Below are 58,413 nucleotides of genomic sequence, written 5' to 3'. Positions count from 1 at the left end.
TCACTGCAGATGGAAATAACCGTCTTCTTTTGACTACAGTGGCCTTGACTGAACCGATGTCTTCTAATTTTTCTGGGAAACACATTGCTTCACGACAAATATGAATTTTCTGATCATGATTCGTACAATTTGCTTATGCAGACATTACGACCATGTTACGATAAGCTTTTAAATAAAGGAACACTTGCAAAAGTTAATTTTAACCTGCTAATAAATGTCATGTGATAATATTACTGGTTTAAGACAAAAAACCCTCAAGTTTTATAAAAAGATTTTAATACTTTAACTGTATTCCCATCAACATCTTCATCATCATAATCATTCAGAAATACTTCAGCAGTCCAAGCAGAGTGGAGAGGGAGCCGAATGTTTAAAGAGTCCTTTGGCTGCAGCTCCCCTCACGCACCGCTGTGACAGACAACACTGTAATAGAAATGCTTACAGAGGACTTTGTGTGTGCGTGCGTGTGCGTGCTGCAATGGCTTTCAATGTAGTGTTTACTGCAATGTGTGTGTATGTGCGTGTGTATAGGAAAGATCCTAAGGTAACGGACGCCTGCAGGCGTCTTAAGGAGGTCAGTGGTACGATAGCGAGGCAGACTGGAAGTCATTCATAGTGTTTAGCTTCATGCTGAGGAAGAGCACTAATATTTCAATAAACTCACGTGAAGCTGCAGCCGCCTGGAGTGGCGTGCATAAATATAAAAATAGAATAAGAAAAAACTAACAAAAAAAATAACAACACAAAAAAACAAAAGAACAAAGCTTTAAATAAAGTTTGTGTGTGAAGGGGAGTGTGTGTGTGTGTGTGTGTGTCTCAGTCTCTGACAGTCAAACATGTGTAGGAAGACAGGGAGGAGTGAAGAAGGCGTGCTCACAGGACCCGAGCCCCGTGCTGTGGCAAAAAGTCCGGGATGAGTATTCATCGGTGTGTCTGATCCAATCCCTGGGTCTTCCTGTGGTTCAGCAGGCATGATGGGAAGTGTAGTTTAAAGCATATGTCTCACCCACAGGACACAGTGGAGTCATTTAAAGAAGAGGAAGCACTTCTACTCTGAAAGAGGTATGGCTTAAACCTGTGGGTCCAGACTAACGCATGTGTGTAAGGGTCACATCCACTTGTGTGAGTGTGTGTTTGTGTGCATGTGTGTTAGGGTGGAACAGCTACATTGAGGTCAGTGGGGAATGTAAACTTTTGGAGAAATGTGTCTTTTTTTCTTTAAATAGTGTACCTTCATTACACATAATCAGCCGCACGCACTCACACACACACACACGCATACATATCCCTCCAAACATATACACACATTCAAACGGCAATTACCCCTCTCTCTCTCTCACACACACACACACACCACATATACACCCCAGATCCTCCCACAACTAATGTGCGTGTATGTCCAGTCCTTGGGTGAGCAGCGGCTCTGCGGGGTGTGCATGAGGCGGCGGGTGGAGCAGCATGGCCGCGTGAGGGTGCGGGCCAGGATAAGAATGGAGGGACGGTCCTGGGTGGGGAGGATAGCCTGGTTGGGACAGGAGAGCGCCGGGGTAGTCACCCTGCAGGGAGGACATTCCCTGGAGACCTGGTGCGAGAAGAAAGTGGAATATTTACGAGGATCCTCCAAGATGCAGAAGTACAGAAGACCCTTCCCTTCTGTCTTAAATCAGTCTTTTCACATTATTAATGGATTATAGGTTTGCACTGGAAACTATGTGAACCTGACGCAGGTATTCAGTGCAGGTTCACCTGTTTAGTTCCTCTTAAGCACCTGAATCCTTTGAAATTTGTAACAGCTTTCAATTAAAGCTACAAATAATTGTTATAATTCATTGCAATATTCTATAAATCAGGAAACATCCCTGTCAGACTTAAAAACAAACGTATGCAGGTTTTAAACACTGCCCTGCTGTACAGCATGTATTTCAGTCCCTTGAACACTGCTGCTGACTTTTAAGAGGTTTTTTAACAACTTTATTTTAGGACACGGGGTTTGGTATTTCAGAGTGGTGTTTAGTGCTGGGCAAAGTTTTTTGTTAATATTAAAATCACAAACTTTAAAACTTCTACTTCAACTAGAAATGAAAATGAAAAAGAAACTGGTGGGTCGTTAATTAACTGTAGCCACGCAGGTAGTTATATTTTATTTAATATGTATAGATATTTCACCTAATCCATGTTATTTATTTTCATTTATTTTCGTTTCATAATCAGCGTTGCTGGTAATTTTCTATAGATTCATACTTCATACTAACTTCTACAGCAAACTGAAAAGACCAAAACAAACATTTCTTAATAATTTCAACTTCCCTCCTTAATTTAGTTCCAAAAACAAAGGCTCCTATTGAAGATATAATATATCATAATATAATAACATAATGATTTCCAGATTCAGCTTGGTGCTGCAGTTGTTGGGGGGTGTTTTCAGAGATGGATAACTCCACATTTGGTGTGCTAATGAGTATTTCCAGCAGCACAAATGGTGTGTGTCTGTCAAAATAAACTATAGTGTTTGTGCTCCTAGTGACGAATGCAGTTCAGCTGTATTTAATTCTGCCGTACCTGCTGTTCGAAGCCCGAGGTGGGCCTGGCCGTCAAGCCCGTAGCCCCCGAGAGCCGCGCCCTCCGGGCTGTAGGGACCACCCTGACCTGTGAGACAACACACGCCTTCTTACACAAATACACAACAGACACACACTCATATGCACACATTTAGATTTACTGAATGACTGACTAAACACTGACCTGAGCGATTTGACTGATCAATCATTGGCTGGACTATTCTCCTCCTGGCATTGATGAACCTGTATGAAGCATTCACATAGATAGATAGATAGATAGATAGATAGAGAGAGAGAGAGAGAGAGAGAGAGAGAGAGAGAGAGAGAGAGAGAGAGAGAGAGAGACACCCGTTAATGGAGAAAAAGGCTGGCCGGGAGACTATTAACCTTTTCCATTTTACAACCACTTAACCCTTTCAGAGGACAGAGTAAATCAGCGTTAGGGCAAAGGACGTATCGATCAGCCCTGTGATAATTGATTGATCTGCATTGATTGGATTTGTGTGTGTGTGTGTGTGTGTGTGTGTGTGTGCGTGTGTGTGTGTGTGTGTGTGTGTGTGTGTGTGTGGGTGTGTGTGTGTGTGTGTGTGTGCGTGCGTGTGTGTGTGTGTGCTCAGAGAGTGTATAGGAAAGATGCGAGCACTAAATAATTTGATTATTTGATTATTGGTTTACTATTCCGAACACAGAGCTTGTGAATTACATGGCACTGCAGCTTGGGAAAAATGCTTCCTGTTACACGGCACACTCCAGTAAAGTACATTAAATGTCTATTTTCAAATCAATTTTTTTTGTGTGCACTTTTTAACTGGATTAAAAAAAATACTTTGGGCTTTGTAGAATAAAAACTTGCAAAAAAAGTTCACAAAGCAAAGTAGCAGCAACATAATTTCAACACAACATTAAAAACAGGGCATGCTGGCAGGGAGGATCTTAAATCTCCATCAATAGAGCACCAGAGAAACGAGTCCTAAAACCCAGAAGAGATATAGCAGTTCTACACCTCTGGTTCCCTCGTTTGGATTCAGGTCTCTTTGGTTAGAAAGATGAAATAAGGTCTAGCTTTAAGCTTTAGAAATCTGGATGCATGCTCAATCACCCACACATTTGCATAATGACAAAAAATAGCACTACTGACTAACAATGGGCCAATTAACGTCATTACGCTGAACCCAGGTGGTTTTGTTTATACCATAATGCCTGCATTTTAGTTTTTCCAATTGTACTTATGCTGCAAAGATCAGAAAAGAGATGTGCATTCATTCAGATTAATTTGCTGACATGCCATGAGCTTTTATTTTACACGATAATTAAAGAACAAGAATCTGCTTTGTGCGGAGAAAACAAAGGTGATGCTAACTTCTGGTTTAACCTACAGAAAAAGGAAAAAAAACCTTTCCCTGCCACACTTTAAAGGAACAATGAACGTCAGAGGGGCGGAGCCTAAAGGAGCGTAACTATTGGACAAAGTTTAAACCCTGGAACGCAGTTCTGTTCATATAGCACCAAATCACAAAACTAGTAACATGCACAATAAAAATAAATCTTGGCATAAGAAACATAAAATGTAAAGGTTATGCTTCACATCTAAAAATGTAACTGATGTTGAGCACACTTACCAGTTGTTGACCTGTAAGATGGTCAGTCCTGTATCCTGTGACAGCTGCTTCTTCTGCTCCTCAGATGGGTACGGATGCTGCAGGAGGACACACGAGGCTCAGGTTAGAGAAATCAAACATTCCAGACTCTGCGCTGTGATCTTTTCAGCTTTTGTTGAGAATCATCTCGAGGCCTGAATCTAGAATAAAGCGACGTGTGTGAGCTCTCAGCTCGAACATCGATGACCTTCCGTCTGAGCGAACATCTGCACTCCCATTTTCACCCTCACCAGCCCCTCTCGCTTTCCATCTCAGTATCTCTCTCTAACTCACACACACGTTTTAATAATTGAAGTGAAGCAACATTTGACCTGCCTCATTTAGTAGCTAATTACCAATCCAAGCAGCTCACCAACAATTACTCACTCCATTTCTGTCGCTTCCACAATTATTCAGCAGCAAGCATATTCACATAATCACTTAATCCCAGATTTTTCATTTAATTTAATTGACCTCCATTATACCTCCATTCACCCCTCTTTCTATTCCTGTCATAGACGTTTTGTTCCATGCTAAATCCTCTCTTTCACTAATTACAGCGCGCAGACTTCCTTTGTTTGGTTACCAGTGTGGAAGGATGACTTAACTACCGTTTAAATTCAATATTTTCAAGGGTAATAATTCACTTTAATGTGGAAGGTAGATGAAAAGCCAACCCACCGACAGGTGCTGGAAGAGCCAAGCTCTCATGATATTTGTGGCCACTTTAGGGAAGATCCCCCTCTTCTTGTTGTTCCTCCTGTCTCTGTCCGTCTCGTCCTCCTCACCTGTGCTGGGAGAGGCCACGCCTCCATCGAGACCATCGCCTGCAGGGAGACCATGGAATCATCATCATCCTAAATGACTGCCAGCATCTATCAGGTCCCAACTCACGCGAGCCCACTAAGCAAATGTGTTTGACCCGAGACAGGCAAACTGCGTCAGCTTTAAAACCACACTCTGCTTTCACAAATCAAACTCACCATAACTATTATTTTACAGTTTAGTATAACTGCTGTGCATGTCATTCATTTTACGGTTGAAAGATGGTTAATTTTCTAGAGTTATTGCACTGAAACTATTTTTTCTATCCAGCTTGAAATATTTAATATTGCGAATGACAGAGAAAGGCAGTAATTTGTCTTTAAGAAGCTGAAAGCGAAGAATGTTTCTCATTTTTGTTTAAAAACACCTAAAGTGATTCATTGATTATCAATGCAGCTACCAGTAGTTATGATAATACTGGCTTGTTTTAACACACAGTTATTTATATTCTTACTATACACAGTGAATGTGTAACCTGCTTTCCCTGTGTCTGCTTCCTCACTGCAGTGTTTTCTGGTGCACACAGTAGCTCTGTTCATCATTAACTATTGATGTCATGTAAATAATACACATATGATCATGTCTCACGCACAAATTGTCCTCTGCTCTGCGCAGACTGATTCTTTTACTTTCCACTCTATCTGCCTGTCTTTTCTGTACTCTGACTCTTTAACCCTGTGGACACCTGCCAGGTAACACCCTTATGTCTCTTCTCTAAACTGAGTGGTTTCTGTCATGTTTCAGGCATGCTTCCAGCACAAAAGGACTGGCTGTGCATCAGACGTTAGTGAGAATGACCTCTCCCTATACAGTTTATTAGGACTACCCTCAGAAAAACCTGAAGCCTGCTCTTATGGCCATCAAACTAAGTATTTATAGATATATATTGAGAAACACATCATTGAGGGTACAGAGATTGGGGAAAGAGTTAAATTTAATTCCCTGATGGTTTTAGATATATCATAGCTGCGACTTCCTTTGGCTATTATAATTATGCAGCTAAGATCTGTGCTAGCGTATGTGTACCTGGATCACTACAGGTGTCTGCTGTGCTGTGTGAAGGTAGGCCACAGGTGCCTGGCGTTCCCAGAGGAGTAGTGGCACATTCATCTGGCTCTCGTAGCCACGATGCATTCTGCAGGCACAGGGAAAGATGGAGGACAGAGGTGAGATGAGGAATTCCTAGTACAGGCGGAATAAAAGGGAATTGAGAAACACTAGGGGCACTACTCTGGATTCTCAGTGGACACAGATGGATGTGTGATAAGCATGCCGATCAACATCCAACGTCTCACCTGCTCCGACAGACTGGTACAGGACCCGGTGAAATCCTCCATGTCAGACTTGGACCCACCCTCTCGCTCATCCAGCACAAGGTCTGTGGGCATTTTGCCCTTCAGACAGGTGATGTAGCGATGGCAGAAATTATCACACAGGTCGTGCACCTTGGGAAAAAGATTTATTTATTTATTTATTTTTACAGATTTTTACTTAATAATTAATACTAATAATACCTAATAATGAGCTTTAAGCTTTAAGCCTACCAACAGATTAAAGGACAGGTGCACATATTTCAAATTTAAAGAAATTATAACTATAACAATAAAAATTTTACAGACTTATTGCCTTTCTTGTTTAGTTTAATAAAAAGAAATATGATGCTAAACAAAGATAACATCAACAACATGCAGTCTCACCAACCTTCTCTAACTCCAGTAAATGAAAGCGAAGAACCTGTATGGCCTGGATCATCTGAGGAGGAAAGATGCACTTTAGTTATGAAAACATATCCCACAATGTGAAATCTGAGTTAAGTGTGAAGTTAGTTGGTGCATCATACCAAATTGTCCAGCTCGGGATTGGAAGAAAAAATGGGTTTCTCTGACCGAATCTACAACCCGGTATTAAAAAAATCTGTAAGCAAACAACATCAGCTGAGACCTGGTTCTCTGATTGGGCCTCACAGTCACCGCTCACCTGCTTTGCGAAGGCGGCGATGTCATCGTTGAAGGATTCGGAGGAGCAGACGTCGCTGTGATTGGTCATGCCAGGGAGGTGGGAGGTTGCTGACAGGGAGGTGGAGTCTCGAGGGGAGCAGGTGGCCAGCTCACACTTCTCAAACACTAAGGCCAGCAGTGGAAACAGTGGGTGACTGTACACACACACACACACACACACACACACACACACACACACACACAGAGTTAACAAACTATACATAAACACAGTCACAGTTGACATTCATGTGTTAAGAGAAACTTTAAACCGCAGTATTTATGTTGCACACAGCTATAAACACTCCATGTGTATTTTCATATTCAGCACAAACATATACTTTATGTTAATCTCATAAGAGTGTGCATGTACTTAAAATTTTTCTAGCCACTGGAAGGCTACTAAATCATTTTTTGACACATGCTTACCCGTAGATCTGGTCCTTGTGGTGTTTGAGGGAGTCGGGGATGGTGGGTCCGTACTGCGGGGGAGGAAGCCCCCGGACTTCATCCCCGTACCCCCCCACCGACATGCCCTCTGACCCTGAGTAGTGCACCAGCTCTTCATACTGAAACACAATTAGATGAAAAGACAGAAAACATGAGACACGTTGGACATCTGTGGCTGTCTGACATCAAATCACACTGGGATTTTATTATGTGGTCGGGCTGTCAGTGGAACGGTCTAATATACAGTTACAGTTACTAGACCTGATGTGGGTTTATATCTGTATGCTTCTGTTTATGCTGTCATTTATATAAATGGAAAATGACCGCATATTGATATTGTAAGTTTGAGTATGTGTGTAAGTGCTATTACAACTAGTAATCCTAGCTAATCTGAAACTAACTGTCGAACCAGTGTCACTGCAGTTTGATGTAACATTCATGAGAAAAATGGCCTGGATCATCTGAGGAGGAAAGATGCACTTTAATTATGAAAAATTGCTTTTTTTTTCACTTTGGTAGAATGATGAGATACTTAAGGAAATTCTAGCAATGCCAGGATCCTAAAACACTCATGAAAGCCAAACAGAAGCAGCAGCAGCAGAGCTGCAAAGCAGTTATCCTCACTACTTGAAAAGTTTACTTTCTGTGAGCTAAGAAGAAGAGGAGGAGATAACAAAAGAAGGCGATGTCATCTTTGAAGAAAGACAGCAAGCCTGTAGCTGCTAATACAGTATCCTGGTTGCATTACTCAGACAAGACAGTAGCTGTGCAGACATCTCTCATGATTTGCTGTGTGACAGCCTCACTGAGGCCCACTTGCAGAGGGAATCATACACAGACATATGTTGCAGACGCAATGACTCACACATGCACAGAGACAATCGTGCACTCAGCAGCCCTCAAAATACGTGTCATGAATCCACATGTCTGACTCCCTGGTTCCCCCAACTTGCTCTGTCTCTGTGTGAGTTTTATTGAGTTATTGAAACTCAGTCTCTAAGGTGATGTTGCTCAGGTCAGAAGATCTGCTTCTGGGACTCCTGTTACACTCCCAAAGGGCCACTGGGATCAGACTGCACGGGACAAGTGACCCCAGCATGGACACCTTTAACTTCAGTGTTATTTTAACCCAGTCATTAATGTTATGATGCGCTTAGGCTGGTTTTTACTGCGCAGACTGTTTCCAAATAAAGGTTTCTGATTAACCACATTATTTTTATATTTATTTTACTCAGAAGTGTCCACTTCCAGATCATCAGTGATGTTTATTTGTAGAGTGCAAAAGCAGATAACCTGCAAGTGGTGAGACAGTGAAACCTGGTATAAAAGCAATTATTCTCCCTCAATGTTAACCTCTGGGAATTACATAAAAGAATGAAACAGAAATTAAATCATTCCTCTTTACACGCATGCACATGCCTTCCATGAAAACCCCTCTTTAGGACCCCTTTGGAGGTCTCCGGACCCCACTTTGGGAACCACTGTCCTAAACGCCTTATCAAATTGTTGCATTTCAGCCTCACATATGGCCACCGGGATCACAGAAAGCACCTGCTCTGAGGCCCTGTCCCCGGACACCTTCTAGTTTTTATGGAGGCTGGCTATTAACACAATCACCGCTATCAGATTGCGCGTCTCTCTTTACGCACGGCCCCTATCGAGTTTCCGTGCGTCAAGGCGGATCAAAGCGAACAAGTCGAGATGACAAATTCCGCGAATGTTCCCTTTTTTTTTCCAGAAAAGTCACGGAGCCGGTAAACAGGATTCAGATGGCAGAACAACATTTTCATTATATTTAAAAAAAAAAGAAATTATAGCTGGCCTAACAGGAGACTTTGAGCTGTTTGACTATGGTCATATGCGCCACAGTAACGCAAAGTTTTCTAAAAGAGGAAACCTGGAGCAGATGCTGTGTTTCATAAATGTCAGACACTATGTGAAAGTAAAGCTGAGCAAAAGAAGCTAATGTTCTATCAGCGGAGAATAATTTAACTGTAAATATAAATTCTTTCAAACTGAAATTTAAAAACTGTGTTTTAAAACAAGAAACACGCAATTTAATCTATGGGCTTAAAAGTACAAGCCTGCTTTCATTTTACTGGAAAATAACTAAGTGTGGATATTTTTGATAATTTTGTGCTAAACTTCAGATTTTCCACGCTCTTCTAAAATCAATAAACCTTAAAAATCGCAAAGCGCAAGCAGCGGGCGATACCCTCCACAAGGAAAGAACATAGATTTAGCATATATTTCTATAATGCACTGTTTAAAAATTGTATTAATTATTAAATTTGCCTAAGATATGGAAATGATTATCTACAGCTTTCCAAAACGAAATCTACATATTTCTTCTGAGGGTAAAATACCCGTACCTGTTGCAGGTTATAGACTGGAGCGCCACAATATAGGCGTGTTTTTCGCAGAGACACGTTAAAGCACTGATTTCCATTTGAATTGATTGTTTAATTTTAATTTTTAACTTTTCTCTTTTAATCTGCGTTATTACTGTACGAACCCGAATAAAAACATTTAACGTTAAATGGAGCAGTGAAAATCTTCTGTCTCTCAATATACAAATGAGCCATACAGCAAGTATCCATTTTATTTCTGCGATCTGAAAATCTTTCAGTTTCTTTATATGGGCTCTGTGTGCAAGCAGTTCCCGGTACACGTGGTTGTCCATGTTTGGCCCCTGCTGCTCTCGCTGTCTGCGCTGTTTTCACACGGCAGTGATTTTCTGTATACACACTGAATATCTACACTTGCTTTCCTCCATTCAGAGGTCTCTGTCCGCCTGCTGCCCGTCAGCCTATTTCTCCTCCACCACCACCACCACCACCACCACCACCAAGCCTCTGAATCACTGTAGCAAAAAAACTGACCTACTTACCGAGTTGCAGAGCTGCATCTCTTCTCCTCTGCCTCTTAATGACCTCCACTCTAAACCTATCTGACATTAGGCTATACGCAAAAAAAAAAAAAAGGACATTCTTTTATGGTTCCCACACTGCAAGTTATGCATCGCATAAACTAAACTAGACCGAATTTTAACTCGTGAAATAGATTATGGTTGATTAAAAGTGGTGGGCCAAAAAGTTCTTTGAATCAATATCAAATTGATTATAAGTAAGCATTTAGCTGCTATATACAGAATATTTTATGATGAGTTTTTATAGCATGAAATGATATTAATGTTCTGTCCTTTCCCCTACTAAACATCCACTGCTCTCCTTTCACTGGGCCTTGATTTTTTCTTTTTTTTAATGTGCCCTGCAAGCAAGAGGATTTCCTACCATGTGCTCCCTTTGTGACTGTTTTCTAATTACTTCTCTGTAATGATAAAACGATGTTAGCCGAGACAGGCTCTTGTCTGCCTCACTCATTAAAAAAAGAGAAAAAAAAGAGCAGCCCTACCCTCTTCTCCATGCGACCCGACAGCCAGTCCTACACCGGGGATGATGATGCGCTGCTCGGCTAGCGCAGCGTGCTTTGCTCCCTTCCTCTGCCTTCCGGGGTCCTGGAAATAAAAGTGCATTTGTTTTTATATTTATTGTGAATTAAGTTGTAATTGTAAGAACAGCCCATGGGATTCAACAACAGCGTGAGGTATTGGATATAAACACTTAGGACCTGCTCCTTGTGTGCGTGTGTGTTTACTCCGAGTCCATCGTGCTTTATATAACAACATAACGACGGGACTAGAGGTTTTATGGACGGCTGATATTCTATGGAGGACCTAATGCTTTATAGTAAGATAATAGCTAATAAACGCTATAATAATCCCAGCAGCCCATTAAACGCTATTGCCGGATGAGGAGGAGTAATGCGAGGCTCAAATAAATGGTGTAAAATGTCCCACCGAGACGTAAACGCTCGCCGTATCCTGTCCTACGCCGTGTCCGGTGTAGTCCACAATCCCCCGGTGTGAAAGGGAGCGGCGGCTTCCTGCAGCGCCTCGCCTCCGCCTGGTGCGCGTCTCGCTCCGGATCGCAGAGCGTCGGGATGCTCGGTGCTGTGGAAGACGGACTCACAGACAGCGTCCCTCCTTTCCCCCCAGTTTTTTTCTTCTTCTTCTTCCTTTCCTGGCTCCTCGCGTTTGGCTGTCCGCTCAGCATACGGCGACAGGCTGGAAAATGTCACGGCTGGGAATGAGCAATGGTGTTTTCAGCCTCCAGAGGAGAGACGGAGGAGGAGGAGGTGCAGAGAAGGAGGAGGTGGAGTGGTGGTGATGGTGATGGTGGCGGTGTGCGGGGAGGTTTCGGAGGGTCAAAACACGACGGGGTCTCTTGCCCCCCCACCCACGCCCCTCCTCATCCCTCCTCCTCCCTTTCCTTCTTTTCCCCTCCTCCTTATCCTTATCACACACACAAACGCCAGAGAAGAAGAAGAAGACGCAGACCCCCTCGATCGCTTTTTTGTTTTTATCTCCGCGCTGATTTCACTCCTCCACCCCTCCATCCTCCCCCTGCAGCTGCGCGGTTATCATCTCGGGATAACTGGGGAGAAGAATAGCGATAGCTCACACTGTTTAAGAGAATCTATGAAAATCCAGACACTTTGAAGGTGTGTGATCACCTTCACACACACACAACAAAGACATTTCATTCAAAACGGTCTCCTTCTGAAATATGGGCACTTTAATCACATGTGCAACAATTAGGACTTGAATTAGAAAGAGAAAGCTGTAGAAAAATAACGCTGGTTTGCCTTCGGCGGAGTTCACCTCCACTAATTATAGGATTAAAGTTGGTCTCGGTGAAGCTATCCCTCCTGTGCCTCATAAATAAGTTTGGAGCGTGCTCATGACATTTACAGGCTCACAGTGTTTTGCTGTTTTTGTTGACGTCCATTCAAGGGCAGCCTTTTGACCCAAATCAAATGCCACCCTTTGGCCCTCTTTCTTAATTGTTGTTGTTGATTGAAAGACGTCCGAAAATAAAACCATTACGCGTAACTTTCATTTTAACCAGAAAGAGAGAAACAGAGAGAGAGAGGGGGGACCTTTCAGATGTTAGTGGCATTGCTAAACTCGCCGTCTTGTGTTGTAAATGACATCTAAGTAACATGATAATTATCCAAAACGTTCTTTTCCCCCGGGCCCTGCTGTGAGGGGCCAACAGGCGGCTGCTTTTCAATCAGCAGCGGCTTGGCGGGGATCAGGAGGCCGGGGCAGGCGGCTCTGTGGGCGGCACGGTGTTTGGCCGTAGGGCCGCCTGCGAGGGCCCCGCGTCGTCCCTGCAGCCGGGGAGGGCTTTCAACTCCGCAGGGTGCTGCTTTCCTGCGGGGGTGATCACAGAGCTCAAGCCCCATCCTACACTGAGCCACGATGCCATGTCAATGGGCTGGAAAAGGCGATCCAAGGCTTGTTTTCTCTTTAACAGGTTAAATGAAAGGATTAACACCGAAGCGTGTAACATCTGATGGATTCATCTTCGCAGGGCTTTAGATTTTCCTCTAACCCTTTCCACAACACAAATAGCCTACTGAATTAACATAAGTTAATTTTTTCAAAGTTTTTTTTTTCAAGCCCTTAAGACTACAGTGACCCGGATGGCTGACGACATACACGACCATCAAAAGTTATTGATTTCTTGATCAGATCTTGATCCGGATTTTTCTCAAGCATTTTTCTGAATTGGACCATAAATCTTCGCACTTTATCCAACAGGCTGTTTATCTAAACACAGATTACATCCATTTACATCACAAACACTTAAACGACCCATCACTTTTATCACAGCTGTAACACCTCCTTTCACTCACAGCATAACAACACGTTTTAACACAACATATGTTATTAAGTTTGTGCTAACGGGTAACACGGCTGATCTGAATGTTCTCACGGAGGCACACAGAGATGCCCCAAAATAACTCACAGAGCAAACTGCAGGGTAGCATTTATATTCACCTTCAGCTGGTGGCTTATCAACATTCATTAGTGGTTTATTAGCTCTTCATTAGTCATTATACAACACTTCCCTTGTTCTGCACAACCAGATTGTAAGTTAGTAAGACTTTTCTCATTATAACGTCCTAGTTATTGCTTAATAAGTGAAAAACTGGTTATTGGAAGGAGGTCTCGTTGAATTTTCAGAAACAGACAGACTTAATTTAACACTACTAACTACAGAATATTAGATTAAATATTCTGATATCAATTAATAAATGGCACATTAAATGTTAATTTAACCTCTCTCTAACAGGTAGTTATTGTTTCCAAACCGTGGAATAATAGTTGGTAATACTTGGTAATTATTTAATAATTGAACATCATATAAATAGGTATTGTAAGTTCCCAACTACTGCTTATCAAACTCTATAAATGATTCATAAAGACTGTGGAGTGAACATATTTTGTAAAGTAAAGTTATATTAAAAATGCTTTTGTTAAAAAATGTGTAGGAAAGCAGGTAGAGTGGAATCATAAGACTCCAAACATGAAGTCTGTGGCTCATTGACCTCCTTCAGTCACTGTTATTTTTTTTATTTCTGCTTTGTGTTTACGCTGCCATCTGTTTGGTTATGTTTAGTCTTGATTAGGTTGAGAAAAAGATCGTGATTTAGGCTGAAATACAATGCAAGCAGCAGTATCTGACATCCTTTGACCAGTGAGGACAGGCTCACTGCTCAGTAATGAAATAACGTTCAATCATTAACAAATACATAATATGGTATTTATAAATATTATATGTAGTGTACGTGTAATTGAATGCTATCCTTACTGTCTATTATCAGCTATTCAATTAACTATCAGTTTAGACATAAACCCTAAATTGATGGCATTAACATAAATTACCCCCTTGCTACTCACAAGTATGCATTATTAATGATTACTTGTTTGCTTGTTAGCAGTAAAATTCATGTTTTCTACAGTGTAATGTCCCACTATTTATCAAGAGTTTTTAGCACTTGTATTTATAGTGTGTTATTGAGTTGATGAATATGTGTGTGTCCTGAAAAAGCCTTAGAAAGTGCATTGTAATTACTAACCATGAGCCAATATGCAGTTGATAATCATGTTGGAATAATTAATAATATTAATAATAATTAAAAATAAATAAATACTTATAGGTATTATAACGTGGGTTTGTTAATATAAAGAGTTAAAATGTGTGCGTTAAAACAACACATCGTGAAACAAGATTACAACATTGAAACAGTAAATTAGCTCTTGTAGTTAGGATTCTATCTTTGCTATATTGTTGCTTTATCAGCTTGATAAAACAACAACAAAAGTTGCACCACCTCTACTATGTAGAATAGATTGTCCTGTGTCTCTCCCCTTACCTCAAACCGGTCAAAGCAGGTGGCCGCCCCTCCCTGAACCTAGTTCTGCTGGAGGTTTCTTCCTTTTAAAAGGGAGTTTTTCCTCCCCACTGTCACCAAGTGTGCATAAGGGATCATCTGATTGTCGGGGTTTTCTCTGTAACATTGTGGAGTCTTTCCCTTAAAATATAAAGCGCCCTGAAGTGACTGTTGTTGTGATTTCGTTCTATATAAATAAGATTTAATTGAATTTTTTCTACCCACTAAATGTGCGATTCACTGGGTTGTTTACACAACCTCTTCCAAATGTGCACAAAAGTCTTTGTGGGTTTGTGCTTAATCATTTCTTAATGTAAAATAGATGACTTACTATCGCTACTTTGTTAGTTTTTCCATTCCTGACAATCATGACATGATTAAAGACTTTTCATAGATCAGATTAAAGCAATATTAATCTTTATGCAAAAGTTTTTCTATACATGCGTGTCAACAAAACAAAAGCCTTACTCGTACGCCATAAACTAGATTTCCTTTTGCTGCCTTTAGAGGATCCCCACCTTGTTCTTCTTATAACATGCTGTTTGGATGAGTGTACATTTTCAGCATAATTATTTAAAACCCAGTCTGAACATGAGGTCACATGCTATCACTTGTGCAGTAATTCAGTCCGTGTTTGGCAGACAGTGCGACTGCATGCGCGGTGGCTGATAAAAACGTAGTATTGGCTTCTTGTCTGACTCCCAGGTTAATTCAGCTTTACGTGTTGGCCTTGTGTTGTTGGGGACCTTGTGTAAAGAACGGGCTCGCTCTCTACACCAAAGAGCTGGAAATCAGTCAGGCAGGTTCACTGTGGGACCATTCGCCATGTCAGGGCTGCTGCAGTTATTTGTCATTCCCTGTCAAGGCTCAGGCGCTCTCTCCACTGCACAAGGCCTGTTGGGTGCACGTGCTTGCAGTAGACCCAGAGATGCATATACGTGTTTGTGTGTATGTAAATGTGTGTGCTCGCTTGCTTGTTTGCTTGCGTGCTGGAGGGTTACTGTCAAGGTGGTCAGTGGTGGTTTACAGTGGTTTACAGTGGTTCAGTGGTTTACACGAAGGTCAGTGGTACTCTTCTAATCTGGGCCTCACTGCAGGTGATGCCCAGGGCTAGAAAACAGGAAACAACAGGCAGAGTTGTGTGTGGAACTGTTTGAATGTGAGAGCGCATGTGTCTTTATGTTCTTCTTGTGTGACACAGGAAAAATAGAAAGAGGGTTTGTCTGTAAACTCATCAAGTTCCCAGCAGAATTTCCTCCCACTTTCCTCTTCCTGTTCTCAGCTAAATGCAGCTGCTGCTGCAAAAACAAATGTGACATTGCCAGCTGTTGACACTTTTAAAATTCCAGTCCATCCTTTTCATCATCTGCAAGGTGAAAATCAGCCACCTCCAGCAACTGCTGCTGTTGCTGCTGCCCCATTTCGCAACAAAACTCTAGTTTTACTCGACTTGAGAAGGCCACCCAGCCTTGTTGACTTCAGTGACTCCACCATTAAGAAAATATGGCTGCTATGACCTCTGGCAACCACACTGAACCACCCAAAACATCAGACAACCGTAAGCCTTTGCCGCCTGCTTTGCGAATGAGGGGATGAGGAAAGGAACAAGAGAGAGGTAAAAGTGGGGTGCAGTTAGTGGGTGCAGAGTGCATTTTTATGAGGCCATGCCTATCTAGTTTCTTTTTTGTCTGGCTGTGTGGACATAAATTTTTACCCTCCCTCCCTCCCTCCTTGCCCGTGTTCCTCCATCTCTCTCCGGTTTTCTTCTGGCATGCTGGCCAAGCAAATCCGCCCTTATCGACCTGCTCCTGCAGCCTGTTTGCAAACTTCCCCCCCAGTTTCTCTCAGTCCCCTCAACCCGTGTCATTCATCTTCCTTCACGTCCCCGCTGCCATCTTACCATATTTCCATTCCCTGGTTCCCTCTGCCTTCTGCTTTGCCATATTTTTTGTCTTTAAAGGCCAAAACCACCTTTATTCCCTTCAGTTATTTTCTTCTCTTCCATTCTTCCCCTCCTTCTCCTCCACCACCTCCACCCCCCCACCCCTGGTCCCCACCCTACCCCCTTATAGATGGAGATTAACTGGGGAGAGCAGCGCCATCCGTCCTCGTGACTGTTTGTTGTTAAGGAGATGGATGGAAGCTCCCTCTGCCAGCCCCACGCAGCCGCAATTACACCAGCCGCCATGATGGATGGAGGGGAGGGAAAGGGGGGGTGGTGGAGAGGAGGGAGCCACAGAGAGGGGGGCATCTATCACACCCCTTAATCTACCTGTCACTGCATGGCTTGCATGGGTAGAGGAGGGGCCGAAGGGAAGAAGAGAGTCGGCTTTACATCCACAGCTGGTCGAAGCTTCTTTTTTTTTTCTTAACACAAAATTTCTTTTTCTTTTTTTCTTTTTTTTTTTGCAGAACTTGGCCTGCAAGAAAGGGACATTAAATATCCCGATCAGTTTAATTGATTTCCCAGAGCCCACTCAATTCTGCTGAGCATACCACGTGTGTGTGTTTGAAGTGTGTGTGCATGTTCGGCGGGCATCAACAGGTAATGAGATGCAGATTCTATTGCCCTTTTGACGAAACCCACACTTTGCATAAACCTCATAACATATACATATATATCCACACTAAATCTCAAGTGATAAACATGCAGAAAGGTGACCACAATACACACACACAGTACCAAACTAAGTTGTTTAGCATCCCCCCACACACACACTCACCCCTCCAACATTCTGAGCTCCTTCTCATACCTGTTGAAGACATCATGACCTATCACAGAATAAATCTGCATACATCACCTGCAGCACTTCTTCATTCCCCCCCCCCCCCCCCCCCCCACACACACACACACACACACAATGGTACAGAAATGTTATGAAAAGTAATCTGAGGTCTCCTTCCCTCGACCCCTCCCCCTCCTTCTCTCCCCATCTTCCTCCTCCACCTCCTCATCTGTCCAGAGAAGAGAGAGAGATGGGATGGAGGGATTAATACTCTTCCGCCCAAGCCAACCCTGAGAATGATAGATGGACAGATGCAGGAAGGGAGTGGAGGAGGAGAGAGATTAAAGGAGAGAAGTCTGAGGGTTCATAAATCCAAAAGAGTAGAGACCTGGTCCGCATCACACACTAATAAGATCTGCAAGAAATCTATGATGAGGAAGAGAGGTGGAGTGAAGAGGAGGGAGAGAGATGGGAGTGATGTAATAGCATTAGATCTAATCTAATCATGGCAATAAGATGTGAATGGATGAGTGTGAGCATGGTGATTATGCAGAAGAGGGATGGCAGTGCGTTGATGAAGCTTCGAGGCCTTGTTATTAAACAACAGATCAACAGACAGGCCTCACTGAGGAGCTTTCTGCTGCAAAGGCTCCATAAAAACGCTGTGTTTGTCGTACTTTTTGACAGATTTTATCACGCTGGCTGCCACCAGATGAAAACAAGAAGTGGTAACACAGTGGGTGCTGTATGGCTGCAGAATGTCTCTGTCTGAAGTAAATGTAAATCAGGAAGAAAATGTGTGTTGATTGAAATGAATCATTCTGTGTGTCATGAAAGCTATGTGCTTCATCATGTTCGTGTAGGTGTGTGTGTGTGGCAGCCATCAGCATGTACAGAATCAACTGTAAGTGCATTAAGTGCAGTCGTGCAGCCTGATCTGACTTGGAACAGATAGAGTGCTCCTTCACCTCCCTCCTCTTCTCTGCGACCCCACTGCCACCAACCCCTCCCCCTCATCCCCAACTTCTCCAGCCTCCCCTCAGTCCACTGGGCCACATTTTTCATGGCCCAGCTGTCGTAGGGCTTTGATTGGTTGGCCCGGCGGACAGATAGCCGATAGGCTCTGATTAATAGTTGAGGCCCAAGAACTTCCTCATTGATCAACAGGACAGGCTGCAAGAGGGGGAGGAGGAGGAGATAGAAAAAGCATGCCCTGTCGCCCTGCAAGTGCTGGCTGATAATCCAGATAGTGGAATTTGTGGCAGTGTGCGTGCATGTGTGTGTGTGTGTTTGTTTGTTTACTATAGTAAGTAGATTGTTAAAAACAGAATGAAACAGAAGCGCTGGGCTGAAAACACACACACACACACACACACACACACACACACACACACACACACACACACACACACACACATATATATATATATATATATACAGAAAACACAGACACATTTACCAACAGCAAACCTCTGGCGGTCCTTTATAGATGCCACAGTGTGCCGTGTGGGTGTGTGGCTGAGAAGGAGGAGGGGGGACTGGAATGTAAAATAAATGCTTGATGTCTGATTCAATTACTTGTTTAGTCCATTTAAATGCACTTTCATTGTGCTATATGCCCAGCATTCGTTACAGTATCTAGGTATGCCTGTGTTTGTGTGTCTGTGTGTGTGCGCTTGTCCCCTCCTGCTGCTCTGTCCAGCCTCTAGCTGATTGATGATCTTCACTCCCACGGGGTCAGCAAGGCCACGACCTCCCACTTTTGACCCCCCTACTGAGATATTCTCTCTCTCTCTCTCTCTCTCTCTCTCTCTCTCTCTCTCTCTCTCTCTCACTAACACACTCACACACACACACACACACACACACACACACACACACACACACACACACACACACACACACAAACAAGGAAACAGATGGCCTTGGGACAATTTCCTCACCTTTCTGTCACAAACAGTCTCCATCTCATCACATCCGCTGAAGTTCATTGATTTTAACAAATGTAAGCAAAAAGAAAGAAAAACATCAGAGACAAATGCTTGAGATTCGCATGCTTACTGTATTTCATCAAAAACAACAAATAAGCCACTCAGGACTTTGATAGCAGCGCCTCAAGAAATGGGTTTCATCATGTAGCAATATCACACCCTAGTGACACTTAATGGTTATGACAACTGAGGAATACTTCAAAAACAAAACTCAGATTAAAAAAAAAAACGAAAAACATTTTATTTTACTAGCACCATTTAAAAATTAATCAGTGAGAAATGGCTGTTAAGAACACAAACCTCTAAAAACTCAATCAGCCTAAACATCAGAAATGTTCAGCACAAAGTCCAAAATAAAGACATAAGAGGAAAATCTCGAAAAGCACAACACATAAATACACAGATCGGCCTCTGTGCTGTGAGATTGATATAGATGGACAGCAAAGGGGCAGAGAACAGGAGGGAGGAAATGGAAGATGATGAGCAGGAGAAGGAGGAGGCGGAGGACAGATTATTAACTATTTCTTATCAGCTTCAGACGTGGGTGATAAGGGATGATCGGGTTATAACGTGATCTGATCAGGACGTTCCTTTCTCCAGCTTCTCCTGGGCAGCTGTCTTTAGCCAGTTAGCCACGTGTTTTTCAATCTCCTGAGAGGTGGAAAGATGAGAAAGAAAGGCAGACATACATTAAGGTTTTTCATGTTTCTAATGCTACAACTGCTTGAGGATTGTTACCACACTATACCGCAAAGCAAAGGTGCTTCCTGGGTTAGTATGTGGTTTAAAAGGCTGGTTTTGATATGGGAAGCCTGCAATGTGTGATTTGCAAGAGTGCAGTAAGCACTTGATTTGTGATTGTGCACCACCAAGCAGCACTTAAGTGGTTGTTTTGTGCACTATGATATATGAATCACAACTAATTTGAGATTTATAGATTATATATCTATATATATGCAGGACAAATCCACAATACTGTGTAAAAATGCATTACAGCATTTAACTGACACTTTCACAGTATAGTTTATTATATCACGAGGCAGTATTTTACAACTCTGACAGTTATTAAAGCTGGAATTACCTCATTTCTCTTTAAAGGAGACAAGGCACGCTCTGGAAATATATGGTGTAAATGCTGCAATGTAATTAACCAGCAATGTGCAGTTGCATGTATTTGACTAGAGAGTGCATCATCTTTGTTGTTAACTCATATCAGATGTTCTACTTCTAAAGTTTGGAAGTTTAATTTAAGTTCAAAAATAGCTAAAACTTCAGGTAAAATGCACTGATTTGAATTTTACTTTAAAATGTGGGCATTGTGGATTTTGTCCTCTGTTTCTTAGGCTGAAATAACGTCAGGATAGGATCTGTTTACTCTTCAAGCGCGCCTCTGTGCTGTTTTAAGACAGACATGGAAAGAGAGGAAAATATGCTTTAAAGGATTACAGCACTGACTGGTGTGTGAAGCTGCTCTGAAAAATGCTTTTCAGATTGAAAACTTCTCAGTGAGGCGTGGGTACCTGTCTGGCTTTCGTGAGCGAGCTGCGGTCTGTGACTCTTCTACTCGACATGTCAGCGCAGTGAGCAGTGTCCTTAATGAAAATTGTCTGGGCCTCCTCTCCTTCCTCAGTCCCGTCCTGCACCACCGACAGCGTCTTCCACGGGTCGATTCCTCCTGTGGAAGTGATAAAAAAAAGTCTTCAACAGTCAAGAAAGTGCTGCAGCCCTGCTGGTTATCTAAATATGTAAGAAAAGGCGGTATTCTCTGTCTCGCCTTACTTTTGTATTTTCTCTGTAAATGTGTTGACTTTGTCTGTAGTAAACCCACTCTCACCATTAACATAAAGGATTCTGTGTGTGTGGGGGTTGTCTCCTCCGTAGTAAGTGTTTGTGAAGGCGATGCGAGCAGGCAGGGAATGCTGGGAAATACCAAACAGCGTGGTACAGAGCTTAGTCTGATCCTGCAGGGTCAACATCCCAGAGAAAGGACAAGTGGCGTCCTCACAACTCTGGTCTACAAACATGAAAAGAAAAAAATCACGTATGATAAAGAAGTGTTAGTGTGTGTGTGTGTGTGTGTGTGTGTGTGTGTGTGTGTGTGTGTGTGTACATGTCTACATGACTTTGTGAGGACAGAAAATTGGCATGCCACTATACTTGTGGGGGACAACAGTCACTTATGGGGACAAGATGCCTATCTCCACAAGATTGAAGGCATTTTCCAGGCTCTAAATGCTGTTTTAGTGTCAGGGTTACAATTAGGTTATGGTTAGGTTTAGGCTAAGGGTTAGGCATTCATTTTCTGATGGTTAGAGTACGCAGCTAGGGAAAGCATTATGTTAATTATGTTAGTTACGCTAATATATGAAAACAAGTGTCTGTGTGTGTTTGTGTTGTACAGAAGCCAAATTCAGTGCATGTCTGGTAGGTCCACTGTCTCTCTCCTCTTCTGCCGGCATGGACTGACGTGTCCATCAGATCCTTCATTGATTTCTCATAGGAGATGTCCAAACACGGCTCCTTACTGGTGAATCGGTAAATCTGTCAAGTGCAGAAACACATGCAAAGAGACAAAAAAGAAAAGAAACAAAACTAGTAGACAGATGTTGTGGGAGTTGCATAAGGGTAAAGGCATAAAGGAATCACAAATGCTTGCACTGCTTGTTTTTAGCTCTGAGAGGGACAGCAGACATACAGGAAAATGGCTCAGCAGTGACATCTGGTGGCCACATATCGACATGTAAAGGGGGAGAAGGAGCCCACTCTGTTCTCCATACCTGTGAGAGTTTAACAAGGCGGTTGTAGGCTTCCATCCCATCCTGATATTCCTGGCTGTTGTTGGTCATTATGCCACAGAGCTCATTTATCGACATGAGTACCCCCTCTTCATTGTACTGCACTGCTCCCATGAAAATGTCGGCCAAGCTTTCCATCAGCTCAATCTAAAGTAAAGGAATATGTTATTGTCCACTTGCATAAAAACTGGAAAGAGATAGATACAAATAAAGGAAAGAGTTAAAGAGAAAGAAAACAGGATTAAATGAGGAAAAATATCGATTGCCAACTAGGAGACTACGTGGAAATAATTTGAAAAGTATGTCTGTGAAGGTTCTCAGTCATCCAGGTCATCGTAGTCAAAGGAGCTTGTAAAGAAAAGCTTCTGGACTTCTTTAAATTGCTTGAGGACGGTTTACGACACCAACTCTCTGCCATCTATAATCCAGTTTTGAGTTCCCTTCCCAGACGCCTTAACGCCCACTCACATCCTGGGCCATCTGATCTTAGGAATTCACATGATAAGGTGGGGCCAGGTTTCACAATGAACTCATCCGAAACTCTGGCTGATTGGGACCCACACCCACACCCACACCTTGGCTCAGGCGAGTAGAGGATCATCAGGGGGTCCTTTGTCCTTTGTCCCTCTGTGGGGGGATACTCCCACTAGGTTTATATCTGGGACTCTCCACCATTTGACCTTAGAACTGAAGAAGCTTCTTGGATGAGAGGTGAAACGTCTTCAAGTAACTTAAAGAAGTGGAAAAGTACACTAATATTTGAAGCCCAGTGTTCAAATAAGAGAGCAAAATAGATTTAGTGAGCAAATTTAATGCTTAAACTAATGAACATACAGAAATAACTTGTTAACTTTAGATGATAAATACTAAAAAGTGAATGATATTAATGGAAAGTTAAAAGTAATGAATAAATGGTAACAAGAGATTAACATGAAAAGTTGAATCTGTGTACAGTGTTTGTTAACCAGCCTAAACACTTTGACAGCCCACACGCAGTCAATACAAGTAGGCAAATAATTAAGCCCACTTTATGTATACTACTACTTAAAAAACTCTTTCATTTGACCTGGACTGTGAAAGCAGGGCTAGGTCTAAAAAGAGAGCTTTCCCAGGGATCTGGAGAAGCCATGAACTGCTATGGCCAGCAGTTTAGTGGCCACATTATATTGAATGTGAAAAGTAAAGGAGGCTTGCATCCTCTTTCAGTTCAGGTTTTACACATCAGGGTATTATCAGGACATTATTTGGAAGGGCTGCTTCCTCAGAAAGCTACTTTCTCTTTATCTGTGTGACAGATCAGATAACGTTTGGTTGAAAATGGGTTATGAAATATGAAAGTGATCCCAAAAGCAAATAATCAAAGTGCTGGAATGGACCACTGGTCCAATTGAAATGCTATGGTGGGACCTTAAGCGGGCTGTGCATAAATAAATGCCTGCAAACTTCAAACAACTGAATCAACATTGCAAAGAAGAGTGGGCCACACTTCCACCAGAACAATGTGAGAGCTTGAAAAAGACATACAGAAAACAGACACTTCAAGTTACTGCTGCTAAAAGTGGTTCTACAAGCTAATAAATCATGGCGTGTGCTCTACACACTGCTTCTGCTTTTTGGGGTTAGCTTTTGTTGTTGCTGTTGTTTTTCATTTCTGTTTTCTGGCCTCAGAAAGGATCATGCTAGTACATACAGAACACCTACTGGCTAACACGGTGGTCCACAAGAAGAACTGTTGACAGTACACGCTTTAAGTTCCATTTTTGAACCTCATGTCATGACTCCCATTTTGAGCACCCTCTTCAGTAAAGTCTGGACTCAGTGACCCATAGCTCTTTATTAGGCAGGCAATGTCATGGTCCTGAGTCTGCTGACTCAGTGTTTTGTGTTTCTTTATGCTTTTGTTTATTCTGAGTATGTATTCTGTTATGATTTGTTAGGTTTCTGTTCTGTGCCTGCCCTGGTCACACTGTCTGCTTGTGAATCTGTCTGTTTAGTTCAGTGTCATGTCTGGTTCTCTGTGTCTGAGTTTCCTGTTTTATTCTGAAGGTCCCCGTCTCATGTGAGTGTGTTCAATTTACGTTTCCCCTGTCCCGTCAGCTCCGATTTCTCCCAGGTGTGTTGCCCACCTGTCTCTCTCATCACCAGTCCACTGCCTGCATTTTGGGTCCGTTTCCTCCTTCACCACATGGCTCGCCCCGGCAGCCATGATAGGCAAATGAATAATTTTGAATTAACCTCCATATTTGTTTAAATATATTTAGCAAGAGAGCAACACTCTGGACAAGTACCATATTATGTTTTGCAGTGAAGGTCTCGCAACTACAGCTTTGGCATTTTACCATCAAGTTGAACTTTGCAATAAAATGCAATAGTATACCTGACAGTTGTCCTATGTTTATCACAGAAAGACTGTAGACAGGTTTAAAATAAAGCTGCGCTTTCTTTTTCACATGATTGCAAAGGTTCAAACAGCTTATTACCAGCATACAGTGGGAAAAGAAAGTTATCACAAAAAAGTATATATTTAATTTTTTTAAAAAGCAAAAAATGAACAGAACTGCGTGAACAAGAGCTTGGTGTCCATCAAAGCATGTCATCACCTGATCATAAGGATCCTTGGGGATTTGACAGCATCCAAAGTCTGAGGCTACCTGGTTGATATTTCCACTCATCAGAGCTTCTTTCACTGCAGCAAACGCTTCACGCACTTTAGACAGACACTGCAGGAAGTGGATGGTGTGAAGTTAACAGACAAAAGTAACAGACTAAAATCTAATCCCTGACACATGATGCACAGATGGTGGCAGACTTCTCACCTTCTCTGAGCCACCAACTGCCTCATTCAACAGGCTCAAGCCAACAACCTGAAATAGAGGAAAGGGCAGATATGTGATTCAAAAGGAAATGAACTTCAGTAGACACCTTAGTTGTTTGGAGGGATGTAGGTACAACAGAGGAACCTAAGGTCAAGTTCTGGTTATGGAGGAACCTTTGTGGTGTACTGACATCAGAAGGGAAAAACTGGACTTGATCACAGTTACTTCTTTGATGGTGAAAAACACATTCAGCCCATAAGAGTCAGCGATGAAAACACAAAGAAATCAATAATAATTAAATGAATGGTGATATTAAATCCTGTGACCATGGTTTGTGTCGTATTACGTTGTTATACTCAGAAAAGTCCAGCTTTGCCTTGACTGGAGCAGAGGAGGCCACAGCTCCATACACCAGATTGGGAAACTGCAGTACAGAGCGAGAGAAGACACACAAAAACAATTAATATATTTCTGTTGAGTTTACATGAGGATCAATGTTAACAACCCGATAATCTATACATGTCTTTATATCCAAAACTTAACATGTAACATTCCTCTCCACACTGTTACACTACCTAACACATGACTCCGCTTAATATGGTGACTGAGCTTGGTTTAGCTCCTTGCTTTTGCTATACAGGGACTAATGCAGCAGTCAAATCCATACTTGAAAGTGGCTTCATCCTTAGATGTTCTAAAAGTATTTCCTAAAATCTTCTTTACCAAACACCACTTAAAGACTTCATCTTTCTTTGGGAATGAATTCATGGAGAGCTGCATGCAGGCTATGAAGAGTGGAAGCAGCAATCGATGTACTTTTATATATATGAATATATGCTCCTTCCTGATTTCTTTTGCATATTTCTCACATTTGCAAGTGTCAGATCATCAAAGAAATTCTAATATTAAACAAAGATAACCAGAGTAAATACAAAATTGCAGTTTTGAATATTTATTTATTGGTTAAGTGCTTTTAAGAAGTAGTTTTTTTTAGTGTATTAAAAGCTATCCAGACCTACATGATCCTCTTTTTAAAAGGTAATTGCCCACTAAAACTAATAACTGGTTGTGCCACCTTTGGCAGCAAGAACTGCAATCAAATGTTTTTGATAACTAATAATATGAGTCTTTCACATCACTTTGGAGGAACTGGAGGATTTTTGAGCATGAACGGCCTCTTTAAGGTCATGCCAAACATCATGATTCTGGACTTTGACTAGGCCACTCCAAACCCTGACGGCCAGACATTCTCCTTCAGGATTTTCTGGTAAAGTGCAGAAAAGCTTTGGTGAGCCCCCCCCCCCCCCTTATTAAAATACTGCATTTTGTATGTACTCTGCTTATATTTGGCTAATATTAAAATTAGTTTGATTATCTAAAATATGCAATTCAACATGTGAAAGATATGTTAAAAAATCTGAAAGTGGGGAACACTTCTTCATAATGTAGCTGATTTTAGTCTTTTTATGGGATTTACTAACAAAACCATAGAGGTAGCATAGTAACGTCATGACCTCAGAAAGGGTACTGATTAACTCTTTGTCTAGAAAATCATTGCACAAGAGTAACCACAAATATTCACTTAAAGAATCATCTTCTTTTAGTTTGTGGACTTGAAAATGTAAGTAAAAAAAAAAAGCAAGTGATACATTCATATAGTAAGATGAGATTCAGTACTTTCTTATCTCCTCAGGGTATAAACAGAAGAGCATCTATGAATTATTGCCTGTCTACAGTTCTTCGGAAACAAATGACTCACGCTGTGTTTTTCCCTAAACTAGATCTTTCCTGTCAGTATGAAATACAAATATGTTGCTCTGATCTGTTTTTGTAAAATGATATAGAACAAATATCTCAGTCACAGTATCAGGAATAAGAAGTGTTGTTCCAGAAGAACAGTCAATAAGCTCTAAAATCTTTCTCTGTCTTTTATAGGATTAGTTTTTAAAGATTGTGAGGTGCTGTATTTTAAAGTTTGAAGCCTTATGCATCTTTGAATGCTTCCATATGTAAACCATGTCCTGTACCTTTCCTCTGAACCAGGCTGATAGAGCTCCAGAGTATGAGCCTCCGAAGCTGATCCATGTGTTTCTGTGCGTCAGATTGAAGTTTTGGCTGATGTACTGGTGGAATGCAGCCAGGTCAGTAAGTCTGAATGAAAAGAAACAAATTACAAAAAATAAAGTGCACATGCATCTAAAGAGGTCTGCACAAAAGTCACGAAGACAAATGTAATCAGATAGATGAAACGACAGAGAGATACTTGGAATCAAATGTACAAAATTACATTAGATTTGCCTGACTTACAAATAAAATTACTGATAGTCTATGTCCTAATGAATCCTAAGATAGACAGGTGTGCATTCATATGCAGGAGAAATGCGATGGGAAAGATACACATTTGCATGATGAACACCCACACACACACACACACACACACACACACACACACACACACACACACTGGTAGAGAGTCAGCACTAACGCCTGCTGGCTGCTTAGGTCTGCCAGGTTCTCTGTTTTGAGGCCATCAGGGTTAATGCTGTCACCATAGAAACGATGCTCCAGAGCCAGAAGTAGAGCACCGTGCTCTTCAGCCATGTCACTATGGTGACCTGGGAAAACATGTTCGAAGCAGATAAGATTCATTTTGAAGCAAGCCCTAATATTTTTTTAGAGATGCAGGTACGGTACACGAGAGGCTTAAAAGTGAGTGTAACTTTAAAAAGTTACAAAGTGTCATGTGTCCAGCTACACTGTCCTGCTACAGTCTGAGCAAAAAATATGGAAACTATTAAGTGGTAACTAATGACTATTTGCACTATTGATCAATTTTATACAAACAAGATGATGCAGTTTAATAAATAAAAGTTTATAATATTCAATCACATAGAACCACGATGTACTGTAGATACAAAACTATGTTAAATATACACTAACTGGACACAAAATGTAGAAATCTAACAAAAGACATACAGAGACGCATTGATTATAACATGATTCCTAGAAAATATGAATAATTATGAAATTCTAATTAATTGAAATAGCTGCAGCTCTGTGCTTTTTTACGAACTTTGACCTTTACCGTGAAAGATTTAAGGTCTGTAATTAATTTGATTTCAGGTGGAAGTGTGTTTATAGATAACAGGCTTTTACAGAGAATGCTGATCTTCTCCATATTGCTGTGACATTTTACACTTCCTGTTCACTATTCTCCTAACGATTCTTCTTCTCTTTGGTCATTTCTTGAAAGAGGCTCTGGGGCTAGACTGTTTGCACATTTGAAGACAAATTTCAGAAAACACAAATGAATGAACTCTCGATATATATATTTTTTTCATTAAAATATGACAGTGGTGCCATCAGAAAGGCTTTTCATCTATAATCTTCTTGATATATGAATGGTGACGGTGATGATTGAGCCTGTACTGCCATACAATGTGAAAAACAAGAAAATATCAAAATGATAGCGTTGAATTAGCTGTGAAAATAAGTATAATTTCTTGTCAACCATCATTTTGGCATTGTGCTTAGAAAAATCCTAAATGATCTAAACTATTATCAAAATAATGAACTAATGATTTATAAAAACCAACATCTACATGTAGCTAATAGCTATAGCCATTCAAATACAGCCTCCTCCCTGACCTTGCTGGACCTATTAATCACTTTCCTTATTTTCTGTCATAAATGCACTGTGACTGCTGTCTGTGCTCATATTAAACATGGCCGGTGTTTATAAAAATTAGGTCAGTGTATGAGTTGTAGTAATCGCTGTGAGGATAAAGCTCACAGGCTTCAGACTGATCTAAATCCTCAGTATTAGACATTTTTTTTCTGTGATTGGATCTGTATGATGTCATAGAAAAGGGATAACTATAATAAAAAGTATGCATTTTATTTATATACACCTTTCAAGACACTCAGTGGTAAAAGCAATTAAATAACAAAATCACAGTATGGACAAACTGACAAACTGACTGAATTAAACATCAGAGGTTCATAAAATTAAAATTAAACAGAAAAAGCAAGTTTAAAAAAAGTCTGTTTTAAGGCTTGCTTTAAAGATAGGGAGAGAACCAGTGTCGCAAATGTGGAGAGAGTTACAAAGACAAGGGGCCAATCGGCTGAAAGCCCATGGTGGTGAGGCGAGCAGATCAGGAAGATGTTAGAGAACGTGAGGGAGTGGCAATGTGCAGAGTATTAGTGACATGGGATATCATTAATATGACGATCTCTGCAACACACTTTCTGGCTATATGAGTACTGAAGCTCTGCTTACCAGCTTTTCAAGTATTCTGTTTATGTGGGGAAGCCAATCAGAAGAAAGGTTGCTTATAGGAAAAATGGACGAAAAGGGGAAGGGAGGAGGAGTTCAAAGATCTTGCAAAATGACTCTATTAATATATAATAGGTCTTCTTTAAAGTTTTGTCGTTGTTAAACAACAATCTACGTAATATTAATGATTAGTGATCTACTGTATATTACAAAATTGTTCCACAGTATATTTTTAGCAGTAAAGTATGATAACAGGTGAATTTAGTATAGAAGCACTGTGTCTGTGTGTTTTAAAATTGTAACCCAGTACCAACATCTACTTTTTCCTAGGTCTCCTATACACGCTTCTCTGGGGGATTACGGGTACTTACAAAACAAGTTTTAGGGTACAAAAAAGACAAAACACAGATATACTCGCAGATGAGCATCACTTTACCTCCAAAGTTTGATTATTAATTCATTATGTTGCCAGTTCTTTGAGTGTTTTGAACACTGATTTCATATGCGTGTCTGATCTGTGAAAGGCACAAACAGGTGACGATATGTGCTGTATTTTACACTACCTGTCAGAACATCATACTCAACGAGGGGCCCTTCTCCCCCAATGTAGAGAAACACCGGGCCATCAGGATGCTGCCAGTATGCCTCATTCACAAAGAACCTCTGGAGGACATTGAGAAAAGTACAAGAAGAAAGACATGCTTTATTTATGCTCGCCCAAACCGGCAGCAGTGCACATTCAAGGACTTGCTCTGAGTAATCCTTTACTTGATGCTGGAGTGGGCAAATTTGCACATTGGCAGCCTCAAATGGCTGCAAGAGCTAAATGAGGCCGAACATTTCAGTTCATGCTGTCAGGAAACGCCACCCTGTCACTCCGTGCTGAATCAGGAGTGATGAAAAAGGTTCATCTAGTCTACATTTCTCTGAATGGACCGCTCACTCTCTGCTTCTTAAGAACCACAGCAACTCAGTTTAGCTCTTATCTCCACAACAAAGTGAAAGCAGCAGGGTTCAGTGGGACGGGACACTTGCTCTGCTGCACGCAGCCTATTTTGCGATTTGAGCTGACAGGGCATCTGTTTTATCAGCGTCACTGCAATCCAAGCAGTCTTCAGAAATATCACACGATGGCATCTTCTCCAGTGCTTTAAATAAATTATGGCCTCCTTTTGGTTCACAGGATCTGACTGATGGAAGAGTTCTCTTATCGTTAACATAGATTTTCAAAGACCTCTCAAACATCAAGCCTTTAATTATCAGCACCATGCACTCGCACTGGAGAGGTCTGTGCCCAGAAGTGAAATGTAAATTTAGAGTCATATTTAAAAAGTAGAAAATGGATATCGTCCATATTTAGCCAAGCCGGCATTTGATTCTCTTTGATGCGATGCCTACAGATAAGATAAGACGATATACGGAAATAACATCAAAAACTAACATTTCGTAATATTCTTCATTATCTTTAAAAAAAAAATCCCTAATAACATAACCACACCATTTCAAATCCAAAATATTAAAAAAGGGGACGAGATGCTCCTAAGGGAGTGACAGGCAGACTCTATCTTTGATCAAACCTCTGGCATGCTCTATTATTTTGTCTGTTTAAATGTCATGCCAAAGTTGGAAGAAGCTCTCTGAGGCCTTCAAAGACAAGCTCGAGCTTATTAGTCTAACAGAGAATAAAAAATGATTTCTAAATTTCAAACAAAGGAAACAAAACTTGAAGTTGGTCTGGACTTGGACTGGCTACTTCAGCAAATTCAGCGCGAGAAAAGACAACCTGAAATAGAAATTCTCAAGAACCACAAAATATTATCAGAGAACCTGCAAATAACTCTTGCAAATGGTGATACCTAAAAATGCAAATTTTACACATACAAAGCAGGCGTTATGAAATGATGTGCTCTGAAGGGAAATGTGTTTGCTGCATACTAAAAATAGCATGTTGGGAGAAGAACCAACTATGAAGCACTGTGGTGGAAATGTTCTTCTGCATCAAGTCAACGAGTGCTTGAAAATAATAAGATTGTTTATCTGAAGGTTTGAGCTGAACCTTTTGTAATGATAAAAATTCTAAACACGCTGCCAAATTCAGTGAAAAACTCAGATGTGAATCCAAGTGGGAATCAAAGATGTCAAAAAAGTCATTACAAAACACCTGTAAGAAGTTATTTTTGCTAGAGCAATAGCAAAATTTCCTTTTCCCACATATGATTATTTTATATATTTTTCAGTTACATAAAAGTTTTGTTGTTTTTTTTAAAAAAAACCTCATTAAGTCTTTTTCTTTTAACTGCCTTTAAGTGAATAACCTTTACGTGCAGGCAGGGGTGTGAAGCATTAAAGCATTGCTCAGCGTTCCTCTACCTGAGGGAAGGTGTTGCTATTTTGTTGGTTGAAATGGTCCAGGGGCTGGACAATCCAACCCTCCTTCACGTGGTGGAGAGGCTGATGAAGACTGACTGTGAGCTTCAGGAGAAGCTGCTTGTTTTTCTGAAGCTGGTTGTCACGTGCACGCCTCTTGATCATCCTCAGAATCTGTCCTGTTAGCAAAAAACAACAAACAAAAAAAACATAGGACAGAAAAACAACTGTGAAACTGCTTAAATTAATGAATCGAAACTTGAATAGTTTGTAATCTAAATCATAAGCTAAACATAATTTATGCAAAATAATGGAGAACTTGGCACCGTCTTAGCTCTGTTGGCCAGATTAGTGATATGAACAGGTGAACCATATTTTGTTTTATCTAAACAACTGATTGATCCTCATGTGACTGAAGATGATGAATGAATCCAAATTTGTCTGTCATGGACTGCCCAGCGTGGGATCATCTTGACAGAGAACAGAGCAAAAGGCAGAAACATCCAAAAAAGAGCTTTGAATGACATTCAAGAAGTCTAGAGAAATATTCCTGAAGACTATTTAAAGAAATTACAAAAAAGTTTGACCAAGAGGGTTCAAGCTGTGTTGAAGAATAAATTCATAGAATTGTAAAAAACCCTGTTTTTGCCTTATATACTATATTGTATACATTTTAAACATTTTAATAAGCAGTTATTTCTTAATTCCCTAGGAAATTATGAAGCAATAAGGAATTGGTCAAGGCCTGTGCACAGTACTTTATATCAAGATCTAAAGTATCACATTTAGTGGAATTTTCATTAACTCACCAGAATAAACAAAGTTTAAAAGTAGCAGAGGAAGGAGACAGCGCAATGTTAAGAAATTCATCTTAAATGCTATATCCACTCTGTAACACACAAGACGTCACTCTATGGGTCCCATATATAGTCCCTGAAGGGCTCCTGTGTGTGTGTGTGTGTGTGTGTGTGTGTGTGTGTGTGTGTGTGTGTGTGTGTGTGTGTGCGTGCGCACTAATAAAAACTGCTCAGCAGAAATGAGCATCAGCCTCGTCCTGTAATTAGACCTCTCTGCTTTGTAACAGCTTTTTTCTGAATGGTTGAGTTACAGAGGGCAGTTTTCAACTTTTTGCGGCTTCCTAATTGGGAGTAGTGAGAGAGACTATCCTATGTCCACACAGAGGCTAAGTTCATATCTATCTATCTATCTATCTATCTATCTATCTATCTATCTATCTATCTATCTATCTATCTATCTATCTATCTATCTATCTATCTATCTATCTATCTATCTATCTATCTATCTATCTATCTATCTATCTATCTATCTATCTATCTATCTATCTATCTATGTATTAAAACATACAATCCAAATATTATGGAATGACACCATTACATTCAGGATGTGTACAATGTTGATATATCTGCCAATGCAAACTACTCACCAAGAGGTAGTGAGACTCTTACCTGTGCGTAACTGTTAAGTAGTTATGAACTACTTAAAGTTATTTCTCCTTTCCTGCAATATACCTAAAGTATAATTCAAATTACTTACAGTATAATTATTTCTTCTTCGCACTAAAAACTTGAATCATTACTAGTGTATCTATCAGTAAATATTTGTAGGTAAATAAAAATTATACTTTAATTTTAGAACAAATACTATATTATATTATAGTTCTACCAGAATTTCAAATTAAGTCTAATAGATTTTGTATTACAGTCTTTTCTGTTAAAACCTTTTTTATTTGGTTGTCATGTCTGCCTCGCAGAGCTGTCTCATTGCAGACAGCAGCAGCAGTGACAGCAATTGCAATGTTCAAGTCAGCCAGTGTGGCAGCAGACGGTAAAATTATGAGCACAGAGCTGAATGCTAGTCATGTTAGCCAACTCTACTTTGGTTGCGTGAACTTTAACAGAGAGGTTCTGGTTCAAATATCACAGTGGAATCTTTTGTTTTTGTGTTTGTTTTCTCAACCCCCCACCAAAAAAAACCCCCAAAAAAACCCTCCAAAACAAGATAAGAAATCAGGCCCAAGAGGAAAAGGCACTGCTAACTCTGTGCAGAACAACCATCTGCGTTATCTTCGGTATCACTTGCAGACATCTCTATGTCTTGCAATTTGCTCTAAGTGAGCGCTGATAAAACCCACGTACATGGCAAGCAGTGGCATGTTTCACAGGTTCATAATGTCAGGCTGGTTTTATCACCGTGCTAGTTGTTGCTCTGGTTAAGGTTATCTTCCATTCAGATCAATGCAGAGGACACATTTGCATGGCTTGTTTTACATTATCAGCGTTCCAGAAGAGAGTAGAACACAATAGAGAGGCACATTTAAGGCTATAAAGTACTGTATATAAAAAGCCCCAGCTGCAAGTTTAGAAACAAGTTTACTGCATTAAAAGTGGACAATAAGCCAATATGTTTACAACTTATTTTTGCTGTGCCCAAGAGATGCTTAGGGATCTCAGAGCAAATATCACCGGGGAGCTGGTTTGGTAACTCCTTTACGGACAGGGACTCCGGTCAGAGAGTAGGGCACAGAGAGTTCAGTCTCACATAGATTTTAATAATGTGTACTGTAGCCTAATACCAGATCAGTTGCATGGTAAATAGTTTACAGTGCTTTCCAAAAGAAAGAAGAAAAAATAAATATTATATTGGTGGTCAACAGAGCCTGTTTATTACTGAAAAACACAAGTGCAACACTGAAACCTGCCATGATTAGCAGAACAACAGTAAATCAAATTGAATGCCTATATTCAATTAATATGACACTCTTAAAACAGGAATACATAAAGGATGTAAGCAATATTACCAACAAATATAATATATTCTCCTCATAATCTAAACTAGCAGACCTATTAATAAAAAATCTTGTACTTTCAGATCTTGTATTATCAAATATTTGGAAATTTACTTTTAGCTAGCATGAACACACAAGATTGGAATTTGCTATTCCTTATCATCCATAGAAAATATGCATAATAGCATCAATCCTTGATGTAAAAATGTACCATCATAAGAACACAAAACATCATTGAGTATTAAGAACAAACAGGAAATCTTACTAGCCATTACAGAGCACTAAAATTACAATAATAACATTGAAAAGTGAAACACAGACTCTCTGACAAGTTGATGTTTTATGTGGTCACTTTTGGATGGTAAACCCTCATATTTGCAGGGTCCTCTAGCAAATACAGTATTTGCACATTAAACAGATTTGTGCCACTGATCCAAAAAACACTAATTTTATTTAAAAAAAATATGAAAGTTGTATAAATGTTAGTTGACCACTAAATAACGGCTATAAGTATAACTCCCAATGTGTAAATATTACACAGTGCTGGCCATCCATTCATTCTGTGGTCACTCTTTGGACTTTTAAAGAACATGGGAGTCACATGTCACAACATGTCTATTTTTTGCATAGATTAGGGATGTAACAAAAACGAATTATTTATAATATTATTTTATTATAACCATGTCATAACCGTGTGAGTGGTTTTGTAAACTACGTCAGATCTTATAAAAGCTGATGTGTAATAAGATATTACATTACAAAATGTTTTAAAGCATATCGAAAGAAAACTGCATGATTAATTTGCGGCACAACTCTTGAAGTACCTCAGCAAACTTGCTGTTGTAGCTTTTACTTTCTACCCTCCATAGTCTTATCTTATCTTATTTCACCTACACAAACTGCACTAGAGGAAACTGTGAATGTTGTGCTTGGTTGCAATTTTTCATTAAACACACTCCTCATAGTAGCCATTCCTCAAGACTTTCTCGATTTGAAGCAATGCATTATCAGGGATTGTAACATCGTGTCCTTTTATTGAATTAGTTGCAATTGTACATTCATATAATATTGCATTCTGGATAAAGTGCATCTAGCAGCAGTTTAGTTTAAATGAAAAGCTCTTCTTGTTAAACAGTTACCCTCGGTTATATTTTTGTTTCTTATTTGTAATCCATAGAATTTTAGGTCAAACACTTATTTATACTTTGACTTTCTTGCTAAGGAAGTTTAATGTTGATAAGTGAACGTGTGTTTGGTTTTTCAAGCTTGGTTGATATCTGAATGTAATGACAGTTTTTCCTCTGAACACTGATTAACGATTTCTGTTAGAGGAAGTGGGGTGGAAGGAATCACACAACTAGCAATGTTTACAGTTAGCCCTAGACTTTATCCAGGCTCACATGTGCCTGGATAAAGGATTTCCTCACAAACCGGCCCCAGACTGTAAGACTCGGCCCTCATCTCTCCTCCACTCGCACACTGAGCACCGGCTCCCCACAGGGCTGTGTGCTGAGCCCCCTCTTGTATTCTCTCTACACCCACGACTGCAGTTCGACCCACAACAACACTCTCATCATCAAGTTTGCTGATGACACCATGGTAGTCGGACTCATCTCGAAGGGAGACGAGGCAGAGTACAGAGAGGAAGTCCTGAAGCTGGCAGCATGGTGTTCAGAAAACAACCTGGCACTGAACACTAAGAAAACCAAAGAGCTCATTGTTGACTTCAGGAGACACAGCACCGACTTGGCCCCCCTCTACATCAACGGGGAGTGTGTGGAGAGGGTCCACACCTTCCGGTTCCTTGGTGTCCTCATCTCTGCTGACATCTCCTGGACAGGAAACATCTCAGCGGTCATCAAGAAGGCCCAACAGCGGCTGCACTTCCTGAGAGTCCTCAGGAAGTACAAGCTGAACTCCAACCTGCTGCTGACCTTCTACCGCTCGTCCATTGAGAGCCTGCTAACCTACTGCATCACGGTATGGTACGGCAGCTGCACCAAAGCAGATAGAGTGAGGCTTCAGAGTGTGGTCAAGACAGCACAAAAGATCATCGGCTGCCCTCTCCCCTCCCTGATGGACATTTATTCCTCCCGCTGCCTCAGCAGAGCAGCAAACATTATCAAGGACAGCTCTTACCCTGGCTTCAACATGTTCAGCCTGCTTCCCTCAGGGAAGCGCTACAGGTGCATCAACACAAAAACCCACAGACTCCAAAACAGTTTCTTCCCCAAAGCAATAACCACCCTGAACTCACACATGCACAGATAACACAGCCCCCCCACTTCCCACTTCCTTTATGGACCACCACTATGCAATACCAATTCTATGTGCAATAACTCAACTGTATATACATAACACTATTTATTACATATTACTTACGGCTTGTATATTGTACATTTTATATACATATATATATATGTTTTTCCCTATGTTAATACTGTCCATATGTACATAGCGCTGCAGAACTGTACCCCCCATCATGTTTACACTGAGTAGGAGATGCTCTGTATCTCATTGTACAACTCTATAGTGACAATAAAGGCATTCTATTCTATTCTATTCTATTCTAGACAGGAGATATAACATATATATTTAATTCATAATAACCATTAATGTGAGCTAGATCTTAACTATCTGAAATAGTTAAGATATATTTATTTGAGGTATAACAACATTTGGATTTAATTATAGCATACACCACACAGAAAAACTCAATTTACGTCATCAACCACAACTCTTGAGATGAGTCTACAAATTTCCTGTGCCACTTCATTTCAATTTACTCTTAAAAACTTTCCTCAACGCACCTCACACAAATAAACGGCACTGAGAGGAACTTTGAATGCTCAGCTATAATACTTTATAAAGAACAGAAAAATCTCTTCTGTGATCATGAACACGTCAGTCATCACTACAGAGGACAGGGTTTACGCTGGGGTCTTTGGCTGCATTATGGTGATAGGTCTGCCTCTCAACGCAGTCGCACTGTGGATTCTTCTTCGTCGTCACAGCCTCCAATCGCCCAACGCTGTCTTCATGGTCAACCTGGCAGTATCAGACCTGCTGGTCATCATCTCTTTGCCCATGAGGATCTACTTTCACGCCACCCACAGCTGGCCTCTGAGCAACATAATGTGCCAATTCATCACAATGCTCTTTCGCAACAACATCCGCTCCAGCTCCTTCTTCATTACTTTCATCAGCATGGACAGACTTCTGGCTGTGGTTTATCCTCTGAGGTCACGCCATCTTCGAACTTCATCCAATGCCTGGAAAGGAGCAGCAGTGGTCTGGCTATTTGTTCTGTTAATGAATGTCCCATGGTTTATGGACTTAAAACGTTTTAAAAACAGAAACAATGCCACTTGTTTTGGAACTGTTTCTATGAGTGCAACACAATCAGCAGTTATTTATTTGTATATGGTGTTAATCATCACAATGCTAGCAGTCAACATTGTTTGCACCATTATGGTGTCTTGGACTCTATGCAACCGTCCCAGTGACACTGCAAAGATCAACAAAAGGGTGAATGTAATGCTGATTTTTGCCATGAATTTGGTTTTATTCACGATCTGTTTCTTGCCTGTGCAAATAGGTTTAGCCACAAAAAGTTTTGCTCATTTAACCCCACTTGTATGTCTTGCTGCTGTGAACTGCTGTTTCGATCCTCTGCTGTATTACTTTTCTTTTGACTCCTTTTGGAAGAAAAAGGAAGATGCAATGAAGGGAGGAGAAATGTAGACGCTAGACATGTTATTTTTGGTATGATATTTTCTTTTTGACATGAATTTTTTCTTCTTTTTTTTTTGGTGAACTAACTTGTTATTGCACAAAATGCTCATTTAGTGCAAGCATAATATCCCAATTCCTAAGTTCTGAAACTGAGCTTATTGTACTATTGTGTGTCTTTTGACTTGCCTCTCTCTGCTTTCTTGTCTTTCCACTCACCTCCAATGATTTGTGGCAGATGGCTGCCCTCCCTGACCCTGGGTTTGTAGGAGGTTTCTTCCTGTTAGAAAGGGACTTTTTTTCTACCCACTGTTACCACAGGTTTGATCAGAGTCATGCAATTTTTGGGGTTTCATTCTAATATTATTTTATAATATAAAGCACCTTTGGGTGACTGTCGTTGTGAATTGGTGCTATATAAATAAAATCGAACAACATTTTCACCAGTAACTCAACAATAATTGTCAGTTAAATGTACTTGTGAAGCTTAGGCAGTGGGATACATAGAGAAAAGACTTGTCAGCCTCACAGTTTCATAAAACTATTCTTTAAATATAAAGCTTCAGGACTGTAGCTGATTTATTGTACATTTTGTACACTTGACGACTGAGGAAACTGATAGGTTTGTAGCATAAACCTATTCGCTGGAACGTTAAGACAATATAATTACACTGCTAAGCAAGACACAAATAGGCAAAGTTCTTCATGTTACTCGTGCACGGGAGAGAACCGGACAACCGCTTGACTCCAGTTGGTCTCGTCCGTCCTCCCATACACTATCCTTTTATTGAGGTTACATGAATATGCATAGGTTCATTAACATACGACGTCTACATACAAACAAAGAGTACCTTGCCTGTGTGTGTGTGTGTGTGTGTGTGTGTGTGTGTGTGGGGGGACTGCTGATCAAAGGGTCAAACATCCTTGGTCAGGAAGAGGGTAGCCTCCCCCTCACCCTAGATGGTTCATCCTAGATAACACGGTGAGGAAGTCCTGCAGTTCATCTAAACAAAGAGCACTTAGACTAGAACAGATGTAGCTACGTTAATCCTACCATAAAATAATAAGACACGGTATGACCTCTCATGCTCCCAAAGTGCTGTCTAATACACACAAAGTTTGCAGACTATCAAGGATCAAAACCTCTACCAATCTACAACTAATTACAAAACTCTAAGCATATATAAGTAAATATTTCTAAGCATAAATGACAATCAACAATACAAATCTAACATTTCCCCCCTTTTTGACCTTTATGCTTGAAAAGTTCCCAGGTATGAATACCTCATGTCTAACAGTTTCAATGCAAACATTTTTATACTCAGCATATGTCAAATCACCCTAAATTACTGAAAAGGTACACAGTTTAACAAATGTATTAGCAGTTATCCCATTCATTGAGCTCATCTCATGGCAAACTGCATCTTACGAGCAAACAAAGAAATTGTTAATTTAATAGTGAAAATAAAAAAGTAACATTTTCAAAAACATCTCAGCTTGGTAATGCTTCCTCCAGGTGTGCACATCACATGTCTCTCTGCAGAGTGGTTTGAGTTCTGCAGGGCGTCATGAATGTCTCTTCCAGTTGTTTCCATCGTTGTCCATAGGACCAGAGTCCAAATGTATGTAGAATAAACATTCAAACATACCAGTTGGTTTTGTTGTTTGTCAACATGGTTCTCAGCTATTTCCAAAGCTGCAGACCTCTCAGCACTCTAGTTTTATGGCCTCCCATTACCTCACTTCAGGCCTTCGTCCTGTGAGGGGGATATTTATGACTCCTTCATTGTCCTTCATTGTCCATACTCTGCAGAAAACACCTCTGTGGAAAGGGTGCAGGGTTGTCTTACTGCTATTATGATCCCAGCAGCCTTCAGAATGTCATCGTATGCACAGTACAGTGGCACAGCGTTAGGTGATGTTCATAGGAAACTGCTGTCATCACCACCATAGCTTCTGGTTCCTGTGCTTTCACAGAATCATGATGTCATCCTCGAACTCCTTCTACGCTGTCGATGGAGCTTGGCACGCTCCTCATCCCCTGAGTGTTTATGTTCCAACGCTGCTGAAGGTTTAAGGCAGAGCACGTCGTACACCTTAGTCGTCTTCCTCAGCGTCAATATTGAATCTTTCATTGTATTTAAAATCTTGCTGTGGGAAGTCTCCTCTTGATTTCCTGGAAGCTTAGTAGCACAGCTCTCTGTGTGATGTCTGCTGTGCTGAAGATGATCTCTGATCCTCCTGAAGCCTCTCTCCCATCTTGTGGACGATCCTCTCCTCTATTTTGCAGGCAGTTTCATGGTCCTTGCTGTGGCTCCAAGGTCTGATTTCATGATGGGCCCCAACCAGCTTGATCTTTGACCTCAACCACTGCCTGGTCCTGTCAGCTATGCGCTTCTCACTGGGCCTCTGAAGATTTCTCAGGAGATTACTGCTGCACCTGTATTTCCTTGCTAGGAAGACAAACTATTTGGAGAGTATGTCAACAATCATCAAACCACATTCTTTAGTTCAGTGAACTTCACTTATAGGCCATCAAAGCCTCATCTGAACATGGGTGCACCACTTGCATAGGTTTAATATTTGTAAATAAAACGGCTAATCACACAAATCACTGCAACAATAATAAAAAACATTGTTTAATGTTAATCCTTGGACCCCTCCTCTTGACGCATGGACACACCCATGCGTCAACTCACCAAACCTGGATTCCAGTCTTAAAGAAAAAGATTAGCTAGATCATATCCCAGGCAACATCAGGGCATCTCCTCCCCTGGAGCAGCACCACCCTGGATCTATAATCCTGCAATAAAATTTTAGTGTGCTTTGCATATTAAGTTTGCCTAACACCTGGCTCTCCCAGGAGCCTGCATACACACCATCATGGCCTGGAAAACAAAATCTGGAAGTAAAATCAAACTCCATACCTGTAAACAATTGTATCATAAGGACAAGAAGCATTCAACATCAGCAAGACAAGTGTCATGTGCAGGTTTTCTCAAATCAGTAAACTACAATTATTTTCATAAGTTGCCTCAGACATGGATCATCCCATGTACTCAGGCAACATTAATGTAATCGGTGACTGCTCTTAAGCAAAGCCACTCCACTTATATATTACTATGGGCTCAAAAGTGGCCAGCTAATGAGCCCATATCAAACTATCCCAGAAACACTGTATCTCTTATTTGTTTTACTCATGTCACTTGTCCGTTTCAGCTGAATCTTCCACAGCATTCTCAAAGAAACTAACATTAGCAATGCACATTGACTGTAGTCAGACGGAGGTCAGACACAGGTCAACAGGTTCCAGAGGTGCCATAAAAACACCATAAAGTCAACCCTAGCTGTGGAAAGAAGTAACACCAGTTCTCAACACAGGAAATTTCACACATGTTATTCACATTATCAAAGTAACCTTCACATTTTCCCATCAACACAATGCAACAGCATCACCACTCATAACCCGTAAACACAGTTTTCCTCACACATAAACCCAGAAATCCTGTAGTAGGAAAAAACATCAACCAGTTGTCCTGGTATAAATCGCATCACCAATTCACATGAAGAACTGGCATGCTGTAAGAAAAGAAAATGCAAATATTAGCGCTTGCGCAGGCGTATGCATACTTTGTCACAGTTATCTCTGTGAGCAACTCAAGCCTATGAATAACACACCTGATAAATGCACAGACACAGAAAATGGCATTTAAAAGGTTAAATCATCATGCAACCTCGAGTGTTGCTGTCATCTTTCTGCTCCTGTAAAAGGAAACACATGGGTTCATCTGCACCTTTGTCAGGTGGGGGTTAGCTTCACACAATCATGTTCAGTCAGTCAGTCAGTTATTTTAAAATTCTTACTCATTCACTCAGTGGTTCCTTCTTTTGCTAATTGTGGAAATTATCATCGCATTCATTTCCACGCTCAGCAAAACGACGTTATTTCAAAAAGAAAAATAATTTAGACTGGATTTCCTCGTTGAATCCTTTTTGGGGGGGACTCTCATTTCCTAATTGTCCCAAATAAGTGGCTTTCTCCTGAACCCATTTTAAATGTGGAGAAACTCACTTGCAACAATTTCCTTGACGACGTGTAACGCTTTTAATTCCCGACTTGCAGATCTGCTCAAAGAAAAGAAATTCACAAGCAAAAATCAGTACTTGTTCAAAAATGAAAAATAAAAAATAACAGAGATTATCAAACCAAACTCTCAGTGCACTGTGAAAGTATCAAAATAAAAAGGCCTTGTTAAGTCATGACACAAACTCCTCATCATCTTCACAACAGGAGAAGAATCATCAGCTAGATTCACTCCAAACCAACCATCAACTGCACAACACACAACATAACCCTAATGTCATATTAGCTATGAGTTTAATCACCCGGTCTGTGCTCTTCACTCATTTAAGCCACAGATCTATTTTATTCAATTTTCCTTTTTCCCTTCATCATAAAACATGTGACATGCTGTCATGCACTTCACAAAAGACGTTTGTTCTGATGTATTCAGAGTTGTGTATCTAAATACAGGATTCACTCGCACATCAAAACAGGAAACTCAGTGTTTTAGAGTCTCCACTCAACACACAACAACTCCAACACATCTCATTCACTCATGCTAGAATTCAGTCACCTGTGCAAGAATTCAGTCACCTTTCATTAATCTAAAACCGATCAACTAATTTGCATATCAGCTATTAACCCACTAAGTTGACAGGACGACAGAAAAGCATGTTCAAAATAGTATCACAAAAGACAATTTCCCTCATACAGTAAATTACATGTGCTGCCTCAATCAAGCAGGAAGCTTCTCCCAATTTACCATTTTAACAACTAAATTTATTGTCTGATCACTGGTTGGTCAAACCAGGATCTTTTTCCCCACAAAAGTTAAACTGTTGTCCTGCAACCTGGAGAGTCAATTTTTTGCATTGGATAAATTCAGTATTTAATAACAAGTGTCTGCTAAATTGACACTATTTTAACACTGATGAAAGATAACAAGCTAATTTTCATTGCATGGGTTTGTGTTATTAGGCAGGTCTAATGCATGTCTGTGGAGCTGCATCTCCAGCAGAGCATGTTCTTAAAGCTGCCTTTCCTACACACTTCTCTGCTATTATTTAATCATTTCTTAACTAATGTGCTATGAGTCTTCATGAGTCATTTTGTGTTTGGAATTGTTAGTAGGGTTAATGCATGTTCTGCTTGTGTGTGTGTGATTTTGTATATGTTTCTATTTTCGCAATGTTTCAGACTCCGTCTCAATTTTCCAACTTAAGCAGTCAGTTTTCTTTTCCCCAGGTTTGCTAACCCAAATTTTGATTTCCCACATTAAATAATTCCTATGTGTTCTCACCTAGCCTTCTCACTCTGTTGTCCTCTCCCACTTCAACAGTCCAACAGCCGGCAGTTCTCCTTCAGCTTTGTCCTGTGTCCCACTGTCTCTTCTTGCCATTTTACTCCACAGGTGGCAAATGTCAAACTCCAACTGTTCAGTTCTCCTCAAACGTTTTCTTCACATGCACAGTGAAGTCACAGCCACTCTCACTATTGTCCTCTGATGCGGTTGACTTCGTGCTAGTGGCTGAAGTGCTGCTGCTGCTTTCTTGGGCGACTTCTTAGCAGCTGCTGCCGGTTTCTTGGCTTTGGCTGCGGCGGGCTTCTTGGCTTTGCTCTCAGTAGCCTTGTTCATCTTGAAGGATCCGGAGGTCCTGGTGCCCTTGGTCTGCACCAGAGTGCCCTTCGCCACCAGACTCTTGATGGCGGTCTTGACACGGGCCTTGTTCTTGTCCACATCGTAGCCTCCGGCAGCCAGAGCCTTCTTGAGAGCGGCCACGGACAGGCCGTTGCGCTCCTTGGAAGCGGCCACGGCTTTCACAATCAGCTCGCCCACGCTGAGGCTGACCTTCTTGGGCTTGGAAGTCATCGTCTTCTTCTTCTTGGCCTGAACCTCGGCGCAGGGCGTGTTTATGATGGAGCCTTTCCCACCACAGCGCTGGCACGTTGAACGCATCATGAAGGGTCCATTTCTTTCATGTCGCTAGCCAGCATGCTAGCTGCATGTGGCTTGCCCGAGTCACTCAGTCCTTTTTGAGCATTTCAACATGCTGCCACCGCCATCTTGCTCGCCCCTCCGTGGAATTCATCCAATCAGACAGGAAGATGGGTTTGCTTTCTTCTGCTGCTGCTGTTTGTCCACATTGCTGCTGCTTTGCTGGGACTTTTTGTGCTCAGGACTTGCTGCTGTCTCTTTATCATGTTATTGCTTTGGAGCTGCATTCCTTATCTTCAGGGAGGAGTGAGCTCGCTTGTGAGGTTGAGAAACACATGGCACTGTAAATAAGTCAGCCAGAAACTTGGCCTGCATGTTTCCAATGATGTTAAACTATAACTTTCTTCCGACTGTTGCATGTGGAAAATTGATACAGGTCTGCTTTTCACCTGAAAGTGACAAACTAAAACATGTTCATTATTATCATCACTGCTTAATCAACACACATCTCTCTCTCTCTCTCTCTCTCTCTGTCTGTGTTTGTGTGAACAATCCTTTCTTAAAAGCAGAAAATGACATTGTAGTTGTTTTTCGGCTGATCAACACAAAACCTTTTTCCTATGATTATTTCTCTTCGTCTACAATGTAATTTGTCTCTTTTTCACTCTTTTTTTTTTCTTCACAATAGCTGGTGGTCTGCAAAATCACCGCTCCCACTCACAATCAAAGGCAATTACTTTTGCACAGTGCACAAAAACACTGTGATGTCAGACACATTCACACTCCCTTTTTCATCTGCATAAATAAACCATATGGCTGGAGATATGTGCCATGGTGATCCATAAGCATGATCACCAGTTTATTTAATTATTTTTAATCCAACAAAACAAATAAACAAAAACATGATGCTGATGCTACACACACACACGAGTCAAGGTGCAGAAAAACTGCTCATGGAAACGCTGCACACTCTCTGTTTCCCTCTCATTGAGTAGTTCTCAGACAGCTCTTGATCTGATAATGTGTAGCTTGCTCATCAGCTCAAAAAACAAAAACAAAACTGCAACGCGACATCACACAGTAGTTGCATGCTCTGCCCACAGTGGCAAAGTCTTACACTTACATATTCAACACAGCTTCTCCATCATGTATTTTTAGATGTTTCATACAGGGTTGAGCATATTAGTTGTTTTCACAGATGTGCTCTATATCTCAACAATGGCTCATAATAAGACGACCGTCTTCCACACAGGTCAAGTGCCTCTATGCACTTCATGAGTTTAAATATTTACCTATATCACTTCACCTCACATGTCATTATACTGAATTTAAGCAACCACAAGCTTAATGTAGATTACTTTTAACAACTATCCACCTCAATTAAATCTATGGTCTGACACACAGGCTGCTGTCGATCAGGGCAAGCTAAAGAATAAACATTGTGTCAGCAAGGGGTGGGGGGAAAGCCATTCACCAGAGCATATCTTAAGTGCTGCTGATGTGGGCTGGCCTTCTCCACAGCTCTCCAAGGCTGGTGTGTTTTCTGAAAACTTCTAACATTTGAATCTCTTCCATTTATAAGCCTGCGATTAACCGCACGGCTCAGGTCCGCGTGACCGCGCTCGCGTGAACCCGCGCAGCTGTGGAGCCGTCGCTCTCTCTTTTTTTTTTTACATAAACACTTTGTGCTGCCAGGAGCAAAGCCCAGCACAAACGTCTGTCTCCCTCCGACTCACTCTTGGTTGCTTAGAAACCCATGATAACAACAACAGTTGGTGTCACAGACCACATGTTCTGCTCCGCACACACAACAACAACAACAACGACGACGACAATGACAACAACACAAAATAGGCCTACTGTCCAGCACAATCTGGACCCCGCGGAACTTCTCAACACCCCACTGAGCGGTGGAGAACTCACTACAGTACCCCACACAGCGGTCTGTATTTCGCCCCACTAAGACGGCGAACCAAAAAAAGTTCGAACTGCGCAACTCTGCGACTTAATGCTTCTGTACAAAAAACCCCACTGAGCGGCCTTGTACATCGCCCCACTTAGACGGCGAATTTTAGCCCCACTGAGCGGCCACGGACAACGCCCCACTGAGCGGCGAAGACGTAATTTTAGCCCCACTAAGCGGCCACGGACAACGCCCCACTGAGCGGCGAAGACATACAGTTATAGAGTTGGACTCTAAACTTACTCGGTGTTGCTTAGCGTGTAATATCAGCCTCGAATCCCGCCAATCGCCATTCATCGAGGAGAAAAGACATACAGCGAATCCACAGGAACTTCCTGGCTGACGTCAGTCTTTCAGCGTGCCTCTCCTCCCCTCGGTGAATGCGATTCCAGGGCTCCGGCATCGAAGGACCAATTAATGATAGGTTTGTAGCATAAACCTATTCGCTGGAACGTTAAGACAATATAATTACACTGCTAAGCAAGACACAAATAGGCAAAGTTCTTCATGTTACTCGTGCACGGGAGAGAACCGGACAACCGCTTGACTCCAGTTGGTCTCGTCCGTCCTCCCATACACTATCCTTTTATTGAGGTTACATGAATATGCATAGGTTCATTAACATACGACGTCTACATACAAACAAAGAGTACCTTGCCTGTGTGTGTGTGTGTGTGTGTGTGTGTGTGTGTGTGTGTGTGTGTGTGTGTGGGGACTGCTGATCAAAGGGTCAAACATCCTTGGTCAGGAAGAGGGTAGCCTCCCCCTCACCCTAGATGGTTCATCCTAGATAACACGGTGAGGAAGTCCTGCAGTTCATCTAAACAAAGAGCACTTAGACTAGAACAGATGTAGCTACGTTAATCCTACCATAAAATAATAAGACACGGTATGACCTCTCATGCTCCCAAAGTGCTGTCTAATACACACAAAGTTTGCAGACTATCAAGGATCAAAACCTCTACCAATCTACAACTAATTACAAAACTCTAAGCATATATAAGTAAATATTTCTAAGCATAAATGACAATCAACAATACAAATCTAACAGAAACAACCTGTCTTTATCTGCTGGAGAGTTTAAAAAAGACCTCCGGAAGTCCATACCGCAGAACAAGATACTGTCAAGCACGTAAAACAAACCACATTGTAAGTGAAACTTTTTAACTCTTCACACACTGTTCATCACAATGCTCTTTAACAACATCCTCTCCGTGGCAACTTCATCCCCGTCATCAGCTCGGAACGTCTGATGGCTCTGGTTTTTCCTTTGACGCCATGCCATCTTAGACCATTGTCCTGTGCCTGAAAAGGATCTACGCTCGTCTGGCTCATTTTGCTGGTAGAGAAACTACAGACGATGTGAGGTTTTGAAAGCGTTTGAACAATCTTGAATTTCTCAGGGCTCTAAGAGTCATAAAAAGGTTAATCTGCATCATCAAAGCTTTAAATAGCAAAAGAATCTAGGCTGTTTTATGAGAATTCATTCACTTTTTGCTAATTATTTGTAACATTTTATGAAATAAGCTTATTTGTGAAAAACAGGAAGTCTCAAGTTTACATGTCTCTATGCAAAATCCAAATCGAGAGCTCATAACACAACTACTTGGAAAAAAAGGAAATAGCTGGCTCCGTAACTGTGGAAACACTTTTGTGCGTTGGTGTAGACCTGCAGCCTGTTTGGTTTGTCTTTTTCACGGTAAAACTAGTTTATAGTTGTAAAATAGTAAAAAGAAAATGGTAAAAACTGGTTTTAATGCTACCTGTTTTTCATTGGGAGTGGGGGGGAAATACAGCTTTTACAGTTAACCTAGGCTCAGGTGTTAATAGTATTGGTTCTAAATGGTGTCAGATTGTATAAAAAAGTGTGTTTATTATTTGTCAAACAAGATATTTCATTTAAAAATGTTATACCGGTAACTATTAACGTCAGCGGCCACGATCGAATTGCACCACCAGATTTCCTGTTGCAATATTTCACACTCCCTAGTCTAATCCACCCTCACTTCACACAGATAATCATCAGAGAGTGGAAGGTTTGCTGCTCAGCTGCAATTCAGTTAATAAGGAGGCAGAAACTTCATCATGAACGCATCAAATGTCACTACAGAGGACAGGGTTTACGCTGGGGTCTTTGGCTGCATTATGGTGATAGGTCTGCCTCTCAACGCAGTCGCACTGTGGATTCTTCTTTGTCGTCACAGCCTCCAATCGCCCAACGCTGTCTTCATGGTCAACCTGGCAGTATCAGACCTGCTGGTCATCATCTCTTTGCCCATGAGGATCTACTTTCACGCCACCCGCAGATGGCCTCTGAGCAACATAATGTGCCAATTCATCACAATGCTCTTTCGCAACAACATCCGCTCCAGCGCCTTCTTCATTACTTTCATCAGCGTGGACAGACTTCTGGCTGTGGTTTATCCTCTGAGGTCACGCCATCTTCGAACTTCATCCAATGCCTGGAAAGGAGCAGCAGTGGTCTGGCTATTTGTGCTGGTATTGAATGTTCCAGAGACTTTGGACTTTCCAAAAAATGCAAACCACAGTGGATGTTTTGATTTCAGTCGTGACAGGAAACCAGGTTTAACTAAAGGTATAGCAAATGTACATCTTGTGTTAATAGTCACAATGCTAGCAGTCAACATTGTGTGCACCGTTATGGTGTCTTGGGTACTGCACAGACATCTCAGTGACTCTGCGATCAACAACAAGATGAACGTAATGCTGATATTTGTCATGAACTTGGTTTTGTTTGCTATGTGTTTCCTACCTTTGTCAGTAGGTGTAGTTACAGTTAAACCTACTGAATTAAAGCCATTGATATGTCTTAGTGCTGTGAACTGTTGTCTAGATCCATTCTTATATTACTTTTCCTTTGATGGCTTCTGGAAGAAAAAAGAAGATGCGGATCCGCCAAGAGAGCAGTAACTTTAGGACATGCTATTTCAATGCATAATTCCAGTCACATTAAGGTTTTCCTATTTTCCAAAAAAAAGTGATTGTGTAGCAATGGGACAAGTATTTTGTTCAACTGTATTGTTTTGTTTTGTTTTGTTTTTTTAAATTGTTTAATAAAATGTTTCTGGTGCTTCAAACAACAACAATGATGGACTAAGAATGTAAAAGGCTTGTTGTTAGCAGCAGGAAATTTTGGCAAAATTTGAACACTTCTTCTGTTTTCAAAGAATTATTAATAGTTGGGGAAATATGCTCATTTGAGAATACAGACATAGAGGCACGTGAACAGGAAAGGTGGAGTTGCCGGTAGACTTTTCTCAGCTTCAGTCAGAGACAATCTGTTGCCTCTGTGATGGTGTTGTTCCTATATCATCAAAACACTGTTGGTCCAGCTCCAGCATCGCAACTGACCAATCACATTGTCAGAGCATTCAGTTTGCATTAGCTAAGAAGCTAACTAATGCAATTAAAAACTATCACAAGCAAAGCAAGCTAAATTTGGCAAATAGCAAACCTAATTTGATAATGAATTTGTTATATTGCATTAATTAATAGAAAAAAAAACCCACTTGAGACATTTACTATTTGTTCCAGAAGGGAGTTTATATAAATGGTAAATGGACTGGTTCTTATATAGCGCTTTTCTACTCTTCTGAGCACTCAAAGCGCTTTACACAACTTGTGCATTCACCCATTCGCACCCATTCGCACAAGCACATTGTTCTAAGTGCTTTCTAAGTAGCATTCACACACATTCATACTATGATGGATGCATCGGAGACCAATTTGGGGTTAATATCTTGCCCAAGGATATTTGGCATGCAGACTAGGGGAAGCCAGGAATCGAACCACCAACCTTCCGATCAATGTGACTGGTCGGTTGCAGTATTACTCTTCATTGTGATCTCCAAAAGTTGAATCTGTTCTTCTGGACGTAGCGTTTTTGTGGGAGAAATGTTTCATCACTCATCCAAGTGACTTTTTCAGTCTCAGCTGACTGCAGGTTTCCACAATCTTATAAACAGTACATTTGCATAATGACTGAAACCAGCCCACTGAAGGAACAATGGGCTGTGAGGTCAGTTCCTTAATCTTAATTATGCAAATTCTCATGACCATTGATCAACAACAACTGACCAAAACCAACTGATCGAAGACCACTGATCAATGGCCATGAGTACCATTCACAGGGAGTTGGGGAATGGCTGCAATCACAGCATTGTAAGATGGCGAAAGATGTACCCTTAGGCCCCCTCCTCGATTCAGAGATGGTCTTTCCCTTTTCACGTAAATGGCCTCCTTGACTCCGCGCTCAAACAAGCGTTTCTCCCTGTCCAGGATGTGTACATCCTCATCATTGAAAGAGTGTTCACTGGCCTGTAGGTGTGAATAGACTGCAGAGTCCTGGACGGACGAGGTAGCTCTTCTGTGTTGTGCCATCCGCTTTGCCAGAGGTTGTTTGGTTTCCCCGATGTATAAATCCTGGCAATCCTCCTGGCACTTAACAGCGTACACTATGTTACTCTGTTTGTGTCGGGGGACCCGATCCTTGGGGTGGACCAATTTTTGGCGCAGCGTGTTTTGGAGTTTAAAAGCCACAGAGACCCGGTGTTTAGAAAAAATGCGTCTCAACTGCTCCAATACTCCTGACACATATGGGATCACTACAGGTTTTCGCTTGGGCAGCGGTTGTCCTTCTCTCCTGGATCGGCTGGAGCTTTCTTTTGGCACCTTCTTGGCACCCAGCTTTGACAAACGTCCAGCTGGGATAACCACATTTACTCAGGGCCTTCTTGATGTGCTGTTCTTCTGCCTCCCTGGCCGCTGTGTCAGTGGGGATGGTGTTCGCTCTGTGTTGTAGCGTCCTGATGACACCCAGTTTGTGCTCCAGTGGATGATGAGAGTCAAACCTTAGATACTGATCTGTATGTGTAGGTTTACGGTACATGTCAGCTTTTAGATGTCCCCCATTACTGATGGAAATCTTACAGTCTAAGAAGGCTAACCTGACACTTTTCATATCCTCCCTGGTGAATTTGATGTGTCAGTCCACCGAGTTAATGTGATCCGTGAAATGTAGTACGTCCTGAGATTTGATTTTCACCCAGGTGTCATTCACATATCTGAACCAATGGCTTGGTGGTGTTCCAGGGTAGGATGGCAAAGCCCTCTTTTCCATGTACAAATTGGCCACGATGGGTGAAACTGGGGAGCCCATGGCACACCCATGTTTCTGCCTGTAGAATTGACCCTTGTATGTGAAGTAAGTGGAATGAAGACACAGTTTCAAAAGCAAACACACTTGGTCGACGCTGAGAGTGGTCCTGTTGCTGAGGTTGGTGTCATCCTGTAATATCTTATGGACTACCTCCAACGCTTCCGTGACTGGGATGCAAGTGAAGAGAGATGTAACGTCGTACGAGACCATCTGACTCCATAATGACATCTCTCACCTTCTCAACAAAATCCATGGTGTTGCAGCCATTCCCCAACTCTCTGTGAATGGTACTCATGGCCATTGATGAGTGGTCTTTGATCAGTGGGTTTTGGTCAGTGGTTGTTAATCAATGGTCATGTGAATTTGCATAATTAAGATTAAGGAACTGACCTCCCAACCATTGTTCCTTCAGTGGGCTGGTTTCAGTCATTATGCAAATGTACTGTTTATAAGATTGTGGAAACCTGTAGTCAGCTGAGACTGAAAAAGTCACTTGGATGAGTGATGAAACATTTCTCCCACAAAAACGCTACGTCCAGATGAACAGATTCAACTTTTGGAGATTTACTTTCCTGGATGATTGAGAATGCATCAAGACGTCTTCATTGTGATATTACTCATCCAGGATGATCAACAGTGCAGCTATCTGGTAATTGCTAATAGTTACATCTTTTAAATGAGTGTGCATATCAACCAGGTTTACATTCATGTTACGGAGTATAGCATGGTGGGAAAGGACGGAGAGAAACCCCCCCCCCCCCCCCCCCTAAGTTTTGTTGGTTTTGTTTTTGAGTTTGTTTTGGATTAATTGCATGTTTTTGTGTTTATTTACGGTTGTTGCACCTGTGTGGGAGGGGAGATTTTACTCTAGCCCAGCTGCCAGTGAGGCGGAGTTGAATACAGGGAGCGGCTGATTGGAGTTCCTCTTTATAAAGGGGAGAGGAAGCAGGAAGTGTTGGTGTTGTTTTTAGTAGGACCTCGGTGAAGCAGGAGAGCCCCGGAGATCCAGGACAAAGTGTGCGCATTTTTAATAGAAAGGATTTTTTTAGCCTGGCCTGGTTTTTGCTTTTAACGAAACGGAGGACGTGGAAAGGAGGACGTATTCCTATGGAGCTGTGAGAGGACGTGCTGGAAAAGAGAGGACGTGCTGGAAAAGAGAGGACGTGCTGGAAAAGAGAGGACGTGCTGGAAAAGAGAGGACGTGCTGGAAAAAAAGGGACGTGTTGGAAAAGAGGAAAACGAGCACTAGACTGGAGACCTCCTGCGCCCCGATAAGAAGAACTGGACCAGCTCGGGGAAGTTTAACTGTCGGGAGGTAATGTGGAGACCCAGCCTCGAACAAAGTTAAAGCCTGAAAAGGTGGGTGGCAAACCTGTTTTAGGGAGCTGCAGGATTGATACGGTTGGTTGTGTGTTCGTGCAGTGACCCTCTCTCCCCTGTTTGTAACTAGGCGAAGAACTCGGACCGCGGTGGTCTTTGGGCTTTGGATCCCTGGTCGGGGTTGTCTTCAGCCGGTAGTTTGCCTAGAGGAAGAACAAATAAATTTTGTGTAACCCATTGCAGTGTGTGCGTGGTGGTTTGTTGCTGGTCCCTACTAGAATTCCTATTCTTTTTGCACGGAGGCTCTCTTAACAGACCTCCCGTAACATTTGGCGTTTGTCGACAGGATTTGTGACCAGTATACAAACCTACCTGCCTTAGACTGATTAATATGGCGGATGAGTTATCTGAAACCAGGAATATGGCGTCACCATTTTTTATCGGTGCGCCCTGGGTACCAAAATTTTGTGGGCTTAATACGAATTATGAAGATTGGGAGAGTCAAATTAGCGCAATGCTCCGTGCTCAAAAGTGGTCGATAGAACAGCAATGTGATTTTGTATTGAGTGCATTAGGAGGAGAATCACGACGTGAAATTCTTATTCTGGAACAAGCGGAGCGGGATACGCCAGATAAAATCTTTCTTCAGCTTAAAGAACTGTATGGGGACAAAACAGCCGTGGGTACCCTGCGTGCCATGTTTTATGAATGTAGACAAAGGACAGAAGAGCCTATTAGAAAGTTCACGTTACGCTTAAGGGAGTTGGGCCATCGCCTGCAGACAAAAGAGCCACAAGGGTTTCGGCGGGCTGACCTGCACCTGCGTGATCAGTTTGTCTTGGGTCTTAGGGAGGGTGAGATACAGCGTGATCTGCGGCGTTTATTAAGGCACGATCCTGACCTCTCATTTGAACAGGTGCGTAAAGAGGCTCTGCAATTGGAAGCGGATGCGCTGTATGGCGTACATGAGGACTCCGCTTGTGCTGTAGTAAGAGGGGATTTAAAGTGGCAGGATACTCTGAATTGGAGAGATAAGTTTAAAGTGGAGATCCTTGCAGAAATGAAGGAGCAAATTATGGATCTCAAAAATACTCTTCAGGAGGAGCTGAGGGAATTTGTCCGACCAGCACCAATGCCACGGACGTTTTCAGCTCCTAGAGGTGAGCGAGAAAGGTGGAACCTTGGTTCCCCTCAATATAGGGGAGGTGTTGAAGTGTCCGAGCCACCCCCGGTGACAAAGCAAACCCCACGGTTAGTGGAGCGACCACGGCACAAGTGGGATGAGCATGGGCAGCCTATTTGTAGTAGGTGTGGAGTTAGTGGACACATGGCAAGAGAGTGTCGGGGCACTTCATCTCAGATGGCTTTAAACGAGTAAATCCAGTCGCTATGGGCCAGGTGATTGGAAAGGATGATAGTGGTCCAACTCAGTTAAACCACCCTCAATTTTTAGGGGCATGCCGTCAAGTAGAAGTATTCATTGATGGTAAAGAAGTGACATTTTTGCTGGATACTGGGTCTAATGTAACATTAATGCCACAAGCCTGTTTTAGGAGATTGTTTGGTGAACAGGAGCCGGGGAAAGAGAGTGATCTTAATTGGCTAAAGCTGAAGGCCGCGAATGGATTGGCTATTCCTTACGTGGGCTATGTGTTAGCTGAAGTACAGGTGGGAGACATTACCCTGAAAGATATGGGAATTGTGATTTCAAAGGACGACCCCAATAATTCTAATGCATTACCTATATTAGGTATGAACATCATCGTTCCATGTTGGGATGTGTTTTTTTTGAAACCTCAGACCCAGACCTGGCCTGTTGGCTCGACTGTAGACGCTCAACAAGCGTGGGCATCTGCTTTTCAGGACTGTCAAAGAATTCAGGCAGCTGTCCCCGTACCACAAGTAGGGACCCTGCGACCCGCTTACCGCCACCCGGTGAAGATCCCTGAGCACAGTGAGCAGGTGATTTGGGCTAGGGCCCCACAGACACTGAGGAAAGGACAATGTATCTTGGTGGAGCCACTGGAAGGGCCTAGTACAGTTGCCGTTGCTCGATCGCTAGGAACTGTCTATAGAGGCCGGGTCCCCATCAAAGTAAGGAATCTCAATCCTTTTCCTATTACGTTACGACGTTATGAGGCCCTGGCTACATTCTCCACGGAAAATGTCGACATTCAGGAACCTTTTGAAGTCACGTTTGAGCAAACCAGGCCAGGCATCGTTGAAGTGGGCGTATCCCAGGTGAGCTCGGAACCATCTGGTAAAGCTCCTCACATTGAAGTTATGACACAAGGGCGGTCGAATCTATCTATGGAGGAGCAGGAAAAGTTAAATGGTCTCTTGAGGAAGTGGGGCGATGTGTTTGCTGCCGACGAAGAGGATTATGGCCACACAGATGTAATTACGCACTCTATTCCGACAGGTATGGCACCTCCTATTAGAGAGCGGTATAGGCCAATCCCCCCTAAAATGTATCAGGAAGTGCGAGAATTGCTGAATAATATGATTCGATCAGGGGTGGTGCGAGAGAGTACAAGTTCCTGGGCAGCACCCATTGTCCTGGTAAGGAAAAAGAATGGGGAATTGAGATTTTGTGTGGATTACCGCAAGTTGAATGCAGTGACACATAAAGACGCCCATCCATTACCTAGAATTGAAGAGACCTTGACGATGCTGACTAAATCAAAATACTACTCCACCCTTGATCTAGCAAGTGGGTATTGGCAAGTGAAAGTTTCTGAAGCTGACAGGGAAAAAACTGCATTTTGTACTCCTTTTGGCTTGTATGAGTTTGAAAGAATGCCTTTTGGATTGTGTAATGCTCCAGCAACATTTCAAAGGTTGATGCAGAGTTGTTTGGGAAGTCAAATCACAGAGTCCGCTTTTGTCTATCTGGATGATGTGATAGTATATTCACCGGATTTTGACAGCCACCTAGAACATCTGCAGGCAGTGTTTGCAAGATTGAAGAGCTATGGGCTGAAGTTGCGACCTGATAAATGTGTTCTTTCCAGCAACAGGTGAAGTTCCTGGGTCACCTGGTGAACAGTGAGGGTGTGGCTCCGGACCCTGATAAGATTGCCGCTGTACAGAAGTGGCCGGCCCCGCAGACTATTCATCAGGTGCGTTCCTTCTTGGGCTTTGCCGGTTATTATCGGCGGTTCATTGCAGGGTTTGCGGGTGTTGCTAGGCCTCTTAACTCGCTGCTAGTGGGAGTACCGAAGAATAAAAAACAGAATATCCCCATAAATTGGGATGAGGATTGTCAGCAGTCCTTTGATCTTCTGAAGCAGAAATTGCTCGAGGCTCCTATTTTAGCTTTTGCTGATTTTAGATTACCCTTCCGGCTTTATACGGATGCCAGTAAAGTGGGCCTTGGTGCAGTACTGTCTCAAGTACAAGATGGGAAGGAATGTGTGATAGCCTATGCTAGCAGAAGCTTAGCACCCGCCGAAAGGGATGATGCAAACTATAGCTCCTTTAAACTGGAGCTGCTCGCTTTGAAGTGGGCGGTGACTGAGAAATTTAAAGATTATCTATGGGGGTCTCTGTTCACAGTTTATACTGATAATAATCCATTGGTCCATTTATCGACTGCAAAAGTGGGCGCAGTGGAACAACGGTGGGTAGCCCAGCTCGCAAATTATCAATTTGATATTAAGTATCGGCCTGGCCAGGAAAATGTGAATGCTGATGTTCTGTCTAGAATGCCATTGCAGGTGCAACCCCAGGATTTGGTGCCTCCACAGAGTGTGGACGAAAAAGCATGGGTTCAGGCTGTGAACATCGATTGGGACCCAGGATGCTGGCAAGGCTTACAAGAGCAGGACCCCACGCTGCATAGAGTGAGATACTACATGGCCCGAGGAAAGATGCCATCTGGGGAGGAAAGACGCCAGGAGCCTACTGCAGTCTTAAACTACATGAAACAATGGTCACGGCTGGAGTTGTTGGAGGGTGTTCTGGTCCGCAGGGGGGTGGATTCCAACACCTGTGAGGCGTACTACCAAATCCTTGTTCCTTTGGAGGAACAGCAACCAACATGGAAGGCTTTCCATGAAAGGAATGGTCATTTGGGGGTGGCAAAGACACTTTCGATGCTGCGCCGTAGTTTTTATTGGCTTCAAATGGAGAAGAGAGTGCGGGACTGGACAACATCCTGTGAACGGTGTGTACGGCATAAAGGTCGTGGTGACGGTCGGGCCCCACTTAGTCCTGTTCTTACACACGCACCTCTCCAAACCGTGGCAGTTGATTTCCTGACATTAGGTAGACCGGCAGACTCATACCAGTATATTTTGGTCGCCACTGATTTGTTTACAAAGTATGCTTGGGCAATACCTACCAGGGACCAGACCGCTGCAACTACAGCGAAGATGTTGTTGAGACATATTATTCAGCCAATTGGATGCCCAGAACAACTGCACTCGGATCAAGGTGCTAATTTCGAGTCCGCCCTCATAAAGGAGCTCTGTCAGTATTATAATTGTCGGAAAAGTCGAACTACTGCCTATCATCCTCAGGGAAATGGGGCCTGTGAACGTTTCAATCAGACATTAATAAATATGCTGTCCACCCTAGAGGAAGAGAGGCGGACTCGGTGGGTACAATGTTTGCCCGAACTGCTCCAGGCTTATAATAACTCTGTCCATGCGTCTACAGGTTACACCCCCCATTACCTGATGTTTGGATGGAATGCTCGTCTGCCAGGCGAGCTGTTTATGGGGACGAAGAGACCCATGGAGTCAACCACGACGCAGGAGTGGGTGAGGAGACATCATGAGCGCTTGAGGCTGGCATACCAGATGGTGGAAAAGAGCAGCCAGAAGGCTGCAGGCCGGATGAAGGACAGGTATGATGTTGGGGCTAGGGCAGCACCATTGCTCCCGGGGGAAAGGGTTCTAGTCCATACGACAAGAAGGGACGGACAGGGTAAACTGGCAGCACACTGGGAGGAAGAGATCCAAATTGTAGTTGGCCAGCCAAACCCTATGAACCCAGTCTACAGAGTTCGGCCAGAAGGTAAAGATGGGCCTGTTAGAGTGGTCCATCGTAATCGCCTGCGCATATGTACTTTCTTGCCTTCCGTCAATGATAAAACAGGAGGTGGCGCCTTAGAACCAGGAACGGCAGCTGCGCATGATATAGCGACAGCCTCAGACCAGTGGTTACTTCTATGGAGTATGGCACAGCAGATGCCAGGGCCAGGTCACTATCCGTCCTCCAACAAGTCCGCCCCTGCAACTCAGGAGGGTTTAAGGAGATCTGCCCGTGAAAATCTCGGGAAGCCCCCACCTCGATATACTTAGTAGAGTGCCCGAGGACGGGCTAGGAAAAAGTTGGGGTGGGTGTTACGGAGTATAGCATGGTGGGAAAGGACGGAGAGAACCCCCCCCCCCCCCCCTAAGTTTTGTTGGTTTTGTTTTTGAGTTTGTTTTGGATTAATTGCATGTTTTTGTGTTTATTTACGGTTGTTGCACCTGTGTGGGAGGGGAGATTTTACTCTAGCCCAGCTGCCAGTGAGGCGGAGTTGAATACAGGGAGCGGCTGATTGGAGTTCCTCTTTATAAAGGGGAGAGGAAGCAGGAAGTGTTGGTGTTGTTTTTAGTAGGACCTCGGTGAAGCAGGAGAGCCCCGGAGATCCAGGACAAAGTGTGCGCATTTTTAATAG

The 58,413-nt window shown here is 42.0% G+C and overlaps 5 protein-coding genes and 1 pseudogene across 5 annotated transcripts; 3 read left to right on the top strand and 3 right to left on the bottom strand.

The window, feature by feature from the left end:
- Positions 1-1,180: 1,180 nt before the first annotated feature.
- On the bottom strand, positions 1,181-11,731 carry meis3 (myeloid ecotropic viral integration site 3). Its single transcript, XM_086260824.1, has 13 exons — positions 11,324-11,731; positions 10,879-10,981; positions 7,444-7,583; positions 6,998-7,172; positions 6,861-6,911; positions 6,722-6,772; positions 6,316-6,465; positions 6,047-6,155; positions 4,877-5,022; positions 4,178-4,254; positions 2,743-2,801; positions 2,560-2,646; positions 1,181-1,582 (listed from the first exon to the last, which is right to left on the bottom strand). Exons 2-13 carry the CDS (start codon positions 10,888-10,890, stop codon positions 1,383-1,385), a joined length of 1,257 nt encoding a protein of 418 aa, XP_086116950.1. The 5' UTR covers positions 10,891-10,981; positions 11,324-11,731; the 3' UTR covers positions 1,181-1,382.
- A 7,806-nt stretch (positions 11,732-19,537) lies between these two features.
- prss16 (serine protease 16) lies at positions 19,538-32,625 on the bottom strand. Its single transcript, XM_086262760.1, has 13 exons — positions 32,553-32,625; positions 31,747-31,922; positions 29,940-30,039; positions 27,583-27,712; positions 27,125-27,248; positions 25,444-25,521; positions 25,098-25,145; positions 24,882-25,001; positions 22,264-22,428; positions 21,886-22,027; positions 21,321-21,500; positions 21,007-21,161; positions 19,538-20,137 (listed from the first exon to the last, which is right to left on the bottom strand). Exons 1-13 carry the CDS (start codon positions 32,611-32,613, stop codon positions 20,066-20,068), a joined length of 1,551 nt encoding a protein of 516 aa, XP_086118886.1. The 5' UTR covers positions 32,614-32,625; the 3' UTR covers positions 19,538-20,065.
- Positions 32,626-37,444: 4,819 nt separating this feature from the next.
- LOC147314047 (lysophosphatidic acid receptor 6-like) lies at positions 37,445-38,519 on the top strand. Its single transcript, XM_086262759.1, has one exon. It carries the CDS (start codon positions 37,445-37,447, stop codon positions 38,291-38,293), a length of 849 nt encoding a protein of 282 aa, XP_086118885.1. The 3' UTR covers positions 38,294-38,519.
- A 5,284-nt stretch (positions 38,520-43,803) lies between these two features.
- Positions 43,804-44,935, bottom strand: LOC147314046 (histone H1 pseudogene; annotated as a pseudogene).
- Positions 44,936-47,479: 2,544 nt separating this feature from the next.
- LOC147314045 (lysophosphatidic acid receptor 6-like) lies at positions 47,480-49,533 on the top strand. The gene is made up of 2 exons (XM_086262758.1): positions 47,480-47,605; positions 48,259-49,533. Exon 2 carries the CDS (start codon positions 48,329-48,331, stop codon positions 49,172-49,174), a length of 846 nt encoding a protein of 281 aa, XP_086118884.1. The 5' UTR covers positions 47,480-47,605; positions 48,259-48,328; the 3' UTR covers positions 49,175-49,533.
- Positions 49,534-53,976: 4,443 nt separating this feature from the next.
- On the top strand, positions 53,977-55,399 carry LOC147314044 (uncharacterized). The gene is made up of 3 exons (XM_086262719.1): positions 53,977-54,677; positions 54,762-55,304; positions 55,394-55,399. The coding sequence occupies exons 1-3, from the start codon at positions 54,132-54,134 to the stop codon at positions 55,397-55,399; spliced, it is 1,095 nt and encodes a 364-aa protein (XP_086118845.1). The 5' UTR covers positions 53,977-54,131.
- Positions 55,400-58,413: the final 3,014 nt, after the last annotated feature.

The sequence above is a fragment of the Aulonocara sp. 'chitande type north' Nkhata Bay genome, linkage group LG14 (assembly GCF_057382095.1).
Source record: "Aulonocara sp. 'chitande type north' Nkhata Bay isolate Kocher_YH1m ecotype deep benthic linkage group LG14, A_spYH_male_GT1.1, whole genome shotgun sequence".
In the NCBI taxonomy this organism is placed as follows: domain Eukaryota; kingdom Metazoa; phylum Chordata; class Actinopteri; order Cichliformes; family Cichlidae; genus Aulonocara; species Aulonocara sp. 'chitande type north' Nkhata Bay.
This window is presented reverse-complemented; position numbering and strand designations above follow the sequence as displayed.

Coding starts and splice junctions, on each gene's coding strand:
- prss16 (XM_086262760.1), bottom strand. CDS start 32,613: ATGAATTTCTTAACATTGCGCTGTCTCCTTCCTCTGCTACTTTTAAAC. Junction 25,146..25,443: donor ACTTTTCTGAGTATAACAAC/GTAATACGACAC, acceptor CCTCTATTTCAG/GTTGTTGGCTTGAGCCTGTT. Junction 21,501..21,885: donor ATGCACTGAATTTGGCTTCT/GTACAACACAAA, acceptor TCATGTTTGTAG/ACCAGAGTTGTGAGGACGCC.
- LOC147314047 (XM_086262759.1), top strand. CDS start 37,445: ATGAACACGTCAGTCATCACTACAGAGGACAGGGTTTACGCTGGGGTC.
- LOC147314044 (XM_086262719.1), top strand. CDS start 54,132: ATGGGCCAGGTGATTGGAAAGGATGATAGTGGTCCAACTCAGTTAAAC. Junction 54,678..54,761: donor GACCCGCTTACCGCCACCCG/GTGAAGATCCCT, acceptor ATCTTGGTGGAG/CCACTGGAAGGGCCTAGTAC.
- meis3 (XM_086260824.1), bottom strand. Junction 6,156..6,315: donor GTACCAGTCTGTCGGAGCAG/GTGAGACGTTGG, acceptor CTGTGCCTGCAG/AATGCATCGTGGCTACGAGA. Junction 4,255..4,876: donor GGCTCTTCCAGCACCTGTCG/GTGGGTTGGCTT, acceptor GTCCTCCTGCAG/CATCCGTACCCATCTGAGGA.
- LOC147314045 (XM_086262758.1), top strand. CDS start 48,329: ATGAACGCATCAAATGTCACTACAGAGGACAGGGTTTACGCTGGGGTC.